The sequence below is a fragment of the Ochotona princeps genome, chromosome 2 (genome assembly GCF_030435755.1).
Source record: "Ochotona princeps isolate mOchPri1 chromosome 2, mOchPri1.hap1, whole genome shotgun sequence".
In the NCBI taxonomy this organism is placed as follows: domain Eukaryota; kingdom Metazoa; phylum Chordata; class Mammalia; order Lagomorpha; family Ochotonidae; genus Ochotona; species Ochotona princeps.
Window position 1 is genome coordinate 56,820,001 of NC_080833.1, and position 72,089 is coordinate 56,892,089.

General features: G+C 36.5%; 1 protein-coding gene, 1 non-coding gene and 2 pseudogenes across 3 annotated transcripts; 3 read left to right on the plus strand and 1 right to left on the minus strand.

Annotated features, from left to right (window-relative positions):
- Positions 1–2,945: 2,945 nt before the first annotated feature.
- DEPDC1 (DEP domain containing 1) lies at positions 2,946–25,397 on the minus strand. Of its 2 annotated transcripts, XM_004588765.4 has the most exons (12): positions 25,245–25,397; positions 20,497–20,762; positions 18,258–18,414; positions 17,815–17,927; positions 17,275–17,405; positions 15,883–15,930; positions 10,717–10,857; positions 8,711–9,559; positions 8,111–8,283; positions 5,959–6,135; positions 4,161–4,346; positions 2,946–3,486 (listed from the first exon to the last, which is right to left on the minus strand). In XM_004588765.4, exons 1-12 carry the CDS (start codon positions 25,290–25,292, stop codon positions 3,346–3,348), a joined length of 2,430 nt encoding a protein of 809 aa, XP_004588822.2. In that variant the 5' UTR covers positions 25,293–25,397; the 3' UTR covers positions 2,946–3,345. The 2 variants fall into 2 exon arrangements, with proteins under 2 accessions (XP_004588822.2, XP_004588824.2); XM_004588767.4 differs by lacking the exon at positions 8,711–9,559 and having other exon boundaries at positions 2,949–3,486.
- On the plus strand, positions 19,852–19,955 carry LOC118758716 (U6 spliceosomal RNA). Its single transcript, XR_004995803.1, has one exon. It is a non-coding gene; the product is annotated as a U6 spliceosomal RNA (small nuclear RNA).
- A 690-nt stretch (positions 25,398–26,087) lies between the features above and the next one.
- On the plus strand, positions 26,088–28,660 carry LOC101516276 (uncharacterized; annotated as a pseudogene).
- Positions 28,661–47,323: 18,663 nt separating this feature from the next.
- Positions 47,324–47,416, plus strand: LOC118758706 (U6 spliceosomal RNA; annotated as a pseudogene).
- The last annotated feature ends 24,673 nt before the right edge of the window (positions 47,417–72,089 follow it).

Sequence of the window (72,089 nt, forward strand, 5' to 3'; positions counted from 1 at the left end):
GCTCTAATTGCAAATCCTATGCAGTTTCACATTTAATAAAATTTACTGAATTCTGTTATTTTTTTCTGAGTTCTATTTTTTTTCTATACATTTTGGGTAATTCCTACTTTAGTTTTTCAGCTCATAAATCTTATATATAATTTCATATTACTTTTATAGTAGTTTTTAATGTGAATACTGTTTTGAATTTGACTTTTAAAACATGTTGCACTTTTTAAAAAGAAATTAGATGATGCTTACATAGTTGGTCAGGATGGGAAGGATCTAGGGTTAGGGAGAAGTGAGTGTGATCATTGTTTCGAAACTTTCTATTTCTTTTTCCCTTTTCTAAGGGGAGAAGCCATACCTAGCCTTTCAACCATCCCAGTACCCGGGAATGGGGAACACACACAATATCAACCCAGGGTCATGATGTGGCACACGTGGAATTGGAATCATACTCTATAAAATGAGTTAGTATGGGCTCAGGGCGATAGCCTAGTGGCTAAAGTCCTTTCGTTGCACACGCTGGGATTTCATATGCATGCAGGTTCCAATCCCAGCGGCACTGTTTTCTGTCTAGCTCTCTGATTCTTGTCTGGGAAAGTAGTCGATGATGGCCCAAAGCCTTGGGACCCTGCGCCCACGTGGGAGACCCAAAAGAAGCTCCTGGCTTCAGGTTGGCACAGCTCCAGCCTTTGCGGCCACTTTGGGAGTGAATCAGTGAAAGGAAGATCTTCCTGTCTGTCTCTTCTCCTATCTATATACTCACCTTTCAATAAAAATAAATAAATCTTAAAAACAAATGATAGTGTATGATTTGGTGAAGCCTATGCATCCCCATAGTTAGAATATTTGGTACCTATTGTTACATGGAATACTCTCCTACTCAGATTTTACTCAGCAATTGATTTAGACTCCCTGAAAAAAGTCAAGTTTTTTTTTTTTTTTTAAATAAGCAGCATCAAATCTACCAATCAATCCACTTGTATTTTAAACTTCAACTTTTTTTTAATGGAATATTCTATGCTCTTGTTTAGGCTACATTCTCTCCTTGGGCGCTGGATTTCACTTGCTTTCTCAGACACATGTTTTGCTTCCAAAGATACTTTTTCCTCACTACGTTTTATTCTCTACTAGATCAAAAACCTTCATCCATTGTGTACAGTCAAAATCCCTTTATCTCCTAGCTAATAGTTAAGACTTAGCAAATATTCACTCTTTGCTAAGATGCCTTCAAGTGTTGTAACTTTGGTGATCTCAGTGATAACACCTAATAAATGCAAAAATGGTTATTTTATGGTAAGCACTGTGCTGAATACTTCACCTATATCATCCTGCTAATCCTCACAAAAATACTAAAAGCATATTCTTCAACTCACAGATAAGGGAAGAGGGGCTTAGAAAAGTTACTAATTTATGTGAAATTACTTATGGTAAACAGCACAGAATCCCAACCTGACTAAATTTCATGTTATTAAAGTGCCACCCATGTACTCTGTAATCACAATTAAATGTACGCTAAAGCAAACGAAATTTTATTATCTTTTATACTTACGCACTTAATTTCAATAAATAAAAAATTGTTACAAAACCCACAATAATTTTTATCTAAAATTGCAACATAATTCACACTCTCACAAATCTGTAAACAGAAAGTTCTGGTAGACAAACATTGCAAACAATTCTAATTTGATACAAATATTTTGGCATACTTTTTGGGTTAAACACAGATTTAGTATTTTTTGTTCAAACTTTCATACAAAAGTGATATTAAATGGACTATCACCCTTCTAAAAATCAATGGTATGAAGTTACACTGAGAAATTAAGAATAATATTATAAATTATTACTTTGTGGATATATTTCTTTATAACTGGAGATATAGATATGAAACAATCATAGCACAGCAAAAGAACATCTGAAAGAATTGTTTATATATCAATCAAGCAGGAAACTGAGGAATCTTGTGTTGAGAGGTACACATGCTTGGCATTTTCTTTCAATGGAAAAATAGTTGGTGTGCCACCATCTTAGCATCTACTACAATATTTATAAAATGCATTCTCAACATGAATTCTCAAAGCTGGCTGAATACTGGAGTTACCTACCAAGTTTCACAAAGTACAGATATCTAGGTAACTTTCCTAAACTTCACAATTGTCCAAACTTAGGTCCCTTGTGCATAGATTGTATTAAAACCTCTCATGTATATTACTTTGAGTATTTTTAGCTTGGAGAACTATTTCATAATCATAGCTGTCAGCTTTTTTTAAAGATTTGTTTGTTTTTACTGTAAAGTTAGATATACAGAGAGATTAAGATCTTTCATCTGCTGCTTCACTCTCCAAATGGCTGTATCGACCAGAGCTTAGCTGATCTACAGCCAGGAGCCAGACGCTCTTCCAGGTCTCCCACGTGGGTGTAGGGTCCCAAGGCTTTGGGCCGTCCTCTGCTGCTTTACCAGACCACAAGCAGGGAGCTGGATGGGAAATGGAGTGAAGCAAGTGGGACACAAATTGGTACCCGCATGGGATCCTGGCACTTGCAAATGGAGGATTAACTACGTGAGCCATCACACTGGCTTCAGTCTTTACTAAAGAATATTTGCAAACTTTTTCTCTAGTGAAAGGATTCCAGTAAATGTGCCGTTATTAGAGGTGTATCTCTGTTGATTAGAAAATAGCTTACGATTTTTATACTTCATTGTCTTCACAGATATGGAATAATGAAAGGCACATAGCATTGCTAAATAAAAATCTGTTGAACACATGATTGTTTATATTCATTTTATAACTTCACTTTATACTAAAATTATGAACAAAATCAAAGATGCTTATAAATGAAATTAAAGTAGGTGGGGTAATGCTTAGGGGAAAACAAAACAATATATAGACATTTTTTTAACACAGAGACATATATAAATAGATAAAAAACAGAAAGTATATTTGGGGGTGCAACACTTAACAGCTGAGAACTCACTGAATTTCCAGATATTCTTCACATTCTTATAGGTAGAAACAAAGAAGAAACCCAACACAGTAACTTTGTTAGCTAATATCCATAAGCATGTATACAGGCAAGTTCTCCTTTAAAAACAGAACTGTTCCTTAATCCTGATGAACATTCCTGGTCAAAATATTTGATAATATTTAGTTTTATGTTCTCTTAGTTGAGATCTAGTAGCTTCTCAGAAGTCTCAGACTGCCCACCCCTATTTTGGGCACCTCATTGTAGAATGCATATATTTATGGTTAGGAATAAACAAAACATTTAAAAAAATATAACAGACTTCTTTTGTAATAGATTGTCAGATACGGCTTCATTTATTAAAGTTTCATAAGTATCAGATAAGTTTTAATGCAGTTAGTATCTTAGACTACGGAACTTTGGTTTTCTTAAAAGCAGCATTGGTTGCTTGATTGTAGGTTTGTCACCAAACAGTGCTGCTTCACTCTCTGTGGTTGGAAATCTCTTCTGAAATATAACAGGATATTCCTTCTGAAACTTAAAAATATGTAAATAATCAGAACGTATTTAGTGTTATTTCTTTAGCTGTAGCCAGTACTAATGCACAGTAATAATTCTGTCCTTTTCTCAAAAATGCATTTCACAGATGACAATCCCTTATGGTCCTTTTATTCTTTGCTTTTTCTTTTCTCCCAAATGAAAGGTACTCTTAAGACCACATAGATACCTGTTAACGTTAACATTTTAGGATTTTCCTCTGCTGCTAATTCTCTCTCAAAAATTCCAACTCTTCTTTCCCAATGTTCTAGTACAATTCCTAATTCTTTGTATGTCTGATTTGGAATTGGATTTGTCAGAATCATGTGGCTACTGGGATTTGATTAAGAGCTAAAAATCCTAAGCAGCAGTGATGAGACACTCAGAGATACTTTCTATTTGCCAGATTTTATAATCAGTTCATTTGGCCAATCTAGGCAACCATATAAAACGCCAGCAGTAGAGGAGACATCTTTTTTTCAATTATTATTTAAACACTCAAGAGTAAAATCAGGGGATATTCAAATATTTAGAATTAACTTAATGAATTCACAGTGTTGCATACTGTTGCACATATTCAAATTTAAAATACTGAAATAAGAAGTTGATTGCAAATATTACTAAAAACAACGAGAGACAGTGTATTAGGTAGAGAATTTGTTTGCTGTATTTACCTGTTTTAGCTTTTTCCTTTTCTCCTTTAGAGGCAAATTCTTGTCTTTAATAATTTTCTCTAAAAGTTCTGCAATTGCAGCTTGAGAGGTAGAAACTTTTTGTTCATTAAATTCTTGAGTACTAATCTGCTTACAATAAGAATAAGTTGGCAGAGGAGCAACTAGCCCATCTCCAGGATGTTTAATCTGTCGTGAACAAAATGATTATAGTACAAGTCTGTTACTTTTGGTTATATTTATATTCAGTTTTCTTTTTGATGAATCTGGTACCTACTCTTTGCCATCAAATATTCAACACAAGCTAAACCACGTGAAATACTAGTTCTATGATCTAGTAGTTAAACTTTTCTCAGTCTGTTTCCTTAACACTTAAAATGACTGCATTAGAAATGGTATCTAAACTATTTAGCAGATAATCTGCACTACACAAAGGTAGCTGTTAACATCAACACTGCTTTGAAAACCTTTTTTAAGTTTGAAGGGAGAAGGAGGGGGTCAGGGAGAGGGAGAGAAAGAAAAGGACAGAGGGAAGCAGACCAAGAGAGCACAGCCCCATTCACTGGCTCACTCCGCAAAAGCTGGCCAACAGCTGGGACTGGAACAGGGTAGCAGAAGCTGAGAACCCCATACAAGTGTGTTACATGGGTGTCAGGATCAGCATCATCAGTGTTTCCCAGGGTCTGCTTTGGAGGGAAGCTAGAGACAGGGCTGGTGCCAGGAATTCAACCCAGATTATTCTGAGTGGGTCACAGGTATCTTAACTGCTAAACTAAATGATTCTTTTTAATGATCATTACTCTTAATCATAGATTTTACTCTTTTAGCGTCAGATAGACATTTTCCACTTGGTCCATTCTGAAATGGCCACAGCATCAGGGCTGAGACAGGCTGAAGCTAGAAGCTAGGAACTCCCTCAGGGTCTCCCATGTGAGTAGTAGGGACCTAAGCACTTGGACCATCACGTGCTACCTTCCTACATATTTAGCAGGAAGCTGGTTCAAAAACCAACAACAATCAGTACTTCTTTATATAATGCTAGTATTGTAAGTGGAATTGTGCCACAATACTACCTCCTTCAAGTGATTTTAATCAACAATATTACTGCTCTTAGTAATAAAGTATCTTCTCTTTTTGAGGTCTAGAGGCACGAGCACAACTCATAAAATCTGCCGATATAAGGAGAAAATTATAGGAGACATTTATAATTATCACAAGCCAGGCTAATTATTAAGATGGTACATCTGGGAGAAAACACATGAACATGGGCTACGTAGCCAAAAACTGGATACAGCAGTTCTCTGTCAGTTTTGGATACTCAGTACTCCTGTCTCCTTCTTATGACACTTTCTTCTCATTTCCTCTCCTCTGTTCTCATGTCAAAGAACATATTCTCCCTCTCTCTCTCCATCCTGATCCTCCTCAACTATTCAAGAGATTCGCATTTAACCTAGATTGGGCCGAATAGGAGTTAATTCCCAGAACTTTTCAAAAGGGAGGTGGGACAGCTTTTTCCTTTGGATTTCAAACTTTAGGTTGTGACACATGAACTTCTATTGGTTATACTCTCTATCATTATGAAGGAATCATTTGCTAAATATAAGATCCAGGTTGAACTAAAAGATGCAGGAATGGAAATAGAGTTCCAATGCTATTCAGACTCCCTGGTTTTTCTTCACATTTCTGACTTTCAGAGGCTTACAGGAGAGGTAATACTATCACTCCCTTTAGGTTAGTTTGAGATGAATTTGCCACTTGCACATGAGTGATGCAGAAAATTTTAGAACTCAGAAACACTTACACGGCCCTTTTTTAAGTAGTCAAGATGTTGCTCCACTGCCGTCTGTAAGTAAGCTGGTGCTTGAAAAATTTCCTGCTGATGATCCATTAAGAAAGAAACTAATCTTGCAGCAAGAAGTTCATCAAGATCTACTTCTTCAGCACAACACAGCACACATCGAGAAAATGTATGTATCATCTAAAATTTATTAAAAGATGTGAATTTAGTAACCTAATTTCATATAAATCAGAATGTCAATAATGTTCAGATAGTATTATGTGGAATACTGGGATAAACAGCTAAGTAGATGTTAGATAAAAAATGAGGACAAATATGTATTACAGTTAGAGTTCTATAAAGCTTAGGTCCTTAAAAGTGCTTAGGAACTATTTTCTTCATATAACTCCAAAGATTTATCAGATGCTTGTTTTTAAAAATTTGTCATAATCAGTAAATATTGTAAGGTTTTTAACAACCAACAGATGTATTGCTTAAGGTTAAAGACTGTTAGAGGACAGAATTGCTACATTAAATGAATCCCAAGAGAACACAAAGCAGGGGAATATATGACATTTATATTCACCAATGGTTGTAAAGTTAGCAAAATTGATCGTTTTGAAACTCTTTAAACAGCAATTCAATATACATATTTTTAATTTTATACTAAGGAATCTTCCAATGCTGGAATAAAATTTCATGTTTTGAAACGCATTACTCTTCATAAAATTTCAGCATATTAAAGTTTGTGACACAGAAAAAAAAAACTCATTACTCTTGTAAGTCACTAATTATAACTCACAAACACGGCATGCACACACTCTCTAGTTCATGTATTTTGAATACATTGATAGTAAACATACTTACTAAAATGAATATTTAGTTACTATTTTAAGTTAAAAAACTTTTTGAAAGAGTTATAGTGAGGAGAAAGAGGGAGAAAGGAGGAGCAGAAGGAATGAAGAAGAGAAGGATAGTTTCTGCCCACTGGTTCACTCCCCAAATTGCTGCAAAAGCCAGTGCTGGGCCAAAGCCAGGACTAGCAAGGCTTCTTCCAGCTTTCTCACGTGAGTGGCAGCATTCCAAGTACTTGGGCTATCTTCTGCTGCTTTCCCATATGCATTAGCAGGGAGCTGGATTGGAAATACAGCAGTCAAGAGTTGAAGTGGTGGCCATATGGGATGCCAGCATCACAAGTGGAAGCTTCGCTTGCTATGTCAATGCCAGCCTGTTTAGTGTTTTCCTATGTGTCATACACATTTCGTATGCCATTCTAAATATCATCCCTTAGCTTTACGTTCTTTCTCTACATCCTTAGCCTTGTACAGCTCATCCACAGAGCTTCAAGTACCATGTCCATGTGGATGCCTGCAAAAACCTTTGTCCTTTGCTTTGACTTTTCTTTACCAAGTTCGCATGTCTATTATTGTTGGGTATATTTCCTTTGATTGTTCTATAACGTCAAATCCAAAACTGCAAAATGAAAACTTTAACCTCATCACTCATACCTCCTAGAACAGCTTTCTCTTTAAAATCCACATGCTTTCTAGTAGTGTCATAATTAATTATTCACAAGTAATACATCTTTATATTAGGTTTATCACTGTTAAGAAATTGCCCTCAATAATGGGAAAAACGAAGTATAGCTCCAATTCCTTGTTATGAAAACTCTTGCATATTGACACATTGCAGTCTAAAGAAATGACAGTTCTTAAACTAGCGATAGACTTTCATAGGTTCACTTCCAAACAGAGAATGGCAACTGCACCTCCCAACTTCCAGACCACACTGATCTTTACCACAACTCATCAAATATAACTTCACGATTAATACATATTCTGAAAGCTTTTAAGAGTACCTACACCTCTTCTTCTGTTCCTACAAAACAGAACTGCCATGATGCAAAGTAATATGGTCTGAGTCAATGAATATGTAGTGATACAGGATGAATGAAAAGGTAAAGTTCTCAGTCAAGATTCATACCAGCTTGTGAGAGCTTGACAGACTGATCACAATATATTAATACGCCAGAATTGTGGAAAAATCAGATGCAGAAGAGGTTTTTAACTCAAGTATATAGGGCTTCAAGGTCAGACATTACTAGAGAAGAACATTTGGATAGTTCTGTTCTTTGCTTTTGTTTGGGCTTATTCTTTCCATAAGGAAATCAACTTACCAATGCTCTTGTACCCATTGCATCATGAAGTTTGGGCATGTCAACATTTTGACTCATTCTAGAAACCATGCGCATTAAAAGTTGAAGTTTTCTACGATTTGGTGGGGGAAGTAACAAACAACATAACTGTAGTGCATTGATGGCCACTCTCTCTGAGTGAGGTTGCAGCAAACCTAGAAAGCGAAGTCACCCCAACCCCAAAAATGATTAATGACATTGGTTGTTTTTATATGATCATCATAAGGTTATTGAAAATGGATAAAGTAGTATCATTGTGTTTCTTTTAACTATGACTAGACATTTCTACATTTCCACAAAACATGGTATGATTCTTGTTATTTTTTCACAAACTATTTCTAAGCATTGAAATTCTTCAATTACTACAAATAAGGTGATTCAGAATAAGTGAAATGGCAGGAAAAGTAAGTAAGCGCATTGGATAATTAAAATAAATATTGGTTATGCATGAAAGTCTTGTGCAATAATTCTTTTTTGAGGCAAGAAATCAAAGGAGTGTCAGAGAAGAAAAGCCAAAGCAGCAAAACATAGTTAGTAAATAATAAAAGTTAATATTGCATGCATTGAAAGCAACAACCTTACTTTGTGTGCCAGTCAACATAGAAGATGGAGGTAAAGAATTTCCTGAAAGTTCTATTGTACTTTTGCAGAGTCTTTTATTGATTATGACACTAGACTCTTGGAATTCACGTCTCACAGCTGTTTGTGTACTTATGATGCTTTGTCCAAGATTTGGTTTCATAATAATTTCAGCTACTGGTGCATTGATATAACTATTCCGTCTTGTACTACTTCTTAAAAGCAAACTCTGAGATCTACAAAGCTGTTTTGAGTTGCATTTCCCATTACTTAACTCCGCTTGGTCTCGAACAGTCAAAGTAGAAGTTCTTTTGAAACCAACACAAACTTCCTTTTGAACACCTTCCTCTGATTGAAGATTCAATAGGGATTCTTGTTTGAGGTTTGACTCTAGAAAGTGTGCATTATTTTGTCCTTCACTGTTCAGAACAGATTGATAGAAGAAACTGGATACCTCTTTATTTGAATTCCCTGGCAAATCTATAATTCCATCCATAGAATAACACCTTGGTTTGAGTTCAGAGGACAGACTATGCATACTACTTAAACCTATTAAATTATGACAACTTCCTCCCACTGTGTCATTAACACTGGCTCTTCTGTTTCTTAAATTAACTAGATGCGTTTTCTTAGCACATTTTTCTTGAACTCCTTGGTCACTTATTTTCAGTCTCTCAGTAGAATCTGATTCTTCTTTTCTTTTGTCTTTATGAAGCAGACTGAGAAGAAGACACTCAGTTGATTTGAAGGAATTCAAATTGTTTAGGTGATGAGTTTTTGAAGACCGTGGATCATCTTGGTTTTTATATGTCCCACTGGGTCTATCTGAAACTGTGACGTAGCCACAAACAACTACCAGAAAATGAAACAAAAATTAAGATGCAACTGTATGACAGTGGACAAAAATAAAACAAAAAACTGTAGTGAAGTTAAATAATAAAGCATTGAGATAGTATATATTGTTAGTATAGTATAAACTCAGAAGCCACTTGAATAGGACACATGCAACATTCAGTTACAAACGTGCAAGACTATTTGTTTCCTCATTCGTGATACAAATAATTTTAATAAACAACCTAATTAAATGAATTAAGCCAGAATTCCTTGAAAACTACTTTCTGTAGGTCTGCAAGTAGTAGAATTGACCTATTAAGAGTGAATGTAATTAATGGTAAAACACATATTTGGTCTTTGTTCTTGGTTTCTGGAGTATGGTCCTTAAAATTCTTGCGGTTTCCTAGGTGATGAAAATTTAGTTATGATGAATCTTTTTTGCACATGCCTGAATTCATGCTCAGGTGACGCATGGGGGGCTGTGATTAGAGGATTGGGGCTCCCAGCAGCAGCTATGTTATCTAGGAATGGGAAGGAACTACAGAGATATATTTTACCATAGGCCAGTGACTTAGCCACTCAGGTCTAGGTAAGAAGACTCTAAAACCATACAAACAAGGCTTGGTAACAACATGATGTGCTGGAAAGGCGATCTGCATGGAAAACGCATGTAAGCTCTACAGTATCCCCACCTCTGTACCTTGTCCCTTACATCTTTTCATGTGACTGTTCCTGATTTCTATCCTTAAAAAAAAATGATATTAAGCACATTGCTTCCTTGGACTGAATCCTTTAAGTGGATTACTGAACCCGAGGAAACACTCCAATTGCCTGGCTATAGGCAAAAGCTGCTAGGCAACTTCATTTATAAGTGACCTATACAGTGAGAAAACTTTTGCAGAATTGAATCCCAAACTTATCTTCTCTTTAATTGCTGAGTTTACCTGTTGGCTCTAGCTAGCTATTGTTGGAAGTGAAATGTTGGGGAGAACTGGTGTTGTAATAATACATCAGGATTACTGGAAAATGAGCAATACAGCATCACTAAATTTTAAAATGATCTATACCCTATTACTTCCATATTTATTAATATTGTTCTCTTTAAGTACTTTTAAACTTTGGGAAATGATAAAAACAATAAAATGAATTTAGTTAAAAATAAAATCCATACATACCCAAAATATTTACAAATAATTCATAATATTCAAATGTAAGTAAAGGCTCAGGAAGATCTAGAAAATAATCTGCAATTGTTCTAAATACATCTCGTTCAAATCCAGTATAAGTTGGATGAGTCATATCATTATATCTTGGCCCTAAGAAACATAAGGTAAGAGAATGGGCAAAATTTATTTTAATTTAAATAAGATTTAAATATACCCATAAAAATTACAAAACTTGCATTTCATGAAAAATCTACATATCGATGCAAATGTCCACATTAAAAAATTTTTAACAAGTTGTACATTTCTCTCCTTTTCGTTAGAAGTCATTTAAAGTAGTCAATAACTAGTATTTTGTTTTGCTTAGTATTTAATAAGTCTACATAAAGAAAAATTAAAATAGTTTTAGAAAGAATTAGGGAAGTCCAATGAGACTAGATTTTGCAAATAATTCCACCAAATTGTTCTTGTGAACTAAATTTTCCTGACTGAATTTTTGCCTTATATCAAGCATACCTTTAATGAAGTTTAATATAATCTTTATTTTGTTAGTTAGGCTTAATATGACCATTGAAACAATAATGACAACTTTAATGGTTTTCTCAGAATTAAGATCATTTTATAGATAAGAAAATGGGGGCTTGCAGTAACTTAAAAACCTTTTATAACAAAGAAAATTAAAAATTATGAGTAGTCTAAGAGTGTAGACCTAGGATTTTTTTTGCAAATTAGACAAAAAAGGATCATTCTCAATATAATCAATTTAATATGTGAAAAACCCACAGCCAGCATCATATTGAATTGGCAAAAGAAGACATTTCCATTAAAATCCAGATACAGAAATGGACATTCACTCTTACCACTGTTTTTCAACACAGTATTGAATTACTAGCTAGAATAATTAGGCAAGAAAAAGAAAAGAACACAAATTGGAAAGAATTCAAATTACCTTGTTAGTAAGTAAGTTGTTATAATCAACTATGTGACTACTGAACTCATAAGAGAGTTTGGCAAGGTTGCAAGATATAGAATCGATAGACATTAATCAATTGTCTTGGAATATACAAAAATTTAATGCCTGTGTTCAATTTCATTCAAAATAGTGGCATCCCTCCACCCCCTACCCCCCAAAAAACCCTCAAGTATCTTTTAATAAACCTAAACAAGGATGCGAGGGATCTCTATGACAGATACTTAAAGAAAGAAATAGAACAAGACAACAAATCATGGGAACATCTGCCAAATTCATGGACTAGTACAATCAGTATCATCAAAATGTCCACATTGCCTAAAGTAATCTACAGATTTACTAAGATTTCAATCAAAATACCAACAACAATCTCCTCAGAGCTAGGAACAAATGATGCTGAAGTTATATGGAAGCACATGAGACCCTGAATGGCTAATGCAATCAAACAGTAAAAAGTTGGAGGTATTACAATACCAGAACCCAAGATGAATACATAGTGGTGCTAATCAAAATAGCCTGGTCCTGGCACACAGATGGACCAGAAGATCAACAGAACAAAAAAGAACAGAACCTACAAAATTGTATCATGGAAAATAATAATAATAATAATAAATTCCAGAAGTAAACTCATACATCTATAACCAACGAATTTTTAACAAATGAATCAAAATCAATCCAAGGAGAAAGGATAGTCTCTTTAGCAAATGGTGCTGGGGAAATTGGATACACGTCCACAGAAATAAAGAAACAAGACCTTTAATTTTCACCCTCTAATAAATCAGCTCTACATATATCAAGGACTTAAATCTGCACCCCAAGACCATGAAACTATTAAAGGAAAACATAAAAAAATACAGGAACTATAGGAAGTCCTCTACAAAATACAGGCATTGGTAAATATTTCTTGGAAAGTAACCAAACGCAAAGGCAGACAAAGCCAAAATAAACAAATGGGACTACCTCAAACTAAGAAGCTTTTGTAAGCAAAAATGAAGAGGCAAACAACAGAAAGGGAGAAAATATTCGCAAATTATACAACAGATAAAGGACTAATATCCAAGATTCACGAAGAACTCAAGACACTTAACAAACCAAAGCAAGCAACCCAGTTAAAAAACTGACAAAGTACATGACCAGATATCTTTCAAATGATGAAAGATTAATAAGACATATGAAAAAAAATGCTCAGGGTCTCTAGCAGCAAGGGAAATGCAAATGAATATCACAATGAGGTTCCATTTAACTCTGGTGAAAATGGCCTACACACAGAAAACAAACAATAATTGTTGGCAAGGATGCAGGGAAAGAAGATACCCTAATCCATTGCAGGTGGAATGTAAACTAGGGTAACCACGTTGGAAGTCAGTATGGAGAGTCCTCAAACAATTGAAAATAGATCTGGGAATATATCCAAATGAAATGATATCTGCATATAATAGAGGTAGCTGCAACCCCATGTTGACAGTAACACAATTCACAATAGTTAAGGCACAGAAATAACCCAGATGCCCATCAACTGACGAGTGGATAAAGAAAATGTGATGCATTTACTCCCAGGAATACCATTCAGCCATAGAAAAGAATGAAATCTTACTGTTTGTAACAAAAATGGACCCAGCTGGAAACTATTATGCTTAGTGAAAAAAGCCATTCCCCAAAAAACAAGTACCTGATGTTCTCTTTGACATGTGACAATAAACACACACATAAACACAAACACACAAGCAATTACACTCCACAAGGGATGTGGGAACTAATGAATACATACAGTGTGTGTCTTTACTCCTGAATAATTCCCATTAATATTTAATTAAATATTATATTTATTATATATTATACTTATGTTCCTTTAATTTCATCCTTATATTTATCATGTCATGGTACATTTATATATTAAAAAGTTAAGCCTACAACAGTGAAATGAAAGACTATGCCATTGTAATTACTTGGGGTAAATAATAAGAGAGTGATAAGGTGGGGGAGGAATGAGACAAGAAATGAAGATTCCCAATGCATGTATATCTGTATAGAGGGAAACAGATAAATCTTTGCATCTAAAAGTCTCTCTTCCTAAACTGACATATTGTTCCTTACTTCTCTCTCCTAATGTTTTTATATCTACATAATTGATGCCACACACTGAAAAAAAAGCAGAAAATTACAAATCTATCTATACACATTCACACACATCTACACATAGAAATTTGTATGAAATATGGTTAATACATGTTTTAAATAGAGCAACAGTTATTTTTCTTGGGATGACACACACACAAAATCAACAAAGTTTTCCAAGACAGAAAACACATTTTCCTTAGAATTAGAAATAAGAAAACATGTGGTTGCAGAATTTAGGCTCCAGTTCCAGCTCACCTGCATTAAACCTGACACTATTAGCCTTGGTGGTCTTTGAGGGGGAAAACGAGACAATACACTGGTTACTGACTCATTTCTCTCATAGAATACGTTGGGGATTAAGTACACAGATGACAAGTTTTAACAGTGATTGTTTAAATACACTACTGTAAAACTGGAATTCAGGAAGTTACATATTTGTTGTCATTAAATATAACACATGCTGGGAGGAGGATAAAGACAAAGCTATCAGGCTATCAGAGGAATCTGCTGCTTTGCACATATGCATCGCTAACACATGCTGAACAAACTAGAGAAAAAGAGCAGTTAGGTAGTGAAAGTTGAAAGAGAAATTTAAAAAATTCTGAAATTTATAATCAAGATTCTTCTCTTGATTTGCTATATAAAAGTTTTCTGTAAGTTATTTACGTGATACTTATCATTGTCATATTGATACCAAGCAAACAACAAAGAAATCTATGCTTACTCTGACTGAACATTAATAATATCCCAATTAGTTTTGGAAACAATACATTCAAAACATAAAGACACATTTATAAATAAAATGTTTAGAATTTTACATTTTTCCTATGTTTTCATTTATTTACAGTATGTACCTGAAAGGGAGAGAAAGAGCTCAACCTTCCTCTGGTTCATATCTAAAACGTCTGTCTGTAAAAGCTGGTGCTGGGCAAGTCCAAGCGGTGAGCCAGGAACTCAATCTGTGTTTCCCACATGGGCAGCAGAGACCAAAGCACCTGAGCCATCCATCATCTCCTGCTTTCCCAGGCACGAAAGCGGAATTGAGAAACAGGTTGGGATGTGAACCAGGACTCCAGTATAGGACACGGGCATCTTAATCAATACACCGAATGTCTGCTTTGAACTTTTGATGATTTAAAAGTATACACCTTTGCATACTTACTATATTTATTAAAAGCAAATAGGGTATTGTACTTGAATGAGGGTTTTCAAATACAAAAACCATTATCACTTGTTACTATAAAAAAAGGTGATCAACAAAATGCTTAAAAGATGTGTCGATTAGTGCCAGCTCATCTTTTTTTTTCATAAACATAAAAGTCCCATCAATACATCCTATAGAATGGAAAAACATTGTAAGGCAACTGGATACTATGGGCCCAGCACAGTAACCTAGTGACTACATTCCTCACCTTGCATGCATGGGGATCCCATATGGATGACAGTTCATGTCCCAGCTGCTCCATTTCCCATCCAGCTCCCTTGCTTGTGGCCTGGGAAAGCAGTGGAGGCCAGCCTAAAGGCTTTGGACCCTGCACCCACTTGGGAAACCATGGGGAGGCTCACAGCTTCTGGCTTTGGATGGCTCAGCTCTGGTTGCTATGGCCACTTGGAGGGTGAGCCAGTGGTTAAAAGATCTTTCTTTCTCTCCTTCTCTCTGTAAATCTGACTTTCCAAGAAAAATAAATAAATAAATCTTAAGGAAAAAGAAAAAGCAACTGGATGCTAAAGCCATGTACAATGTAAAAACATTGAAGTGCAAGTAGAAAATTTCACTTCTTGGCTCAACCTTTCCTATTTACAAGCCTCTGCTGAAATTCTGGGTCTAAGGCAATCAATGTGTGCTTCACCTGAAAGTCTTTTGACATTCATTAGCCTATAATGTTATAATTTCTGTGTATTCAATCATAAATGATGGATTTGAATTATAAAATCACTTGCGCAGAAAATGCAATCAATCCTACTAGTCTTTAATTTAAACATCAAGAGGAAAAATACAATCCCATCAGACATTTAATGAATGATTTGAAATTTCTCTTCATTCTTATTGAATATTTACATAAACAATACATATGTTTGATTTAACTTACAGTTGGCTAGGCACTTCATGGCAGATAACACCCAGTGAGGAAGGTCCTCTACATGAAAACAAGTAACAGTGTTTAGTAAATCACACATTTTTTATGACTGCATATTTTAAAACTTCACACCTACATACAATTTTATATGTAAATATATGCCCACATATACATACAGGTATGTATACTCAGTATGTATTTGTGTTTAATGTGACAGTTCAATATTAACAACATTTAAAGTTTTTAAAAGTTACAGATTTTGGTTTGGTTCTACATCGTAAACAAATTAATTAGTTACACCCAAATCAAAGATTAACTATTTAGAGGGGATGCTCAGACGTAACCTCCTAACATTAATCTTTCATCCGCTACCACTGTCTTTTCTTCATCTGTTTCTATTATTATGTTACTTAGATTATAATGATTTGGGTGCTGCCTGTGATCGAATCTTGGTACAATGTTTTTGTAGACATTGCCTTAAAAATTTCTCAATTTCCTATCACTAAATTAGGCTGCATAAAAAAGGGTTTTGATACAAACAAATAAACCATAAAGAGACATTTAATTGAAAGCTGCTGGGATTACAACTAACAGAGATCTTGATGAGAAATTATATTTATCAATAAAAGGAGCTGGTCTAAAGCTAGCTGCACATGCTACAACAAGCTCAGCAGTTTCAACGTTCATCTTTTGTTCCTACAGTTGAAGTCAAGGTCTGTCCCAAACAAATGAAATTCTTTTTTTCAAATACATGAAATTCTATAGACAACAATTTATTATGAACAAAGTATTTTAAGATACTTGCTGATGCATTTTATATAATTTAAGCTTTCTAATGCATCTGGCCTGAATTTCTTTCCTGGTAACACTTATTTTTACAGGAAGTAAACATATTACACAAATATATAAAATACAAAAAAGCCAGTGCCCTTTGGAGTCCCTATTGTGACAATCTGGGCTTATTTTATTGTTCCTGTGATTAATCCACATTTTGATCTTCATAAACTATTCATTTACGCTGCATGAAAGCATAGACTATTTTTACTTTGTTCCTCAACACATATTTTATAAAATGACTGGTACACTAGTGGCCCCATAAAAACGATAGTTGGTCAACAGTTTCTATAACACTGTACACCTTTTGTATATTTAACCTTGCCTTTTTTTTCCTAATAATAATGAACCTAGTACAGCAATTAAAGATTTTTTTTACAGCATGAATAAAATTCTCTTTGTATTATTCTATTGTTACTACTAGAACATGCATGATGATAAAACAATTCATCCTACAATACTCCCCCAAGGAAATTATTTCCTATTTAGATCACTCTGTAACCTCCATAGCCACAACTTTCCCTTTTAGCAAGTCTAAAGTGATTCCAGTATCATTTTATTAATACCAACCTGATTTGTCATGTAGTATAACTATTCCATGCTTATTTGTATTGGCCAAATTGTACATTACATATTGAGGAATTACTTGTTTTGAATTTATAACTTCTTCTAGGGATGGCACACCTAAAATAGTTTGTAAACTAAATAGAAGAAAGAACACAGATTTAATTTTTCTACATAAAATAAGTAGAATAGAATATAAGTATGAGCAAATATGACTGGTAAACAAAGCCACCAGAATTATCTTATTTTTCTCATAATTAAAGTGCTAAGGTTTATATTACTATCCACTTACAGAATTGGCTTTATTAATAATCTTCAAAATTATAATACAGAAATCAAAGCGACAATTATGAGTTGAAGGAAAAGCAAATGGTATTGATTCTAATTCTATTGCGCTTGAACTACACATAGCAAGAGGATTTAAAGAAACATAGACATCGAACTAAATTTTTAGAATGAATGTGTTCTTATTTGCATATCTTCATAAACAAATAAATTATTCATCTAAGTGCTCCATGAACTTCGTTATAGTGTAGCTTTTCTTACTAGCTCATAATAATGTATCTCCAAACTTGTTCGACATCTTGTTGGTTTATTTCTCTAATTGAGTTTTCTTGATCTTCATAGATTATTTCATGATTTTCTTTTTCTGTGTTTTCCTGAGAAAAAAAATTATACTTTATTATATTCAAATTAGGACAGTACCAAACAAATATGGCAATAGGAAATTTTGGTTTTATGTTAGGCTCTACCATGCCCAAATTAATTTAAAACAAAATACACTTAATGCATATAAACACCATTTCTATCATACCACCTTATAAAAATCATTGTTTCTATGGATTTCCAACAAGTGTACATTTTTAGAATATGATACAGATTAGCAGAATTAACTTTCACTAAATATTAAAGAATCATTTACTTTTATGATTATATTATTAATCACATAGTAATTTTATTGAAATTAATAATCAGGAAAAGTGTTTTACCTGAGAAAAATGTAATCCTTGCTTCTTAGGTGTCCTGCGGGATAAGTTTCGTAATTTAAAGATAGTATCTTTATCTCTAGGAAAATATTCTATGCTGTTTTTTCTCAATTCAGGATGCCTCCGTGGAAGAGTTTTAAGTGGGGAAGTCGTTGGAAACCTAGTTTAAAAATAATATGCAATTATATTATAAGTCTGCTACAGCATGAAGCTGTAGTTTTCATATGCTGCATAGTATAACTTACAAACAAGTTCATATATATATATATATATATTTGGGTTTATTTGTTTCCGTAGTACTTAATTGCTTTAAATTAATTTAAACTCAAATATCAGTAGAGCAAGTCTCTCCTTGCTCTATAAAATTATCTTGATCCCTTTAATTCTGCAAAAATCTATGTTGGGGCTTTGAATAAAAATGCACAAAATTTATACTTAAGAACTATTTATATATAATAAGTGTATGAAGTCTTGTCATTAATCAACAGGATTATCTTTATTTATTCACTTTAATACAATTTTACAATTTTCTCCAGTAGTGCCTTAAACATCTTCAGTATATTTCTTTTCTGGGTACTTCATGGTTTTGTTACAGCTGTAAAAGACTGAGTAGGAGTGATGAGAGTAGTTGAGGAGTTATGTAGAAATGCAGGTATGAAAAATAGCTTTACAAAGAGAGTATCTATATTTAAGATAAAAGTATACAGATCAGAGAACTATTTTGGCAATACAACAGATAAAATTTGATAATCAAATTATACTTAAAGTGGAGACAATGAAGGTAACTGCAGGGAATGCAATGACATTCATTCAGAAACAGAACATTAAGACAAAATTGTAAAAGGATTAGGAGATGATAATTTTCTCTGTAGGCAACTGAAAAACAAAAAAAGAATGAAGCTAGAGTTGGGTTGTAGTCTTGAAATTCAAAGTAAAAGTAGAACACTGGACTCAAGATTGCTGGGGAGACAGAAGGCTGCCAGGAAGTTGCAGAGGTGAATCAGAGGAAGAAAAGTAGCAAAGAATGCTACAAAGGTGATTGAGGAATTGGTCAGACAGAAGATTTCTAGAGGTTTATTCTAAATGGCTTATTTGCATGCTTGTTATTGTACTTCACTTGTCTGACATGAACTGCCTTGTGTATACAGAAAAGCATATCTTTTGAAAAATACTAATGCTGAAATGAAAATAGCACTGACATTCCAATTCAAAGATACGGATATATTAAAAAAGCTTAATGGATATTTTACAAAACAACCTTGAATATATGAGCTTAAAAAAACAAACAAAACTCCAAAACTACACTGGCTGAACAGAGTTGGTTCCACAGGAGGTCAAGGAACTGAGATTAGAAGGAGTGTGCAGGGTGACTAATCCGACCAATGTGTGCACTCTTCAAAATGAAAAGACAGAACAAGATTTGTTAAAGTGTGATTTCAGTATGCCTGACAAAAGGGGTGAGTCCCTTTATGCATCTGGCTCAGTTTTTCCAGAAATTAAATATGAAAACTTCTATAAATCACAAAGCAAAAGTTTCTGGTTTATGATAAATACGTTGTTCTTTTTGGGCTATAAAACTTCCTGAATACGCAATAGGGTGCTCACATTGGCAGTACATATACTAGAACTGGAACAATACACAGATTACCATGGCCCCTGTGCAAGCATGATCTATATAGCAGGGACAATGATAGCATATCATCATTTCCTTAACATTTTATTATGGATTATTATTTCTATGTACTAACGTTTAAAGTTTGAATCTCCTAGCAATTAACAGTTACATTATAATTGTTCTAAATGGTTTTTAATGTCTTCAGAACAGTAAAAGCTTCCTAAGGAAAACATTATTTAAGGGGCTGGCATGTGTTACGTAGGTTAACATATGCAATACAGGCAGCCTGTATCTAAGTGCCAGTTTAAGTTCTAACTGCTGCACTTCTGAGCCAGATTCCTGTTAATGCCCCTGGGAAAGCAGCAGAAGGTGGCCCTAGTCCTGGGACCCATGCATCTACATGTGAGAACTGCACAGAGTTCCAGGCTCTTGGCTTTGACCCGGCCCAACCCCAGCTAGGGTGGCTGTTACTGGAGTGAAACAGTGGAACGAAGATCTCTCCTTTCTGTCAGTCTGCTTTTAAATAAATAAAATATGTGTTTAAGAATTATTTGAAGCTGCTATTTTAGCAAAAGTTTAAAAGTGGAGAGAAAAATCTGCATTTAATTTTACAAATGTGTTCAGTACCTGAATAACTGATTGTTGTCTTCAAGATTTTCTGATCCCCATCTGCCTTTGATATCTTCAATTACATGATTCTTCAGAAATTTTCTCAATAGTTGGATAGTCTGTTGCCTTGTTACTTCAGGACCGAAGTTACTATTATTTCTTAAAAGTTCATAAAGCCAGTCTACTGCTTCTCCTGCTGTGAAACAATTTCCGTATTTTTTAAAGTGTTGCCTATGTTTTCTTAGAGGCATTCCCTCTCGAAAAGATGTGGTGACTTCATTCCACTGCAAAAGTGGAAAAATATTCTTTAAAAATTGCACAAAAATGAAATTTCTTAACAATTTGAAACATACCAGGCAAATTTATCATATTTGATTGCATAATAAAAATTCTTAAATCACTTATTTGTGCTGCATAAAGTCTTACACCTTAGACAGATTTATTAATTCCAGTGCTTTGGTGACAGATTATTGTGAAAGTTTTTTTACGAAATGGCCTGCACTGGCTTGTTAACTCTCAGCTGTATCTACTTTTTATTCCTCAACAGTCAAATCACGTATTTATTACAATCTTTTACTTAGATTCACAATATACTGGTAGCATCTATATCAAGGCACCATGCTTTGCATTTATCCTTTCAATTTAATTTTTACAACTGGATGAGTAGTATCTCATTTTTCAAACAGGGGAAATGAAGGAGAAAGAGATGAACAGTTTGAAAAGGGGTCACGTAGCTAAGTGATGAGACAAAGTGTTCAAACCCAGACCTGACTGACTGAAGACTCTTCTCCCAAAACTGTGCTGTCCAAACAAAACTTCTGGCAAGCAACTATTTTATTTGTGTATGTCTAAAATATCAAAACATCTTATGTATTTACTATCGTGTCTCTCATGTGAAGATTCTTATAATGGATACAGAAATGACAGGACACATTAAGCTAAAAATTCACTGACCATGTAACACTGAAATTTTTAAAATGCTATTTTATAAACAACTAAAATCAGCCACACTTTAGATTTGTGACAGCTATAAAGGGAACCTATCACTTTTTTTTTAATCCGAGAAACTCAGGTTAAATCTAATCTGTAACCTTAAGTATGCTATCAACTGTGCCAGAACTTATGTAATCTATATGAAGTTCTGCCATTGCAGCATAAAATTTGGGGGATTAAGACACAGTAACTGTAGCCTTTTCTTTGCACACCTCATTTCACATACTCATGTATTCAAGAAACGTAAATTGAGCTATTTACTATGTACTGGCCCGCAACACAATAGCAAAAATAACATAATATTTCTCTCCATTATTATGGAGATTACAGAATCGATTTCTTGAAATTTGGTATGGGAAAATTTCAACTGTGGACTGTTAGTCAAACTGTTTCTCAGCTCCACCATTCACTGTGTATAACCTGCTGGGGTTTCTTTTAATCCTCTGTGTTGTACCCTCCTCATCCATAGATTGGTGACCACAGGACCTACCTAATGGGCAGTTCATAATGATAAAATGGATTTAAAACATACGAAGTGTCAGCACTCACTAAATGTTTTTTTCTCCCTTTCTGCATCTGCATACTACTTTCATTCAATTTAAACAATTAAAATATTTTAATTTAAAAAATTACATAAAGGGAACAATTTCACATATTTCACATATGTAGTTTCAACAGCATGATACTGCCAAACTACCCTTCCTCCCTCTCACTTTCCCTTTTATTCCTCCTCATTCTGATTTTAATTTTTACAATGACATGCTTTCAATTTACTTTTTAATCACAGTCTTATCCCTTCACTAAAATTAAGAATTCAAAAAATAGTAAGTAAAAACAAAACAATCAAAAAAAACCCACCGTTCCTTAAAGAGTATGAACAAGGTACATAAAAAATAATCAAATTTCAAAATGTCAATTTTGCTTATACATTTTTTGGTATTTTGTGTATTATTACCACAAATCAGAGAAAATCTATGACATTTTGTCTTTTTTGGGGTTGGCTTAATACATTAAACACACAGTCTCTAATGGATGCTTTTTTTGGTGAAAAACAGGATTTAATTATTTTTATGGTTGAGTTGTACTTCATTCTGATTGTATACCACAATTTCTCTAAATAATCATTAGCTGATTCCATATCTTAGCTGCTATAAATATGGAAGCACTGAGATTTGATTTCATTTGGAGAAATTCCTATGAGTGGGATGACTTAGTTACATGGTAGATCTATTTTCAGAGTTCTGGGAAATTTCCATATTGTTTCCATAATGATTGTGTAAATTTACATTCTCCGAAACAGTATATTTAGATACCTCTGCCTCTACATCCAAGCCGGCATTTAATTTTAAATTTTTGAATGATGGCCATTCTGATCGGCGTGAACTGAAACCTCACTGCAGTGTTTCTTCGCATTTTGTTTGCAGTTAGTAATCCTGAACCTCTTTTCATGTATCTGTTGGCCATTTGGAGTTTATCCTTTGAGACGTGCCTGTTCATATCCTTAGTCCATTTCTTAACTGGTTTGCTTATTTTTGTTGAGTTTCTAGAGCTCCTTATGTATCCTGGATATTAATTTTTCTTCAGATGGTTAACTTGCAAATATTTTCTCCCATTATGCCTGTTGCTCTTTACTTGGAGGGCTTCCTTGGCAGTGCAGAAGCTTCTTAGCTTGATGTAAACTCTTTTATCTGTTTTTACCTTTATTCCTTGTGCTCCTAGACTCTTTTTCAGAAAAACTTAAACTTTTTTGTAGCTGTTATGAATGGGACTGATCTTTCAATTTTTCTCAGTGATCATACTGTTTGTATATACAGTCTATTCACTTTCATGTGTTGATTTTGAGAGTCTTTGCCAGACTCTCTCATGAGCTTTAATAATCTCTCAGAGGATTCTTTTGGTTACCATATGAATAGGATCATAACCTCCGCAAACAGAGATAATTTGATTTCTAATTTAATTTTTGTTCAATAACTCTGGCTAAAACTTACAGGAATATACTGAATAGCAGTGGTGAAAGTGCAACCTTGTTTGGTTTTGGATCTTCCAGCTGTTCCCCATTCAATACGATGCTTCCTATGGGTTTTTCATATATGGCCCTCTCTGTATTGAGGTATGTTTATTCTATATTCAAATTACTTAAGGTTTTTGCCATGAAAGCATGTTTTATTTTATCAAATATTTTCTCTGCATCTATTGAGATAATAATAATGTTTTTATTCTTCAATGTGTTAGTGTGAGGTATCATGTTTATTGACTAGCATATGTTGTACCATCCATGTATGATTTCGGGGATCACCTCAACAGGAACATGGGATTTACCAAACATATAGGCACCCAATGCTAGAGTGGCTGCCAATTTAAAGCAAATACTGGACTTAAAAAGACAGGCAGGAAGCATATAACAGAGTTAATACACTCTTTGACCAAAGGGATCTACTTAGTATCTGCAGAATAATTCATTGCATAGATATAAGAATATACATTCTTTTTATCAGTGCATGGAGTTTTTCCTGAGATAGACCATATGTTATGTCATAAAGTAAGTATTAATAAATTTCAAAATATGAAATCATACCACATATTTTTCTTTTTTTTTTTTTTACATGCCTCCACTATGTCTTTGCAAACAAGCCCTATTCAAACTATAACCACATATTTTTCTTAACACAGTAAAATGAAGCTGGAAGTCAGCAACCTAAAAAGATCAACCACCACGATGAAGAATGCATCAGTGATAAAGATCCAACAGAGAAAAGTCCAGAACTCGCTGGCCTCATTACTAAATTCTATTTAATTTTCAACAAGCAATTCAAATTTTTTTCTCAAACTTTTCAAAAACAATTGCAAGACAGGAAGGGAAGGAATTCTCCCAAACTCCTTCTAGAAGGAGACCAGCAACACCCTAATTCCAAAATCAGAAAAACAAACAAGAACTGTAGACCAATATCCCTGACAAACACAGATGCAAAAATTCTCATAACGGTAAAGAAATCCAAGGACACCAAAAAGCTCACTTACGCTACCCACGTGGTTCAACATTAAGCCTAGAAATGTAATGAAAATTTTAAATAATGTGACATGCTCCCTGGATTAGGCTTCCCTTCCCATAGTAAATTCTACCTTTTATTCTGACATTTGGGATCAATAACTTGGAACAGCAAGATCCATATTAGGAGGATTTCCATTCTGTAAATATGATTTCGGGGGCATCACTTGTGTGTCTTCAGTTTCCACACTCGTGGCGGGTAGCTGTGACACAGCCCACTTGAAGGGCCTTCCTGCAGGGCTAATGTTCTCATTCTACAAATCTCAACACACCTTCACATTACAGTAGCATCTCAGCAAATCCCTTAAGGGCAAGAATCAGGGGCCTTACAAAAGTTCACGCAAAACGCATATTATAAACACATTACACGTGGATTTCAAAATTACTTTGCACCAAAATGCACCTTAAATTCTGGGTTTCTGAGAACTTTTTGAAAGAGCCTTTCATACACTTACAGATCAGAGACTTGCAGATCCCCCAACACCTGTCACTGTTAAATACTCAGACAATAGGACCTGACCTCGCTGGAGGCGCTCCCCTTTGGACTCACAGAGCCCCAGACAGCCTCGAGCAGAGGCACAGACCCTCCAAGCTGGTGAAGAGGGCGTGTCTGGCAAGGCACTGCATACAGTTCATCCTCCATGCCCCGCTTTCCAGTTTGATCCATCCTTTTACTCACAGTCAAACCACCGAGCGTCTCGCGCCTCGCAGTTGCGCGCTCAATTACCAGTTTAGTGGCCCGATACGGCCCGGGAGGCACCCCTCGGGTCTCCATGGGTCTGTCAGCATCCGCGGCGGTCCATGGCGACTCTCCCGGTCCAGCGCCAGCAGCACCCTCCGTGAAGCCGCACACAACCGTCCGCCCCGCTGCCGATTTGAATACCTCCGAGGGCGCCGCTGATTGGCCGCGTCGCCGTGACGTGCGGACGCCACGCCGCGCGCCCGGAGTCGGGGAGAGGTCGGCCTGGGGCTGCTGGGTGGCGCTCCCTGCACGGCCAGGGAGCCCAGCCGGCTTGCGCGGCGCGGCTTCTCCCTCTGGCGGTCGGCGGCGAGACCAAGTTGTTGCCGATATTTCGCGGAAGATTCCAAATAGAAATCTCGTTTCAAGACCAGTCTTGTGGTTTGAGGGGATTTGAAATTGAAGCACGCAACTTGCCGTTGCGTGTGGCCCCTCGGGAGCCTCTGCAATTTAGGCTCTGAAGCTTGGCACTCCATTGCCCCGTGGTTCCATGGAAATTTTCAGGGGTGTGTGTTGTTGCTGTCCTGGGTGTATGTTATCAGGTGCTGTGATTTTGTTCTCAGTGCAAAAATATGGGTTAAAAATCTCCCTCATTTGACTGGTAAATAGAGTGTAGGGAATTTGGATAAATGTGTTCAAGATAGGAAGGGGTGTGTAAACTTTGCTACATTGTTTCCTTAAAAATATCTGCCACCCTACCTACCAAACTACCTTGCTAAGACTCGGTTAGTGTTTCATTTAGTGTTTCACTGAAAGGATTTCTGTTTATTTAAAATCTATCTCCCTCTACTTGAAAGGTAGAGACAAATGGATGGGCTGGGTTCACTCTGAATGCCTGAGGCTGGGCTGAAGCTGCGAGCCAGGAACTCCATCCTCATCTCCCAGGTTGATGACAATGGTCCCATAACTAGACTGTCATCTGCTGCCTCCCAGGGTGTGCCATCCAAAGGCTGTGGGGGAAAGTGGGGAGCAGAGGAGAAGGAACAGGACTTAGCACTTGGGATGTGGGTAAGTAGGGCTTCACCTGCTACACACTATTCATCCCTTTGGATTGTGTTTAATTCATATTTCACCGGAATTTTATAAAATATGTTTGTAAGGAGACATTTCCTAGTGGACAAAAATTAAGAGAATTTCCCAGGACCTTGGATAACCATGCCAAGGTTCACCTGCAGCACTGCTACTGAACAGTACAAACTGTCTCAAACTGTGGAAACTAGGAATCTTACAGCATAGTGAGAAGGCGCATAAGTGACTATGAAAGAATTCATTGGAAACTCAGTAGCAATTTGAGAGGATAGAATGTAGTGAAAGGAGAGAGGGGAAATATGAATGGCTTGTGGAGTTTTCCTTAACTTTGGAACTTAATTAAAATAGATGGAGACATACCTCGTTTTCTTAAAAATAAAAGTATGTGTTTATTTTTGCTTGAAGGAGAGTCACAGAAATTGACAAAGATCTTCAAACTCCTGGTTTGCCCCCTAGATGTCTGCAAACAGGACCTGGTAGAAACTGGGCACATGAAGCTCAGGCTGGGTGTTTTATTTGGACGTAGCAAGTCAATGTATTAACTACTGTCTCCAAGGTACACATTAGCAGATACTTGGACTGGAAACAGAACCAGAGCCCAGACTCAGAATTAGAGATATAAAATGACAGGTGGTGCAGTGTCAAATGTTAGACCAAATGGTGAACTTGATGGGCCTGTTTGCTTAGCACAACCAGTGAGTTGGGATGTTTAAAAAGCTCTTAGTAGATGGGAACAATCAGCTAAATTTATGTTAAGAAAATTTGGTAGAATGATAGGTGTTATGAAATAGTGATAGCTATTTTTTTGTGTGTCTTTAGAACATTGGAGGATTTTCTTCTTTTTCTTCCTTTACAAGACATTCCCCCTTAGAAAGAAGTGGAGATTAGAATATGGAAGTCAAAATCTATTTTACATTTTGCCCAAGTTGAAGATCTTCCATAGAGCCTTTGCCTTGGATGGTCAAAGCTCACTATTACCCACATTTCGCAGATATGGGCCCTGGGAGGAAGAGTGATAGATGCAAATTGTAAGCTACCCTCTGAAACAGTTTAAAGGATATTAGTAAAAGAACTCCAAACATAGTGGAGAACGGCAAGAGAATTTCGAAAAAGACATGCAGTACAATCAAGGTGTCAGAGCCTGAGAGTCAGACTATTTTAGGCTCTTCTGTGCTGTCTCTGGCCTCATTCTGCTTGGTCACATTCACATTAACAGTTTCTTTAGCTGTGAACATATCTACCAGGCAAATTTGGTCAAATGTGGGAGTTCTTAAGATCACTTCACACATCTCTACCCTTAGCAATTATTTATTGATTTCATTGTTTAAATATTGGAAGTGGTTTCATTTCTTTCATCTGCAACTTTTAAAAGTCATTTTACCATCCCTTCCTCGTTCATCAATATCAAGATTTCTCAGTGTAGCCCCAATCGTTAACATATGCGTTGTTAGAGTTATAAGCCTGTTTGAACTATCCTAAATTCGCCAAGTTCGGTAAAAATCATGCTTCAGTACTTAAAGATTTCTCAGTGTAAATTGCACACAACCTGTGATATAAAATCACCTGATACACGTCGGCGCTGATTCCTATGATTTCCTGAAAGAATGTTGACAGGGTTGGTACAAAAATGACAGATTAGGGTGCGCTTCAGCAGTACATGTACTAAAATTGGAAAAAAATGACAGATTAGCTCACAATACATTCCTGCCTGGCGGATGGCTAAGGATTTAGTGAAGGTGGTTCCGCCCGCGAGCAGTTAGGAGACAAGGGCCTCAGCTGCGCAGGCTCGTGGCGTGCGTGGCGTGCGCGGCGTGTGCGCGGCCTTGCAAGCTTCCGGCGGCGCTCTCAGGCGGCGTCGTCCTCAGGCTCAGGCAAAGCGAACGAAGTTATCTGTGACATTTTCTCTGGTTCCTAAGGCATTTGGACCTTTGTCCACCTTGGCTTATGGCTTGCCAGGAAAGAACACAGTGAAAACCATTTTGAGGGGCAGTTGTTATAATGTACCGGAACCTTGGGATCTCGCAGTAATTACCAAGGCCTGGTACGCGAATCTAGCCAACTTCAAGTTGCCTTTCTTGGAAGGAATTAAACCTGGTGGTCCTGTCAGGCTCATGAAGTGTAAGATTGCCAAGGATGTTCTACTATCTTCAGCAAATTCCATCAAAACTGAAAGGGAGTATGAAATGAAGCACCTGACTCAACTTCATTGTTAAGAAAACACATCCGAGGAGGTCCTGCGTTCCCTAAGAAGAAGGTAAGCTGGCTTGGGAATGCCTCTTCCAAGCCCCTCTTGGTGGAGTCCGTCCTGTTCCCTGCATCGGAGCGGATGGGGGTCCAGAGACTTTGGCTGTGACAAACTCACTGCAGCCCTATGAGTCTATCCTGATCTGATGGGTGAGCAAGTGTCACACACGTGGGCAGGTGGAGGCTCTGACAGGGCTTCTGCCCACCGACGGCACTTTAAGTAGATGAACATATCTCAGAGGCAAGTCACTTAGGCCGTGCAGTTTTAATTTTTGTAAACCTGCATTGGAAAGGAAAAAAATTTTTTTCTTGTCACTAAAAATGAAGTCTGTGTATGGGATAGTAGAATCCCAGTGACTGGTACTGGTGCAAAGGCTCATCTTGTATAGGTGCCAGTGTGTGTCCTGGCTGCTCCATTTTCATCCAGCTCCGTGCTTGTGGTCTGGGAAAGCAGTAGAGGATGGCTCAAATCCTCGGCACCCTGCAGCCTTGTGGGAGACCCCAGGTGTGTCCTGGCTTTAGATTGGCTGTTATAGCCATTTGGGGTATAAATCAGTGAATGGAAGATCTTTCTTTCTGTCTCTTTATTCTCTGTAAATCTATTATTTCTAGGAGGCTTTAATTTTTCTATATGATTGTGAAGTTTATGTTTGCAGTTCAGTCATTTCGCCTTGCTGTGTCTACTAATGCATCTGATTTCATAAATGTTTAATATTGATATAGTTTGAGAACATTTCCTCTTTTGCTTTAAGTTGCTCCTGTTTCCATATCTGTAGCTAAAGTTTTTCAGTCTCCTAGATTTAGCTTATTTTCTTTTTCTTTTTTTTTTAAAGATTTATTATTATTGGAAAGCCGTATATACAGAGAGGAGGAGAGACAGAGAGGAAGATCTGCCATCCGATGATTCACTCCCCAAGTGAGCCGCAACGGCTGGTACGCGCCAATCCGATGTCGGGAACCTGGAACCTCCTCCGGGTCTCCCACGCGGGTGCAGGGTCCCAAGGCGTTGGGCCGTCCTCGACTGCTTTCCCAGGCCACAAGCAGGGAGCTGGATGGGAAGTGGAGCTGCCGGGATCAGAACCGGCGCCCATATGGGATCCCGGGGTGTCCAAGGCGAGGACTTTACCGCTAGGCCACGCCACCGGGCCCCCGATTTAGCTTATTTTCTAATGTCCTTGGGTAATTTTCATTTTTTCCCAAAGTTCTAACAAGAATCATACAGTTAAGTTTCTGCTTCATCAATATAATTTTTTTTTGTACTGAGTCTCTGATTTGACTTTGAGAAAGTTCTTAATTCTCTTACAGTTTACTTCTATAAAGGATACTCTTGATCTGAGCTTAATATGAACTGAGTTAGATTTTAATGTATTTCCCTTGTCATTTAAGGTAATTTACTGCAAGATGCTCAGAAGTTATCTGTTTCGTGGGTTGTCTAAAATATTATGTATTCAGGTATTTTTCTTTAAAAGAAGAGTTAGGTGTTTGTTTCAAAGACAGAGTTTCAGAGAGAAGAATGAGCCACAGAGAGACCTTCCATCTGCTGTTTGGTTTACTCCTCAAATGGCTGCTATGGCCAGGATTGGCCCAAATCCAAGCCAGGAGTCTGGCGTTTGTTTTCCCTTTGGCTGCAGCGGCATAAGAATTTGGACCATATTTTGTTGTTTAGCAGGAAGCTGAAGTGGAAGTAGAGCAGCTGGGACTTGAATTGGTGCCTTTATGGGATGCCAGGGTTGTAGGCCAAATCTATAGTGCTAACCCTATGAGGTTTATTTTCGATCTTTTTTTTCTCTCTTGAAATTAACATCAGAACAGAGTTAAGCCTTAGTAAATACCAGATAGATTCATGTAAATGTTTTCAAAATAGCTATTCATTACTTTTAAATTATTTATTCCCTCCCTCCAGATCTTGCATCCTCAATTACTGAGATAGGTGCTACAGTTTAGGTCTAGAAGTATAGATGGTTGAAATGCTTTTTCCAATAATCAACAATCATTTCCTTTGCAAATAGCATATTTCTTCATTTATGAAAATACTTCTGTCGAGTAGAATCCATCAGTAAAGTTATCTAAACCTTGGCTTTCTTTCTTGGGAGGGTTTTGTTACTGAATCAATATCTGTCGTAGTTACAGGTCAATTTTTATATTCTCTGTTATCCTGAATCAAGTTAGGCAGTTTGTATGTATCTAGAAATGCATCCCTTTCTTTTAGATTTTCCAATTTTGGTATTTAGCCATTTGTAATCGTTCCTCATAAATCGATTTACATTTTTGATATACATTGTTACATCTCTTTTTCATTTCTGATTTTATTGATCTTGAGTGTCTCTGGTGGTCAGAAATATCATACATGGTAAGATTATATTTTTAGTTTTTGATTTGCTTAAACAGTTTGCTTATGGCCTAGCACACGATCTAATCTACAGTAAGTTCCATGCTCTAATGAAAAGAATTATATTACACAGCTGTGGATGAAATGTTCTATAGATATCCATTAAGTTCATTTGGTCCATAGTATAGATTAGCTTTGTTGTTTCCTTGTTGATTTTCTATCTAGTCAAGCATCATATTGAATGGGGGAAAGTTGAAGGCATTTCCAGTAAGATCTGGAACTAGACAAAGATACCTGATCTCACCACTGCTATTTAATATAGTACTGGAAATTTTAGCTGGAACCATTAATCAAGAAAAGGCAATCAGCGAGATGCAGATTTAAGCAGAGAAAGTCAAGCTATCCCTGTTTGCAGATGGCATGATTCTTTAAATAAGGGAACCAAAAGGCTACACTAAGATACTATTAAAACTCATAAAAAAATTGGTCAAGTTTAGGATACAAAATCAACACATAAAAATAAATAGCTTTTTTATATGCAAAAACAATACCATGGCTGAGAAGGAACTAGTAAGATCAACACTATTCACATTCTCTGCAAAATAATTTAAATATCTTGGGATAAATTTAGCCAAGGATTTGGTAGAATTTATATAATCAAAATGTCCATACTATCAAAAATAATTTATAAGTTGAATACAGCCCCAATCAAAATACTTATAATATTCCTCTCGAATATAGAAAGAAATGATGGTGAAATTTGTACATAAACATAAAAAAACCTCAAATAGCTAAAGCAAGTTTCAACAACAAAAATAAAGCTGGAGGCCCACCAATTGTTGACTGGATAAAGAAGTTTGGTATATACACACTGGGGAATACTACTCAGCCATATAATATGAAACCCTATGCTTTGGAACAAAATGGATGCACTGGAAACCATTATGTTAGTGAAATAAGCCAGTCCCCTCCCTCAAACAAACACGATATGTTTTCCTTGATCTGTGATAACTAATATGTGGAGTATAAAATTGTAATCTATGAGAGTTTAATATCCTGGTGTTTGATGATTATTTATAGCCTCTGTCTATACTCCAGGGCAATTGTAGGCTGCTTTCTTTGTTTCTACTTGCTGTTGTTATTTTTACCTAATGGAGTATTAGACCTGTAGTGTGAAGTGAATTGAAAATACACCATTGTAAAAATTAGGGGGAAAGAAGGAAATAAAGAAGAAGAGAGTGTGGGGAAGGTGGACAGGAGGGAGGGTAGGGTGGGATTTATTGTCATGTTCTTTCTGTGAAATGTGTGAAAAAATTTTTACTTTATATAAAAAAAATTGGCCGATGAGAGATTATGATTACTGCAGCTCAATGTACAATATCTTGGATATGGATTCAACACAGCACAGATGTCCATAGTTCATTTACTATATAAATAAAATTTGATATATTATCACTATGCAGTGCTACTCAGTCACAAAAGAATGATTTCCTGTCTTTCACAATAAAATGAATGCAACTGGAAACCTTTGTGCTTAGTGAAATAAGCCAGTCTCCAAAAGACAAACAAATGTTTACTGTGATATGTCATAACTAATATATAGAGTACAAAATGTAATTTATATGGGGCCCGGTGGTGTGGCCTAGCTGCCAAAGTCCTCGCCTTGAACGTGCCAGGATCCCATATGGGTGCCCATTCTAATCCTGGCAGCTCCACTTCCCATCCAGCTCCCTGCTTGTCGCCTGGCAATGCAGTCAAAGATGGCCTAAAGCTTTGGGACCCTGCACCCATGTGTGATACCCAGAAGAGGTTCCTGGTTCCTGGCTTCGGATCGGTGCAGCACTGGCCATTGTGCTCACTTGGGGAGTGAATCATCAGAGGGAAGATCTTCCTCTCTGTCTCTCCTCCTCTCTGTATATCTGACTTTGTAATAAAAGTAAATAAATCTTTTAAAAAATGTAATTTATATGAATGGGAGAGGTGTCTTCAGATTTGACTATTGTTTATAACCTGAGTCTCTACTACTATTGAGGAATGGGTACGTTTCTTTTTCTGCTTGTAATCTTGAAATCTTTACCCAATGTAGTATTATGTCAGCAGTTATGAAGTGAAATGAAAAATGTCATTGTAAAAAAATTTTTAAGAAGAGAAAGAAATAAGGAAGAAGATCACGGATGGGGAATTGATTGGCAGGAGAGATGGTTGTGTAGGAGTTATTACTGTGTGTTCTCCTCAATTTGTGTTTTAAAATATGTGAAATTTGCTCATTTTATATAAATAAGAACAGTCTCTTGCTGTTGAAATGCAAATGGCTCAAGCCCCCTCCCTGGACGCCTACTTGACAACTGTCTTAAAAGTCTGATGTTGTTAATAAACTTTGGCTCTTGACCATCAGTCCGTAGTCCACACTTGTCATTATTGTCCCAGTGCACCAAGCCCATCGCTGCAGGACAACGAACACTCATAAGTCATTTTGTGTTTCTTTGTACTCCACATTTTGGCTACCAAAGAAAAGAGAAAATATGGTATTTTTGTCTTTGGGACTGGCTTGTTTCACTAAGCATAATAATTTCCACTTATATCCATTTTATTCTAGAAGACGAAAATTCATGTATTTTAAGGCTGAGTAGTATTCCATAGGGCATATCTACTACGTTTTCTTTATCCAGTCATCTGTTAGTGGACATTTGCTTTGATTCTCTATCTTAGCTACTTTGAATAGAGCTGTTATCAACATGGGAGTACAGAAACCCTCTCATATGCTGATTGCATTTCATTTGGATAAATTCCCAGGAATAGGATGGCTTGGACATATGGTAGATTTATTTTCAGATTTCTGACAAATCTATTCTTTTAGTTAGTTATTGCAATGCCTTGAGCTTAATTTTCCTTTGTTATGACTATTTTGGTTATTTGCGGTCTTTTGTCATTCCATATGAATTTTAGTTTTGTGGTTTCTAATTGTGTAATGAATGTCATTGGTATTTTGATGAGTTTCACTGAACCTTTCAATTGCTTTATGTAGCATAGGCATTTCAATGATATTGATTCTTCCAGTTCATATATCAGGAATATATATTTTGTTCTTGATAGATCCTTTCATTTATGTTTGATAATTTTCATTGAGGAGATCCTTCACTGCTTTAATTCCATTTATTCCTCAATATTTGTATTTTCTTGTGACTATTGTACATTAGATTTCTTTTGTCACTTTAAGCTGTTTTATTGCTATTATATGAAAAGCTACTGTTGGGGGATTCCCAAAGCCTAAGGAACTGTGTCGTAAAATGAAATAATAATTAAAAAAAAAAGCTACTGTTGTTTGCATGTTTATTTTGTAACCTGCAACTTTACTGAACTGATTTATCAATTCTAACAGCTTTTTGGTGGAGTATTTAAGTTTTCTATGTACAATAACATGTTACTTATAAATATGGATAATTTAATGTTATCTTTTCCAATTTTAAAGCCTTTGACTTCTTTCTCCTCCTTAATTGCTCTTACTAAAGTTTCCAGTGCTATATTGAATTAGATGTTCAATTAGGTTGGCAAAAGCGGGCATACTGGTCGTATTCCAGATATGAGGGGAAATGCTTTTAGTGTTATATTGGCTATTTTAAGTAATGTTCCTTCTATACTTGATTTTGGAGATTTTTTGATTCTGAAAGAGTGTTCAGTGTTCTGAAGTTCTTTCAAAAATTTGTGGATATTTTAGCTACCTTCAACTTTGATACCTGTGCTTGGACTTCTAGGTATCTCACAATGAATAAATGTGAAGTGGAATACTTCATTCCTATTGTACATACCTAGTCTTCTCCATCATGGTTGACTCTGCACTCATTGATCTAGTTGATTTCTAAGTAACAATGAGAAATTTTACACTAGCTGTTTATTAATATATAACAGTTACATGGCTAGCATTATGACAGAGTTATGCAGCCACTTGGGACCACTGATTTCAATACTGAAGTGCTGATTCAAGTCCTGGTTATCCTGCACTTCCAAACCAGCTCTCAGATAATGTGCTCACAAAACAGTAAAAAAGCCAAAGAAAGCTGAAGTACTTGGGTTCCTTCAAAACACGAAGGAAACCTGGGTGGAGTTCCTGGTTCATGGTTTCAGCCTATCCTGGACTAAGCTATTGTAGACATCTGAGGAATAAATCAGCAGATGGAAGATCTCTCTTTCACACTGCACACAGACTACACAAACACCCATGTGCGCACGTGCGCGCGCGCACACACACACACACACACACACACACACACACACAAAATCTCCTTCCCTCACTTTCCTCATTTTTCACATGCAACCAATCTGTCCTTTGCCCTACACACAGCTCTCACTGGCTCTGAAACTGGGAGGAGTGGAACAAAGGTATTACAGTCAGATATACACAGAGGAGGAGAGACAGACAGTAAGATCTTGCGTCCGATGATTCACTCCCCAAGTGAGCCGCAACGGGCCGGTACGCGCTGATCCGAAGCTGGGAACCAGGAACCTCTTCTGGGTCTCCCACGCGGGTGCAATGTCCCAATGCATTGGGCCATCCTCAACTGCTTTCCCAGGCCACAAGCAGGGAGCTGGATGGGAAGTGGAGCTGCCGGGATCAGAACTGGCGCCCATATGGGATCCCGGGGCTTTCAAGGCGAGGACTTTAGCCTCTAGGCCACGCCACTGGGCCCAAGTGAAGCATTTTTACATAAATTTTATGCCTATTTGAAACTATAGGTAAACTGGGATGCCAGGATTAGAACTGGCACCCATATGGGATCCTGTCCAGCTCCCTGCTTGTGACCTGGGAAAGCAGTCGAAGATGGCCCAAGGACTTGGGACCCTGCACCTGTGTGGGAGACCCAGAAGAAGCTTCAGATCAGCTCAGCTCCACCCATTGAGGTCACCTGGGGGGCGTCAATCATCAGACGGAAGATCTTCCTCTGTCTCTCCTGCTCTCTGTGTATCTAAATAAAAATAACCGAATCTTTAAAAAAAACTGTAGGTAAAATTTGGACAGAGGAGAGTGAGAAGCTAATCACTGGGTTACTATGGAGATCGAGGAGAGGAGAAATGCCAACGAAGAAGCCCAAGAGCTGACCACTGAGATAGTAGACAGCAGGGTTGTTTGTTAGATTTATTTTCAAATTTCTGAGGAATTTCCATATTGTCATCCATATTGGTTGTACTAATTTATGTTCCTTGCAACAGTGTATTTTCTTCACATGTTTTGCCAACATTTGACATTATTATTTTTTAAGTTTTTGGATAGTGGGGTTAGGTGAAACCTCATTATTTCCCTGATAGCTAGCTAACCTGAAAATATTTGCATGTGTCCTTTTAGCCATGCGTATTTCATCCTTGAAAAAATAAGTATTCATGTACTTAGCTCATTCATTTATTTTTGCTTTGTTGATTAGTTTCTTGACTCTGTATTGGTCATGGATGTTAGATGATGACCACTGACTGCCCCCACCTGCTGGTGGAATAATATCAGCAAGTTTTCCATAGTTGTAACAGAAGCTTTATTGGAAAATCTGCTCCTGGGCCCCCTTCGTGCAGAGTGAAAGGAAGACGGAGGCGAAAAGGGCAGCTGAGATATGTATTAGGGAGTTTTATACCCCTCTAGACACATAGGCTGGCAAAGGGGCTGTCTGTGCCCCAGTTATGTAAGGGTTGTCTGTTCAGGTGTGCCATTGGTCGGCTGGAATCCCATCAGACAGGTGATGTAACTGGCTCCTGTTGCCCCTCCTGTTCTGGAATGAAGCCTGGGAGACTTGCTGGGTCTGGAACAGATCCAGCCCCTAGCCTCCAGTGCCCTGGGTAGCCATCACAGGATATTAATAACTTATCAGATATATAGTTTATGAATATTTTCTCCCTTTCTGTCAGTTGTCTTTACATTTTGTTGAGTATTTCTTTGGATGTGCAGAAACTTCTTTGCTTGCTACAAATCTGTATTTTTATTTTATTGTCTGTGCATCTTGGCTTTATCCACAAAGTCTTTGCTTATATCTATGTACTGCAGTGTTTCTTTATATTTTCCTCTCGAGTTTGTTTCAGCACTTAGATTTAGATCTCTGATCCATTGAATGGGAGACAGTATGAAGATTCTACAGAAATCTGAAAACTGATCTACCACATGATCCAGCTTAAGTAAATGAAATAGGCGTTTGAAGGAGTTATCTATACTACAACATGTTTATAGCAACTCAATTTTTAATAGTTAAGATATGGAATGAGCTCAAATATCTCTCAGTTGATTGCTGGACAAAGACATTTGGTACTTATTCACAATCTAATATATTCAACCATGAAAAAGAAATAAATCATTCTTTATCTCCTTCTCTACCTCTTACTTTTAACTAAATAAATTTAAAGTAGTGAAATCCTGTCTTCTGCAACAAATGGATTCAATAAGAGCATTTTTTGCTTAGTGAAATAAGCCAGTCCTCAAAAACAAATATGACATGTTTTATCTGTTTGTGGTAACAGATATATAGACTATCAAATGTAATTTAAATGAGTGTAGTTCACTTTATGAGATATGATTATTCTTTACAGCCCTTGTGTATACTCTTTAGGAAAAATGGTCTTTCTACTTCCTACTTGCTGAACTATTTATTAAGTAGAGGAATCAGTTTGCATTTATGAAGCAAGTTTAAAGTATTTTATCACAAAAGCTGAAAGAAAAGAAAAAAAGAGGAAAAATAGAGTGAGGCAGGGAGGGTGGAAATTATCATTATGCTCTTAAAACTTTATGTGTGGGGACAGGCACTTTATTCTAGTGGCCAAAGTGCTTTCTTTGCCTGTGCTAGGATCCCATATGGGTGCCAGTTTGTGTCCCAGCTGCTCCACTTCCCATCCAGCTCCCTGCTTGTGGCCTGGGAAAGGAGTAGACAGCCCAGAGCCTTGGGACCCTGCACCCACAAACAATGCCCAGAGGAGGTTCCTAAGTTCTGGCTTTGGATCAGCCTAGCTCTGGCTATTGTGGCCACTTGTGGAGCAGATGATAGATCTTTCTCTCTCTCTCTCTTCACTCTGTATGTGATTTTCAAATAAAAAGAAACAAATCTTAAACATTTATACTGTTTTTGCTAAATCTCATGGGATCTGATGGTTTGTTTTTAATTTGTTCAAAAATTTTATTTTTTACGCTGATTTCTTCAATGACACTTAGGTCATGTAGTAGCATTGCTTTTCTCAGGAGTGTTTTTGATTCTCTTTTCATTTCTTCAGTGACATATTGGTCATTCAGTAGCATGTTATTTAACTTCATGTTGTTGTAAATTGTTTTTATTATACTTCCTGTTGTTGATTTGGGTTCATGGCTTTTTGTTTAATAGGAAGTATAGTAACTGTGTAATAGAAAGTATCATAACCAGTGGTGAAGATACAGTGCAGTATGCATTTATACTTTCAAGCCAAAGTTGAATTCCCAAAGAAACTTAAATGTATTTTGACAATAGAATACTGGGTTCTCTGCCATTGTCCATACCTACAATGTAAGGTCACACTAAAACAAAGTGTTGGACATGTGACTTTATGAAGGACTTTACTAAGGCGGTAATATTGTGGAAATCAGTGAGGGGAGGGGATTTGAGGCAGGGGAAAGGGGAAAGCCAAGAGCCTATGGAACTCATTGTAAAATAATAACCACAATATTAAAAATAATTTAAAAAGAAAAAAAAAAAGAAAAAAGAAGGAATCATCCAACGGCAGCATCAAGATGGTTGCCTTTAAGCATAAGCATATCAGTAAGTGCAGCCAGTGTAAATGAATCAAATAGTAGAGCATTAAAACCCATAGAATAAGTAAATAAATAAATAAATGGCTTTTGGATTAGAATAGCTTATTTCAGTAATCCTATTACTATAATTTACCAAGTAGGCAGGGATTTGATATGTGTGGTTGGTCATGGACTGTATAGCAACATTCTGATTCATGATGGGTCATGTGTATAATGATGGCTCCTAAATAAAGCAATGGAACTGGGGCCTAGCACAGTGGCTCAGAGGTTAAATCCTCACCTTGCAAACGCTGGGATCCCATATGGGTGCTGGTTCATACCCTGGCTGCCTTCCTTCTCATTCAGCTTCTTGCTTATAATCTGGGAAGGCAGTGGAGGATGGCTCAAAACCCGGGATCCTTCACCTATGCAGGAGACCCACAAGAAGCTCCTGGCTTTGTATTGGCTCAGCTCTGGCCATTGTGGCCACTTGGAGAATGAATCAGCAGATGGGTAATCTTTCAGTCTCTGCTCTCTGTATGTATGGATTTCCAGTAACAACAACAGCAACAAAAACTATATATGAAATAAATTGAATATATTCACTTTATACAGATAAATAAAATATAGCAATAAAGGAAGTAGCCTCTGTATTCAACCAAGACGAAAAAGTGTTTTCAGAGGAAATTGACCTATCTTTTCAAATACTCTGGAAGGTTGAGCAGAATAATATCAAAGATATGTCAGTGGGAGTTGACAACATGGGTATTAATAGCACCTTTATCAGAACTACTGTAGTGTAGAGAATAAATGGAGCCAACCTAGAGTGAAGATATTGGGTATTGAAAGGGAGTTAGGGCTGATGTCACTATTATTTTTAACACAGCTTTCTGTGAAGAAAAGCTGAGAAATATGAGGAAAACTAGAAAAAGACTTGAAACTTGTTTTATATAGGATAGACCATTTCCTAGGCTATAAAACATGTTTCAACAAATTAAAAAAATAGAAATTTTAATATGTATCTTTTCTAACACAATGAAATGAAGCTGAAAATTAAAACATTAAATCTCTGGAAACTATCAAAGATGCAGAGATTACTCTTAGTCATTGAGGAAATCAATAAGGAAATAAAAAAATTCCTTAATATAATAGAAACTAAGAACATCACATATGAAACATGGGATGCAGGAAAAGTAGTGTTAGGAGGGCAGATTATGGAAATTAGTATGCACATCAAGAAATTGAAAAGACATCAAACAAATGATCTAATGATGAATTTCAAGGACCTAGGAAGTGAGAACAAATCAAATCAAAAAGTAGGAAGAGGGAAGAATAAAAATTAAAAAAATTTAAACAAAAGAAATTGTGATGAAGAACTGTTTTTTTTTTAAGTTGATACACCTTTATGTCAACTAACCAAAAAGGGTACCTCATTAGATGTTGAGAAAGCATTTGATAACACAAAACTTTTTTTAAAAAATAAAAACCTTAAGCGAATTGGGTGTAGAAGAAACATTGCTTAGCATAGTCAAGACAGTGTATAACAAATACACAGCAAGCATCATATTGAATAGGAAATGCTAGATTTTCGCAATGATTTGTAATCGGCCAGTGGTGCTATCAGCATTATTATTCAATAAGGTTCTAGAAGATTTAGCCTGAGCCACTGGACAAGCATGATGAATCTCCAGAATCCACTGGCTGACATAATCCACCTTAGAGTCTCTGCTTAGATTTTCACTGCCAACACTTGGCTGGGGTAGTTGATCGATTTGTTCTGTCCTCCATTCTTTGTTATGGTACCAGGTGCCCTCTGTAGCTTCTAATGTACTGTTGTATCCTCCATGTGCAACTGGCTATGCTATCCACTGTTTCGTCTAAGCCACTGAGGAGGCCCAGCTCTGACACAAGCATTCGACAGTCAGACCATGGAACCTGCAGTTTTCTCCATGGTTGGATTTTGAGTCCAGTGGTTCATTTGGGGGATCCCCAAAGAAACTTCATCTGAGAGGATCACAGAACTGATTCTTGTGTCTGTTTTCCAATACAGGGTCCAGCACAGTCTGTCACCCCAATCATCTTATGCACACACTGGTGGTTACAATTGCTGGGTCATAGTGCATCTTAAGGTTATATAGTGTAATGTGTCTTCTTTCTATATTTTGTTCAAGATCACTTATAAAATTTTTATTGCATTTTTTTCTGAGCCTGTGAACGGTGTCATTTGAATTGTGAAAGAGATTAAATTGAATCCATAAATTGCTTTAAGTAGTAAGCACATTTTAATGATGCTGACTCTTCCATTCTGTATATAAGATGCTTTCCCTTTCTTTGTGTTTCCTTCAATTTCTTTCATCAATGATTTATACTTTTTGTTGCAGAGGTCTTTTATTTCTTTGGTTTAACTCCTTCCAGGGTATTCTATTTTTTTGTTTTATTTTATAGAGCTAATAGAGATAGTTTTGTTTTCTTTTATTTGCTTTTTGGATTATTTACCATTACTGTATAATATGCTATTGATTTTATAGTGACTTTCCATGCTTTAATTTTGCTGAATGTGTTTACTAGGTCTATTATGTTTTGGCTATATAACTTCTAACTTCTGGTCATCTGAAAAAGTGATAATTTGATTTCCCCCTTCCATTTTGGATGCCCTTTCTCTTGATTTATTGTTCTTATCAGGACTTCTAGAAATAGGTTCAATAAAATTTATGAAATTAAGCATCCTTGTCCTGTTACAGATCTTAGAGAAAAAAAAACTTCAGTTTTATCCCATTCAATAGGATGTTAACTGTTCACTTTTTATAAATGGCTTTTAACAAGTTGAGATGTGTTCATTTAATATCTAATTTTGTCAGTTTTTATCGTGATGGATATTGGATTTTATCAAATTCCCTCTGCATGTATTGAGGTTATCAGTTACAGGCCTTAACCATGTTGATCTAACACATAATATTTGCTTACTTTTTTATTTTGAACTATATTTGCATGCCTCAGATAAATACCACCTGATCATTGTGAATAATTCCTGTAATATGTGATTAGATTTGATATGCTAGTATTTTGTGGTGAGAATTTGTATGTCTTAGGTTTATCAGGAATATTTGCTTTCTTGTTTGATGTGCCCTTTTTGGTTTTGCTAATAATAATAATAATAATAGAATATTATCTTGATATTAGATAGTAGAATATTATCAAGATAATAGGATATTGAGAGAATGAATTTGAAAATGACATCATCCTCTTTTACTTTTAAAAAATTCATATTTAATTTGTTTGAAAGGGATGGGGAGAGAGAGGGAGAAAGAAAGAGTTTGATAGAGAGAACTAGACCTTCTGTGTGTTGCTTCCCTTCCTAAATGACTAAAACAGGAGCACAGAACTTCATCTGGGTCCCTACCATGAATGTCAAGGGCCCAAGTGCCATTAATCACTGATTTTCAGCAGTGGTAGCTTGGAGCTGTTTAGTCAGAGCAGCCAGAATTTGAACTAAAGCTAGAATGTGATGCCAGTGCTCTAAAAGAGTATCACAGCATTGCAGGCAGCACAACACCAGCCTCTCTTATATTTTCAGTCTTGTCAGTAAAGACATAAAAGATTTAGACATCAAGCTTACTATATTTGAACATCATACATTTGTACAGTTGCTCTTATCAGTGCCTTTTCTATTTTCACATACTTTTTTCTTACTTGTTAACATTCATTTCTTGGGCCTAATGGCTAAAACCCTCGCCTTGAACGTGCTGGGATCCCATATGGGTGCCTGTTCTAATCCCGGCAGCTCCACTTCTGATCCAGCTCCCTGCTAGTGGCCTGGGAAAGCAATCGAGGACGGCCCAATGCCTTGGGACCCTGCACCCGCGTGGGAGACCCAGAAGAGGTTCCTGGTTCCCAGCTTCGGATTGGCGCGCATTGGCCCGTTGCGGCTCACTTGGGGAGTGAATCATCGGACGCAAGATCTTACTGTCTGTCTCTCCTCCTCTCTGTATATCTGACTTTGTAATAAAAATAAATAAAATCTTAGAAAAAACCATTCCTTTCTTTCAGTTTGAAGAATTCTCTTTGACTTCTCTTTTTGCAAGTCTGGTGGTGATAAATTATATCTGGTTTTGTTTGGGAATGTTTTTATTCTCCTTCACTTGTAACAGATTGTCTGGGTCTTCCGTCCTGCAGATGAACTCACCCGATACTCCAGGCTCTGTTTCTTGAGGAACTTTATTTTTCCAACCAGTCCGTTTCCCAGCCGGTCGACTTGACTTCTACTACCTCCCATTTTTCTTCCGTTTCTCTCTGCTTCATTCCCCAGTCTCTTCGTCGCCCCTAGTTGTCTTCTGTCCGTCCGTCCGTCCATCCGTCCCAGTCATACCCTGTCCTCCGTCTCAGTCCGTCCGTCCGTCTCCGTCTTCTTCTTCCTGTCTTGTCCCGTCTCTTCCTGGAACCCCCACCGCTAAATACAATCCTAGTCCAAACAGCTTAAAGGTCACTGATGCACGCGGCAGGCACGCCAATCATAGCTCTGATCACGCGTAGCACACACACTAAGCATGCAGCTACGGGCCAGTCAGAAGGCACTTCCTGAAACCTGTGTACCACTAAGCTCCAAGGGGAGGAGAGGTCTCAGCGCCATCTTAGGGCACACATGCAGTGCTCCCGACAACAGATAGCTTTGCTGGATGCAGTATTGTTTTCTGACAATTCTTTTCCTTCAGTACCATCAAAGTCTCATTCCACTCACCTCTGGTATGTAAGTTTTGTGCTGACAAGTCTGCAGTCAGAAAAACTGGAACTTTTTTCTACCCCATTGGTATTCTCAGTCCCTCTTGAATCCCAGTAACGGGGATGTTCATTGTTTTCATGGTATTGTGTTACAAAGAGTGATAGAGACCACACCAGACACAAGTGTAGGCTGTAAGGAGGAGTCTTTATTAGCCAAGTTTGGCAGTGGCAGCTCCCACCACACCCCAGAAACCATTGCACTGCATGGCTGAAGTAAAGGATTTTTTAGTTCCCTTTGGTGGGCAGCAGCCAGGGACTTTCAAGTCAACTTTGGTGATGTGCTTTACAATCATTCAGTCAAGTGTTGCACAATCTAATCAAGTTAAGCTCAGACCACACATTACACCAGTCAGCCAGTGAGTGTCTTCACAGAAGCAGAGAGCTGTGGTTAGCTATGATTGAAACTTAGTCAAGGAACCAAAATGGAGTCACATCTGCCCACTGCAATGGAGTGCTATCACTTGGCTGCACACCATCACGCTGTATTTTTCATGAGCTTTCTTTATTCTTTTCACTTATGTTTTTCTCTGCCAGTTGCATATTTTCAAGTAGTGTCTTAAAGTTCACTGATAATTTCTTCTGTTTAATCTCTTTTGCTATTCTTCCTTTCTAGCACATTATTATGGTTTAAGTAAAACTTGTCTCCCTAGAACTCATGAGTATGCTTAGGCTCTGTCTCAATGATTGCTGGATTAAGGATGGAATATTGACTTAATTATGGTGTCTGAGAGGATTTCCAATGGAATGTGTTTAGGGCATTGATGATATGCCTTTGCAGACTTGTGGGAATGCTGAAAACGTTGACTGTGTTAAAGTTTTCCCTAGTAATTCTGCTTTCTGGATTGCCATGTAACTGTTCCTCTGTTCTTGCATGAATCCTGAACTTTAACCTGAAAAATGTAAGCTGAAATAACCCTTTTTCTTTTTCGAGAAGCTCTGTTTGATATTTTAGCTAATGTAATGAAAAGCAGACTAACACATATGTTTTTAATTTTACTCCATGTCCTTTAACTTGAAGGATTTCTGCTTGGTTTTGTTTAATTATTTCCACCTCTTCATGAAATCACTGTTTGCATATTGTATAATTTATATGTGTTCTTGTGAATTTAACTGAATTTCCTGAGAACAGATGTTTTGAAATCTTCCTCCAAGAATTTGAAAATTCTAACTCATAGATATTTGAATTGTAAGTTTATTTAACTGTTTAGCTAAGGACATGCTATCCTGAGAGTTCTTGATATTTGTAAGTGTACAGCATTGCTTTCACATTGAAATATCAGTTATCATAACCTGGCTTCATTTATGACTGTCTTCTAGTAGTTCTCAACTGGTCATTTTATCCCTTAGAATATATATCAAATAAAATTTGCTTTAATATCTTTGTCTATCTGAACTGTAAATAATTCATTACTCTGTTGGTGGAAATTAACCAGGGCAAGTTGGCCAGTATGAGTGACATTTTGAATTCATGTGATGCTTACAGCTTTATTAATTATTATTATTAATATACGTTTATTTTTGCTTGAGTTCATTTTGGCTATTCTGGATCTTTTGTGGTTCATACGAGTTTTTGGATTTTTTGTTTTAATTCTATAGAGAATGTCATTGGCATTTTGATAGGAATTGCATTGAATCTATAGATTGTTTTTGGTGATATAGAAATTTTAGCACTATTTTCTCAGTCTATTACAAGGAATATTTCTCCCATTGTGTGTGTATCCTTCATTATTTCTTTCATGAAGATTTATAAATTTCATTATAGAATTTTTTTGCTTCTTGGATCAAAATTATTTCTAAATATTAAATTTTTGTAGCTGTTGTGAATTAGATTTATTTCTTGTTTAGCAAAGGCATCATAAGTATATCAAATTTAGTTGTTTTGTATGTTGATTTTGTATGTTTTGACTTTACAGTATTGGTTTATCAGTTCTAATGTTTTTCTGCTGCTGTTTACGTTTCTCTGTGTACAAAATTCACATACTTTCTTCCTTTCTCTGTGCTGAATGTCCAAGTCTTTTTGCTGCTTGGGGTACCTGCAATTCTTTACTAAAGTTTTTACTCAATCTCCTAGACAATTTCCTTTATTTTTCTGGTTCTTTTCTGAGATAGATGTGAGCGTAAGGCATCTCATCCATCTTGGATCTGTAAACAGCTTTTATTTGTAGAGTAGTTGGCCTCAAGTATTTTTTAATAACAGAAAATGGATTGAAATATCTACTGCTGTAAAAGTGATTTTCATTAAACTGACCATTACCAGTGGAGTTTGGTTAGACAGTTATTATGGCTATCCACTGTTACTTCACAGTCTTTCATGTGTTTTAACTGTCAGAGAGGACTGGCATCAGGTATGCAAGAGAAGATTCTTATATTGATGTTTTTCATTAGTCCCTAAAAAACATATTTGACTCCAACTCAATCTCTGAAATAATTTCCTCCTTCCTTCCTTCCTTCCTTCCTTCCTTCCTTCCTTCCTTCCTTCCTTCCTTCCTTCTTTTCTTTCTTTCCTTTCTTTCTCTCTGTCTCTCTCTCCCTCTCTCTTTCTTTGTTTTGTCTTGAGACTCAGCAACAATTCCTGAAAACAGGACAAGATCCCATATTGACACTCTGAAATTTCACAACATTGTTGATTTGGGGGCATGGTGCCATTTTTCTTCAGGTCTCATTTTATATCTTTAGTATCTAACAGTGTTTCAAAATTGTAAGCGCTCAATAAATACCTGTTGAGTGAATGCATGAATGTCAAATGTAATATCTAGAAAGGCTGACCCAAATTATATGGCATTTGTACACAAATACCATTCCAGAAATATGCACGTAGTGAAATTCCCCTCATCACCTTAATACTTATAAAATCTGAATTAATCCCTTTGATACCACTGTTGTCTACTGTGTAGATTTCTGTTTTTATGCTTTAGTTTCATTTCCTACTTATTAGTTAATAATCACCTTATGAGAATTGTGGAAATAGATTTAAAACATTATTGTGGTTCTACAGAGAGTTCTATTGTAATATACTCAGTATGAAATGGCCTCAATTATAATCAGAATTGTTAAAAAGCAGGTCAATAAACATTTTTTGCTCATTATTTTCTAAATCACATTAGAATGCTTACTTGTGCATTTAAACGATTTTTGTCAGAATTTTTGCTTTTTAAAAATATCTCTATTTTTCCTTAATAAATTTCTTGAAGCTTGCTTTGTAAACAGATTTTTCAAAGGAAAATTCAAATTTAACTTAAGTCTATCAAATATTAATAAAATGTAATGAAAGAGACTGAATTCTGTGACTATAAATTCCTTAGAAAATCTAGCCACAATGCTCAGTTCTCAAGTAAATTTATCTGAGAGGTCAGTCATAAGTATATTATCTTATTTCCATTTGCAGGATTATTTGATAATACCTACACATTTTTGTTAAAACTACAAATAAAAATAATCAAATTGTTCTGTTCCAATGCATTTTGAGAAGGTTTAGAAGAGTACAAAAGGCTCAAATCTCTAACTATCTGTTTCAAAGATTGCTAATGAAGTAAATTTTGTACCCAAACAGTTGCTTTGCTATTTTAGTTATTTACAGGGAGTGCAGTTAGTAAGGCAAGTTACCAAGGAAACCTCTTCCTCACTGGGAGAAGATAATTGTGTCCTAGGAGTAACGCGTGGCAGGGCTGTAATCGTGATGTGCTTTAATTTCATCTCATTTAGCCACAGAGGAGAAAACATTGTGGAACTAGAAGCTAAGAGTTTGGAATGGCAAACACAATTTTTCTAACCATGAATTGATTATTAATACTAAAAATAATGCTAATCTTAGTGTGATACTATTAACAATTGTAAACAGTGGCAGGAATTAGGTCTTGTGGGTAGGATGCTATTTCAGGTACGTCCACATCATATCAAAATGCTTGGGTTCAAATCCTAGCTGTGCTCCCAGTTCCAGCTTCCTGCTAAAACATAGTGTAGGAGTACTTGCTTCAGTAGCAAATATGCTAGAATTGGAATGATATAGAATGGTCCCTGCACAAGGATGATTCACAAATTTGTAAAGCATTTCATATTTTATACAAAACAGAAAAATATAGGTGAATAAATACACATGTGTATAACCCCACAAATGAGGATGTAATGGAGACCAGAGTACTGGGAATCAAAGAAAATCAACAGAAAGCAGCCCTACTAAGGAATGAGAGTAGACTCCTATTGAAGCTACTAAATATACCCAGACAACAAAAACTTAGAGTGTTTACTATTGCCTGTGCCAACAATGTCAGGGGGATTGCTTTGCTCTTAGGGAATGGCTTTTTCTTGGTTCAATTTGTGTTTTTGTTTCAAATCCAATTATTTGTTTGTTTGTTTCAAATCCAATTATTTTTGTTGTGAATTTTATCTTTTGTTTGTTTGTTTCAAATCCAGTTATTTTTGTTGTGAATTTTATCTTTTCACATTACTTAATCATTTGTGTATTTTTCAATAAGTCCTTGTGATTCAATAATTGATCATTCATATGAGGCATTTTGATTGTAAGCACCTGATGTAAATCTCCCTTTCAAAACTGTCTTTGCTACATCTCATGGGCATTGATGTTTTGTTTTTATTGTCATTCTTGTTTTTATTATCATTTCTTCAGTGCCACATGGGTTATGCAGTAACATCATTTTCTACAAGACGGCTTTTGATTGTCTTTTTCATCACTTTAATGATGCATTGGTCATTCTCTAGCATGTTGCTTAGTTTCGTGTTAATGTAAAATTTCTGTTTTTCTCCATGTTGTGGACTGTGTTCACTAGTTCTATATTTAAGTGGATGTCTGACACTGTGTGTAGCAACAATGTCGGGGTACACTTAAATAAGAGACTGATAGAATTATGATTCCTTATGAAGAACTACACTATTGCAACAAAATGGGAAAAATCTGACGGTGAGTGGGAGTTTGGCGGGGAATCCCAGCCTACACAAAATTGTGCCACACAATTCAAAATTCAAAATAAAAATATATTAAAATAAATAAATAAAATTAAGTGGATGTATAGCAGAAATGTGGTGAAGACTGACATGTTCAGATATGGAGACAGTGCAGTATGTCTCTCTGCATCGAGACCAAAGATGGTGAAACTGTTGAATATATCCTGACACTAGGATGCTGGACTCTTTGACACTGTCCATGTCAACAATGTCAGGGAATACTTCAGTAGCGGAATGATGGACTTATTACTGTTCATGAAGGACTATTTATTGCAATACTAGAAAGGAAATCATTTGGGGAAGAGGGACTTGGGGAAGGGGAATGGGAAATCCCAGAACCTATGGAAGAGAATCTTAAAATTAAAATAATAAAATAAAAAAGCACACTGTAGGAGGCAAGAAGTGATTGGTTCAGCATTTACGACCCTAACATCCATGTATGAAACCTGGGTTGGGTATCTAGCTTCCAAGTTTAACATGAAACAGTTATGTCCCTTGTGGGCACTTGGAGAGTATATACATGTAAAGGGAGGACACAGACAATTAGAAAATTAACATAAACATGGAATAATTTGTAACTGAATATACCAGAGAGCCATTTTTCCAGTGTGTTGAGCTGTGTTCCCCCAGGTTCAATCCTATACAATCTCTTTGGGATATGTACTTTCCTCCCCACATATTAGAATCATTTATAAATATTTTTGAAATGCAAGTGAACTGTCATTCATAAGGGCTAAGAATCAGAAACTTTTGGGGATACTGCTGTACAGCAAATTTGAATCTACATGTGAACCTACAGCATATCAAAGAAGAAAGGAGTAGAAAGGTCAGTTGAATCACATGAGGGATGAAAAACAGAAGTAGAAAAGTCATTAGAAAACCGTTAGGTTCAGGATAACATGATCTATCCTGGCTTTGCTTTGTGAATCTTCTAATCTTTCATGTTTAAGTTTTTTTTTTAAATCTATTTACTTATTTGAAAGAGTTACAGAGAAAGAGGGAGAGACAGACCTAGAGAGAGCCTCCATCCTGATTCACTTTTCAGATGGTGAATGACCAGTAAGTAAGCCAGGAACAAGGAGCTTCTTCCAGGTTTCCCACAGAAGCAAGAGCCCAGGTACTTGGCACATGCTCTGATGCTTTTATCAGGCTATCAGCAGGGCACAGGAGCCAGAATACAAACTGATGCCCTAATGGGATGCTGGCATCACAGAAAGTAGCTCTACCTGCTATGCCACAATGTCAGCACCCCCAATTTCTCCCCCTGTTTCTTCAGGAATATGGCTGAAAGTGATGTTCCTTAGCCATGCCAGAGCTCAAGTAGGTTCAAGAAAGACTGATTAATGAATCTGAAACTTAATTCTGGAATCAAGATTTTTTGACTCAAATTTATAAATGAGAGTGACAGGATCACATGGAACAATCAGGATTGCAAATCCCATGCTGTTTTATGGTAAATAACTTCCCAGAGTGTGGGCTATGGAATAGATTAAAAACTGACAGGTACAAGCTCAAATCACTGCTACAAGCGCTCATTGGTACAGTAGGTTAAGCTTCAGCTTGCAGTGCTTACATCTGTATTGAAGTGTGCTTGTTGCCTTGGCTGTTCTACTTATCATCAGCATCCTGCCAATTCACTTGGAATGTAGTGGAAGATGGCTGGTAGTGCTTAGGCTTCTGTTATCCACACAGGGGCCTGGAGTTTCTAGCTCCTGGCATTTTCCTTTCCCAGAGTTGACTATTATGGCCATTTGTGGAGAGAATTCAGCATAAGTAAGCTTCCTTTGTTACTACTTTTCTCTCTGGCATTCTACCTTTCAAATAACTAAATCGTTTTAAAACCAAAAACCTAGTATGTTGGGTTACATTTCTGAATTTTGTTAATTCCTTGCCAACACTTTGATTCTTTAATATTTTGACTTAGTATAGTTCTACCCACACTTCCATATGTATGGATATATTACAATAAACCATATTTGGAAATAAAACTAAATTTCTCTTTGAGAGTTGTGTTTTACTTGTTGAGAGTTTATTGCCAGCTCAAGATATAATTACATTTTCTCTGAAGCCCCGAAATGACAGTTCAATAAATAACTAATAAGATCAGTTTGGACATTTTAATTAAACATCTTTACTTCCAGTACCATAATCAAATGATATGAGATGCAGTAAGTCACTTTAGTTGCAAAGCTGGACATCTTCCAGTACCTTAAGTAAAGCAACATTTCAAATGAGTTTTTTTTTTTAATTCAGACTCTAGGCAAATAAGAATTAGTTTTACTAGCATCAATAAATAACCACAGGTTTTTACACCTTTATTCTCCACTTAGTTTTTTTTATTGTTTTAATAAGCAATTATTTCCAAATTTTAGTTGTTATTTCTTTGCTTACAACTAATTATATTGAGTTATGTAAGAGGAAGTCTTTAATCCCAGTGATTTCAAGGTATACTTCAAACTTGGTAAACTTTTTATTTTGAAGATCTGGTAGTAAATATTTTAGCCACTTAGAGACTATGTCACTTTTTTTCCCCATCACTTGCTATTTTTCTTTCCCATTTTTTCCCTTACCATCATTTTTTGTCCTCTTTTCTTCTTTTTCTTTTATTTTCTCTCTTGCAACCTACCTTTAGACCAAACCAAAATGGGCTGTAGGCTAAAATTGGCCTTCCACTATTGGTTAACTTATGAATATACTCAATAAAGACACTTGATAATGGTTGAAATTTCACTTCTCAAATTGTCTTGGGAATTCCTCAGCCAAAAGGTAATACATGTTGAGCTGGAGAAGAAAGACAAATATGAGATACATTCTCAGGATTAATAATAAACAATATATTTATAAGCATTTAAGTAACACCAGGTGTTGAGATTTGCAGTACCCATTTTATAGAGAGAACAGACATAGGAAAACAAACATGAAAAAGTAGCATTGTTAAACAGCACAACATTCATTGTAGGGGTTAGCATTGTTACACAGCACATTAAACAGACATTGGCTGCACCAGCACTCTGTATCTTGGGTCCACTTCATAGTCCAGGTACCTCAATTCTGATCCAGCTCCCTGTTCATATGCCTGGAAAAGCAATAGAAAGTGGTTTAAGTGCAAGACACCATGACGTTCATATATGAAACCCTAATGGAATTCCAGGCCACCTGGTTAGTCCTTGTCAAGAGCAGGTCCTGGTGATGTAAGCTTTTCAGCAGTCATAAGTCCTGTTGACCTAAGCTTTTTGAGCTTTTTCTCTCTGTCTCTGCCACTTTGCCTTTCAAATGAGTAAAATGAATAATTTTCCTAAAAAATATTAACATTTGACGTTCAATCTTAAGCTTGTATAGCACCTAAATCCTATTTTTTGTGTGATATAACACATGGTGACTTTCCATAACATAGAAAGAGGAATATAGTACATCTCTCTACAGATTTGTATCCACTGATAAGGGATGTGAGCATCCTAAAAAACTATTCATTTAGCTGCTAAGCCAAATACTAGCCTGGGAAATAACATATTTGATAACATACTGTCTTTTTGAAATACATTTTATTTGAAATGTACCAGTGTTTTCTTCTCAAAAAATTGAAATAATGCCTTGCAACTCACCTTGTTCCCCTCTGCACTGTCAGTATGTTCATACAGTGTTATTCATGAAATCTATGAGACAGATGTGGGGCTATTGTTCTCTTCTCTTTTTTTCTGATGCACCGGGACATAAAGAAAGGAACTGAAACAAACTTGCTTAGTCAGTGCTGAAATTAAGACTGTCTTTGGACTCATACATATGTTAGCTAATGGATGTTTTACTAGATTGCCTCTTGTGTGTTGCTTTATGTTTTAGGGAGACCATTTTCCTTCTTTCTAATGAATATACAGCTGGACCTACTTTTCTCAAATTAGCTTATCATCTAAGCTATTATTCCATAAATGTGCATCAGATGCTGCTTAAATCTAGCTTGATTACAGAAGCTCCCTACAGTTTTATTCAATTGCTGAACTCCAAACATTATACCATTAAACCATTTAATTTAGCCATTTCTAAAAGTTTTATTTAAATTGTTTAATATTATAAGCAATAACTACTTCATTGCTCAAACTATAAAAGGGAACTCATAATATAATAATAATGTACCATCTGAAATTCCATCTTTTCCTGTCTTCAGCATGGTAATAAAATATTCTATTAACTCTTAATGTGAAATATTTGTGAGAAATAGTAACTATCAGATTTTATCTGTATTTTATAGATGAAGGAAGTAATAATGACATTTATTTTTATTAAGTTTAAAAGTGCCTGTTAAAAAGCGACTTAATCTTTAATGGTTTTTCAGTCTTCAAAGAACACACTTTTGTTTAACTTTTTTGACATTACTTCAGTGTACTTGAAGTATTATGGAAAATACCTAAACTCCACAAGAAGTTATCATCCTATGGGGGAAATATATAAATACATTAACAGTTGGTGTGGTCTGAAATTGTAGTCATTAAATATTTTTTTAAAAAATTACAGTAAAATATAACGAGAAATTCAGTTCTTGGGTCACATTAGCAGCATTTCAGGTGCTCACTAAGCACATGTGGCTGGTGGCTGTTATACACATTGATGTAGACATTCTATGATATAAACTTTTTATGTTATTTAGAAAGTTCTACTGATTAGTTCTGTTGTTCAAATATATTAGCGTTTTCCCAAGGACTCTTGTATGTATATTATTTATTATGTTTTCTCATATTTATTATGTTTTGACCAATGCATAATTGAATATGCATGTAGTACAATTTCATACTTCAGTGTATATATACATGTAGAGTGAATTAGTCAAGTGAATTGATGTATCCATTATTTCAATTACCTATCATGTTTTAAAATGAGGCACTTAATATTCAATCTCCTAGTTAGCTTGAAGTATACATTGTTAATGATTATAGTTACCTTGCTGTACAGTAGATCTGAAACTTAGTCTCCCCATTATTCTGAAACTTTCTGCCCATCAGTGAATAATTTTTCCCAGACTCCCTTCCAAGCTATTACATTGCCTGGTAACTACCATTCTATTTCCATAAATTCAATTTATTAGAATCTATAAAGTAAGATTATATAGCACTTATTTTTCAGTGTGTTATTATTTTAGATGGCATGATGTCCTTTAGAGTCATCAATGTCACAAAGAATAGACTTCCCTCCTTTTCAGCTGTTATTAAATAGCATTCTGTTATGGATATGTACCAATTTTTCTTTACTACTGCTCTGTCAATGAACAATTAAGTTGATTTTATATCTTGGACTGAAGGTGTTAGCCCTGAGAGATCAAGGTGGAGGAAGTAGAAATTTCTTCTGGGCTCGGGATATGGGTGTCATCTTTCTTGTGGCTTAGGGGATCTGTCTGATTTCTCTGGTGGCTCTACCTGAGGAGAATCTTTCTAAGGATATCTTAGTAGTTGGAATCCCAATACCGAGGAAGACTGTGGGGTTGGTGAGTGAAGGCCTCTAGATGCTGATGAATTGGAAGGTGTATGTTGTCTGTGAGGGCCTGGGGCATGAAGTCTCTTGAGATGGAGTAAGCTGGCATATGGGTGCTGAGATCCTCTGGATAAGGTTTTCTTTGGTTGTTCAGAACCTTTGCATGCAACACGGAGTTGAACTACTTCTGACACAGATGATGAAGGCTGCTCTGAAGGGTCAGTGTTCTGTTTGTTAGTAGATTCTGGGGAGCCAGGGATAACTTCCTCCTGGAACTTGTCACAGTGGTGTTTGAGGGTTGGACTTCAGTTGTGCCATTACCAGCCAATAGAGGTTCTTCCTTCTCCTCAGAAGCTTGCTTCAGATCCCTTTAAGCTGTTTCCTAATCTTTTAAAGACTCTTGTTGAATCTTGCAATTGTCTTTTCCATGGACTACATTAGTTGCTTGGATAGGTTAAGTCTCACTCATTAATGATAAGGCAGAGGGCTGTTAGTCTGTCCAGGGGGAAGAGATGACTAAAATGAGTGCCTGCTGTTGCTTGATCATTCTTTCACCCCAGAGGCTTTGTTGAAATGTTGCTTCTCCAGTTTGCTCATTACTTTTGTGAGACTGAAGTTAGTTTGCTAATCTTCCTGCACAGGACACCTTTAAAATTGGATGCGTTCTGGAAGATGATCATGTAAGAGCCAGTGATTGTAGTAAAAACCAAACATCTCTGGTAGTTCCTGGTTCTGATCTTCAAACACAACCTGAATTTTGTTGATCTCTTTTCCTCCCTGGCAATATTGGCCTCCTCATTATTTTTGCAATTCTGGTGGAATTGGGCATGTCATAATCCACCATGCTTTTGAATTCTCTCAAATGAATTCTATTATCAGTTGGATTCTATGTACAATTGAATTCTATTGACAATTCTGTTGTCAAATTGGGCCACGTAGTTTTCCATGATTCTCACAGCCTGGCCAGCCGGTTTCTCTTCATCCTTAGAGATGACCTTCAGCTTCTCAAGGCCATCCCTCTTTCACAGCTGTAGAACTCTTGCAGGGTTTCTGACAGTCTTTTTCAGCTTTCATGCATCAGTTTGGCCGCATTAAGGAAGTTCTTCAGGTTCTTTTATGGTCCTTGTATAGCTCACTTTCTTTGCCTATTATAGGTGGAAATTGTCAACACACTACTCAAGCTGATCATTTTTGGATTTTAGTTTTTCCTGATTCTGCAGAATTTTTTTTGTGAATTCTGCTGACCTTTTCCAGTACATGCTTGGTGAAAAGGTTGGCGGTGCTTCCTGACTTGCTGTTGGCAAGGTTCTCCCTATTTGTGATATAATTTTTAAAAGATTTATTTTATTATTTTTATTGAAAAGTCAGATATATAGAGAGGAGGGGAGACAGAGAGGAAGATCTTTTGTCCGATGATTTACTTCCCAGGTGACCACAATGGCCAGAGCTGAGCTGATCCAAAGTCTGGAGCCAGGAGCCTCTTCTGGGTCCCCCATGCATGTGCAGGGTCCCAAAGCCTTAGGCCGTCTGAAAGGCAGATGCCTTTCCAGGTCACAAGTAGGGGGTTAGATGGGAAGTGGGGCTGCCGAAATTAAAACTGGCACCCATCTGAGATCTCAACACATGCAAGGCGAAGTCCCCAGCCGCTAGGCTACCGTGCCAGGCCCTATTTGTGGCATATTTTAAGAAAACAAACAATTGAGAATACAGAGTGAAAAAGACAAAATAGTTGATATTTCTGATTCAGTGTCGTTAACAGTATTCAGGTTCCAAATTAGAGATTTTTAATGGATGTGCATTTTGTTGTTATATTTTCTAATGTACAATATGTTATATTTATGCGTTATGTATCTTGCTACACAAGAGATTACGCTAAAATGTAGTAGTGAATTAAAATGACAGTAAGTGTATTATCCCTACAGAATCTGGATCAAGAATTCATGAGCAGTTTATAGTTAACAGGTCAACCTTGGTAACCTGAAGGCTTCAGTGGAAATATAGGATCTTTCTATTATTTTTTAATAATTGTTTTGCTTAAGTTTATTATTTTTTGAAAGACAGAGAAAGAAAATTAACAAATAGAATGAGATCTTCCTTTAATTTACTCCTTAAATGCCTGCAACAGCTAAGGCCAAGCTAGACCAGTGCCAGGAACCCAGGACTCAATCCTGGTACCTGATAATAGGTGGCAGGAACACAAATCCTATTTAAAGATATATTTACATATACTTATATAATTAATCTATTAATAATAGTAAATATATATTATTTGGACATCAGAGTTACAGAGAGGGGGAAATATAGGGAAAGAGAAATCTTCTGTTTGCTGGTTTACCCCCCAAGAGACCACAATTCAAACCAGAGGAGCTCTGAAGCTGGGAGCCAGGAACTTTGAGCAGGCCTTCACATGGGTTCAGAGCTGCAAGACCTTTGGCTGTCTTCTGCTGTTTTTCCAGTCCACAAATAGGGAGCTGGATTAGAAGTGAAGCAGCTGAATCTAGAACTGGAGCCCATATTGGATGCAGGTGCCACAGGTGAAGGATTAGCTTGCTACATTACATGATTGTACCATCCCCACTCATGTACTTGAACCATCATCTTCTTCCAATTCTGGCTTTCTGCTAAAATGCACCTTAGCAGGGAAGTGGAGCTGTAACTTGCACCTAGGGTTTCTGACATGACCTCCTAAATGACATCTAATGTACCAAATATTTCGTTGTGTAGGATCTGCTTCCTAGGTAACCCACTCAAATGGCTGGAAAATTGTAAGATGATTGGGAGAGCACGCTTTAGTTTCTCTCTCTGATGGCTCCTTCAAAATCACTAGAGCGTCCACATAGCCTGATACTCACAATAACTGTGAGCAGCAGAAATCCATATTCTTGAGCCAAAATGGCAGCATCTTAGAATCCACAAGAAGAAAGAATCAGGATTGAAATTAAGACCAGAAACGTCAGTGTGGGAAATGAATATGCCAATTAATGTGCTATTTAGCACTCAGCCCAGAATCAGAATTTTTAAATTCACTGAAGCAAAAAGCATGAACTTATTCAGTCTTATTCGAAGAAAAACTCAAATTTATTTAAATGGAGACTTGAATATTTGATGTTAGAAATAAATTTGATTAATTAAAGAGTTCAGAAGACTAGAAGATAGATTTGAAGAAATTAGAGGATAAAACATAGATGTTCCAACTAATGAAACAATAGAGGAAATAATTATTACTGAAAAAAACTATTTTAGTAGTTTATTTGCTTATTCTTTTAGGGCAATTGAATAAGACTCACAACAATTTACAAAAAATATCTTTTCCATAGAATTTTGAGGTGGACAAAAGAAGAATATTATTAAATTCTCACAAAAAATCTTTAAGAGATATCATTCAGTCAAAAGAGAACTAATTATAGAAGGATATATAAAATGATGAAACGATAATCATGTGCAATGAAATAGCGTTTAATTTGTTAGATTTTAAAAAGATGGAAGTACCAAGAAATTTTAAGAAGTGTTATATTCTGGACAATATAAAGTGAGTGAAGAGATAATGGCTGTAATATTTTAAACTTTTGACTAAGTGCTCTTCAGTTTTAACTCAGTTTTCTTGTTGAAATTCCCAAAGTCACTCATAAAATCAATCAGAATAATTAATTCCAAAAGCAATAGGAATGAACAGGGAGACTATTTTAAAAATAAAGAAATTAATTCCATTAACCCAAACAAATGCAGGAAGAAAGAAAAAAAATCACACAAAAAAGTAAAATGAATGACAATGTGAGTGAATTAAATTGTCTAACTAAAATATAAAAACATTACAGGATTAGTGTAAGAAAATTAGGAAAAGTCACAGTTGGAACATACAAACTATGGAAAGATAGTATATCTAATGTAATGGCTATGTTAAATAATTAAAATTTATGGAATATTTAATCACTATACAAAACTGACTTTTATTATTCAGTTTTTAACCTGGCTCAGTGGTTGAAAGTAGGTTGTCTTCTTGCTACCCAATATTTATTCCTAGGAAATAAATCTGATATTGTGTTTAGTTGCAAAACAGATCCTATTTCAAACACTAATAAAAATGTCTGTATTCACTTAAATGCTTGGCTATAACTAGTTAGCCTTTGCAAAAGATGGTATACTGGAGTGTACAATGATGAAACTGGATACCTGGAATCATATTTGACTGAATTTGCCATAAATTAGTTGTTTAGACTTTATTCTTAATCTTATAAGTGTTTCTCTCATGGTGCCTCTGGATACTTAACCTGTTTTTCCCAGTTAATTGCAACTAGTGCACTGTGTTGCACCACTTCTTCACATGATACCCTTTAATAACATGCTCCCCACAATACCTTGCTACTGTCCTCCTCCTTTTTTTTTAAGGTTTATTTATTTTTATTGCAATGTCAGATACACAGAGAGAAGGAGAGACAGAGAAAGATCTTCCGTCCGATGATTCACTCCCTAAGTGAGTGCAGCAGCCAGTACTGCGCCAATCCAAAGCCGGGAGCCAGGAGCTGTTGCAGGTCTCCCACATGGGTGCAGGATCCCAAGGCTTTGGGCCTCCTCGACTGCTTTCCCAGGCCACAAGCAGGGAGCTGGATGGGAAGTGGAGCCGCTGGGATTAGAACCGGCAACCATATGGAATCCCGACATATTCAAGGTGAGGACTTTTGCCGCTAGGCCACTGTGCTGGACACTAACGTCTTCCTCTTATAGACATTTATCCCAACACAAAGCTCTCCAGTGTAAGAACTGTTTTTTAACACACACACACACACACACACACACACACACACACACACACATTTGTATATGAAAGAAAGAGAGAGAGGACACAAGATCTTCCATTTGCCAGTTCACTCCCAAATGGCCTCAATGGCCAGAGCTGGTCCTATCCAAAGTCGAGAGGCAGGAGCTTCTAGGTCAGTACAGAGTCTTTGGATATGGACCATCTTTCGCTGCTTTCTAGCATAACTAAGGAGCTGTATGGATGACTGTGGGTTGGCAAGGTAACCGGGAGGTGAACTGGTGCAGATATGAGAGTTGATGCCACAGTCAAAGGTTTAGTGAACTAGGCCAAAATGCTACCCCCTCCCCGTGTAGGAACTTTTCAAAAGAAGATTTATTTAATTTTATTGGAAAATCAGGTATACGGAGAGGAAGAGGGACAGAGAGCAAGATCTTCCATCCGATGATTCCCTCCCCAAGTGACCACAAATGGCCGGTGCTGAGCCAGTCTACAGTCAAGAGCCAGGAGCCTCTTCCAGGTCTCCCAATGCTGGTATAGGGTCCCATGGCTTTGGGCAGTTCTCAACTGCTTTCCCAGGCCACAGGCAGTAAGTTGGATGGGAAGCAAGGCTGCCGGATTAGAATCAGTGCCCACATGGGATCCCGAGCGTGTTCTAAGCAAGAACTTAAGCTGCTAGGCTACTGTGCTGGGCCTGTAGAAACTTTTAAACAGTGATCCCAAATAATATTCTGTTCATAAATGCCATTTGTTATTCTTGGAACTTATGTACCCTTTTTACACATGAGAAGGATGCATTTTTCACAGCTGTTGGGTATAGTATACTCTTAAAATTTACATAAAGGATTTAATCAGGATGAAGCAGAGAGGACATATTCCAGGAAATAGGAAAGGACAGAACAACAGCAGAGGGGTACCTGGAGACTGACAGACACAGGAAAGCAGCGGACACAACGTTGTGGTGTTGCAGTGACTGATACTCCAGTGGCATTCAGCTAACAGAAATCTGAACTCCACCAACAGTCAGAACTCCACCAGCAACCAGGTGGGAAGGGACTTTCACTGGGAGCTTGGAAGGTAAAGCCAGACAAAGAACTGTCAGTCCTGCTGGTCCATTTGATTTGACCAGGAGCAGAGACAGAGCAGCAGATCACAGATGGGCAGTGCGAGAACAGGGCGGATTTCACAGCCCAGTCAGCCCCCTAGAGCTGAATTGGGTGCCATTTTGCATAAGTAGGCAAAGGCGCTGAGCTTGGAGTGAACTCATTTCTGACTCAGTGAACTGCAGTGATGGGATATTCTACAGGTTCCACGCAAGGCAGATCTGGGTAGCCCTCAGACCAAATGGCCAGCAGATCAAGAATTCTAGTAGTGGTACATCAGGCGCCATTCTGTACACTGTGGCAATAGCTTTAGGACTGCAAGGGATAACAGTGAACTGCGCATGTGCTGATCTCACGAGAACTCACTGACTTCAGCGAATTGCACTGGTCCCACAGGAAAATAATACCAACTGTGGCATCGTAAGGGTCAAAAAAGGTCCATGTGGCACCCAGATCTAATGTCCAACAGGTTCTGACAAGATCAGTGCCACCAACAACCTAACTAGATAGGACACCTGGTGTCTCTCTAATCCTGGGACCTGCTCCAACCGGAAGTGGGAGAAAGGTTGCAGAGACAATGGTGCAGCCTCAGCACAGTATCACAGGAGGAGGAGGAGGAGAGTGGTGAACCAGGAGCTGGGGCTGTGGAGACCACAGTGGAAATCTAACATAAGAACCCAGACGTGGAACTTGCTGGAAGTTATGGCACAAGTGGCTGCAAGCAAAAAGTTGTGTATCAACTGCAATAAGTAAAATCGCATTGTAGACCTGTGGGTGACACAGCTTAGAAACCTGCCCCAAGGAGAAGACTCTGCTAACCAGAAGTACAATGACCAAGAGCAAAAGAAGAGGCAAAGCCACAATGAGTATGACTGAAAAGGTCCTTGCAAAGGAGCAAAACCCTATGCCAACCTCAGAGTTCACTGAGGAATATATCGAAAAAATGGGGCATACAGAATTCATAAAACTCATTTTAAAGCTTCTGATTAAAAATGAGAAATACATACAAGAGTTCAAAGAATTTAAGGAATTTGTTACACAGTATATAGCAGCAATAAAGCAAATCAAGGCTGATATCAGAAATTAAGAGCAGAGTAGAGCAAATTAAAAGTACAATGAAGCAAGCAGAAGAAAGAATCTCAAAATTGGAAGATATTTTCTGTCATCAGGGGGAAGCAAACAAAAAGCTGGAAGCAGAGCTGGATCAGGCCAAAAAAGTATTCAAGAATTGAAAGACACTATTAAGAGGCTAAATATAAGAGTTATGGGAGTCCCAGAAGATGCAGAAAGAGAAGCTGAGTTTGCAAATGTATTTAATGAAATAATAAAGGAAATTTCCCCTAATCTGGAGAAGGAATTGGGAAACAAGATCCAGGAGGGGTACAGAACTCCTAACAGGCTTGATCAAAAGCAATCTTTAACCAAGACGCATGATCATCAAGCTCTCTTCAATTGAACATAAGGAAAAGATCCTTAAATGTGCACGTGAAAAAAAATCAGTTGACATATAAAGGAATGCCAATTAAACTCACAGGAGATCTCTCACAGGAAACTCTACAGACCAGAAGAGAATGGAGTGACATATTCCAGATTCTAAAAGAAAAAAATTGTCGGCCCAGGATAACATATCCAGCAAAGCTTTCTTTTGTCTTTGAAAATGAAATAAAATTCTTCCACAGTAAAGAAAAGTTAAAAGAATTTGCCTCTTCCAAACCTGCCCTACAAAGGATCCTTCAAGATGTTCTCTTGACAGAGAAGAGGAATAACACCCAATGAAACCAAGTCAAATGGGAAGAACATCCCAGAAAAATGACAACAGAAGACTAAACCAATGAACAAACAATTCCTAAAATGACAGGACCAAAATACCATCCATACATATTAAACTCTGAATGTAAATGGCTTAAGCTCAATGAAACATCATAGATTAGTAGACTGGATTAAAAAAACAAAACAACATCTATTTATTGTCTAGAAGAGACACACTTCACCAACAAAAATCAGCGGAAACTGTATTGCATGGATTTTGTTGTTTTCTATTAGTTTCATCTCTTCAAAACACTTTCTTCTGATTAAATCATTCAGTGACTCGTAGATCATGTAGTGGCATTTTCTTCAAGAAGTTTCTTAATTTTCATCTCTTCAGCTACACGTTAGTCATTTTGTAGCATGTTATTTAACTTTATGGTGTTGTTAATTTCTTTTTTCTCCCTGATGTTGATTTTGTTTTGTGGCTTTTCATTTAAAGGGATGTATAATAGCTGTGTAATGGAGACTGTCATAGCTAGTAACATGTCATTTAACTTCATGGCATTGTAAATTTCTATTTTTCTTTTTATTGATTTTGTATTATTCCATTTCATTTAAGGGGATGTACAGTAGCTGTAAAATGGAGACTAACATCCAGATGTGAGGATGCAGTGTAGTATGCATTTCTGCTTCCAGACAAAGATGTACTTGCAATGAAACTGTTCACTATATCTTGACCATAGGATGCTGGACTCTCTGCCATTGTCCGTGCCCGCAATGATGGACATATGACTGTGTATGAAGAACTATATTTTAGTAATGATATAGAGGAGCTAGGTGGGTGGAAGGGAACTGGGGAGGGGATAAGGGAAATGCCAGGAGCCTATGGAACTATATCATAAAATGATAATAATAATAAAATGTAAAAAATTACATAAAGGCAATAAATTTTGGAGATATAGTGTTTAAGAACCTAATGATAGCTTTGCTAAGAGGCAGATTGCTAAAACTTCTAAAGACCATTATTCTGTATCAGATATAAGCTTTTGCTGTTCCACAGCAGTCTGGAACTGTTTTCTTAATTTTTTTTTAAAAGAAAAGGGGAGAGAACTCTTAAATCTGATGTCATATTTCTTAAAGTCCTTAACAGCTGGGATGTACCAAGCACAAAAAATGGAACTTCATCCAGGTCTCTTATCTGATGACAAGAAACTAATCACTTGAGCTTTCATCTGCTGACTGCTAGGATGTGCATTAGTGAAATACTGGGATCAGGATCAGAGCCAGGACTCCAAATTGGGCACTGCAACTCAGGCACTTTCAAGGGGATGCCGGCATCTGGAGCAGTGCCTTATATGTAATGTCAGATGTCCACACTACTGTTTTACTTCTGTGTGTAAAACAGAATGGCTCTTGCCAGATTTCCATAGTTTTGCGTGATGAGGAGATAAGGAATCCAAACAGGTTTAGTTTGTTATTTATAGTACAGAAGGAAGCGTGAGCTCCACGTTCAAATCAATTTTCCTTTCCTTTTAAGTCCCCAGGAAGTCGATTCAGGTAAATTCTACACACAGAGTGGTTCTGTGTTAAAACTGAAGAACCACTAATCTTAGCAAGCCCTCAATCTTAAGAGAGATGTCTGACATTATCCGCTTTAGAAGGAGACCTCTTTATTACCCTGGATTTCAAGCACATCTATTTGGAAGAGAGGGAAGGGAGAAATCTCTCTTTATTGCCCTGTGATGTTTCTATCTTTATTATACACAAGAAAGTAAATTTGCTCCCGTGTGAATCTTTGTTTCAGTCCTTTCAGGACCACCTGCAAATATTTCTGTAAAAATAGCTGTGGAACAAATGCGCTTCTCGTAGACTCATGAAACACTAATGGAAAACCACTTCCAAATTACCCTTTTTTCTGCTTATCATGGTAATGGCAGGGTGGAATCTTAGCATTATATTGAATAATTTAAAAATAACCCTTATTAAATTATACCTAATTTCACCTTTGATATGATGTTTTGATCCTCCACAAATTAAATATATGAAATTAGCTCTCAAATATATTATTTGAAAATTTAAACCTTGGTTTACCTTTACTATGGAATTTCTAACCTATTATATCTTGTATCAAAGCGTTATCAAAGTAAACCACTTGTTACTTAAATATCAGACAAGATATAGTTTCAGACAAAGCTGAATTACAGGAAAATAGTCATTGCACTTTTATTTTTAGTTTAAAGTAGTTTGCTTTCTTTTGGTCATTACACATTTATAAACATTTCTTTTCAGTATGCACTTATCTGAAAATAAGCAGTTGTTATACATAAACAGCTGTCACATCTATAACATAACTGGCAATTAATAGCATCTAATTGAGAAAGATTAGCATTTCCTAACTCATTTTATGATGCTAGTACCACTTTGATGTTAAAATCAGTTTTATTAGCACTGCCATAAGGTGTGTTAAGCTACCAATTATGATACGGGCATTATGTTCCTTTGAGTCCTGGCTGCTCTAGTTCCAATCCAGTTTCCTGTTAATGTAACTGGGAAGACTGTTAGATGGTCCAAGTGTATGGACTTCTGCCACCACTGTGGGAGATGTGGATGGAACTCCATGTTCCTGCTTTGTTCTGGTCCAAATGTGACTATTTCAACTTTTGGAAGTGAATCAATGGATAGAAAATCTCACTTTCTCCCTTTCTCTGTCATTCAGTCTTCAAATGAATAAATGAATTAGTCTTAAAAAAATAGTTTTCTGTTGATTAAAAAACTCCAAATATCAAAAATGGGGAAACATTATAGATTTGCTCCAGGTAGAAATACATAAAATCTAAGTGTTAGTTACTGTAATTCTTCCAAAGGTAAATCCATTGTTATAAACATGAATTTATTCTAGGAATATAGCATTCATTCAGAATAATAAAATAAATGTACTTGTAGCAACAATGTAAATGACCTGAATAATATAACTATCTTAGCATATAAAATATCATAGAAAAAAGCTTTATAGTGATTCAATATTTTAAAAATCTCCTTGAAAGCAAATTACAGGTGAGGGCTTCCTTATTCTAATGTAGTACACAGAAAATTCACATCAAAATTCACTCCTAAAAGAATTTCTTTTAAAAATGTCACATGTCTTATAACACTATTTGAATTCAGTATTTTGTTAGCTATCACTGATTTGAATAAGTCAACTAAAATTAACTTCTCAACATATGGAAAAAGTGAAATGATGATTTTTAGTCAGTAAGATATCATTGTAAGAGAAATATTACACTTTTTAAAATTAATCACAATCTAATACAAAGAAAGATATAATAAGAACATTGATCTAGGCCATTCATTATGAGTAGTTACAAGTTTGTTAGTATTTATGAAATAAATGAATTCATGTAACTAAGTTGAAGAAGTCTACTTCCAGTTGAGGAAGAAAGCAAATTATTACAAAATAACATAGTGAGCTCTACAAAGTTATACAAAATATAAATTGCTAGCAAGTCTAGAGAAGACAATGGTGTTTTTTAAAAATACTTCATAAGAATCTTGATAAAGGGAAGAATTGATGAGTTGATTTCACTTTTTGGTTGAGTCAATTACCCGAAAGTAAATTAATTGTTGGCTCCACATTTAGTTTTCCAGTGAATAAGAAGGAAGATTAGAGGTCTGTACTTAGGATCACCTAAAATAATCAATTAAATAATGCATCTGAAAGTAACATAACTTAAAATAATACCCCAAATTCTCTTTTAATTGTTGCTTATCATTCTAGATTTCATTGTTTGCTTATTTGCTTGAATGTGTATGATTGTACTTTACCATTGAATCAGTGAGTCAGAGGGCTGAATTTAATTAAATCTTCTAACTTGGAAGAATTAATTGCTCTTTTTCAAAGGAATGTTACTACCATTTAGCAAGAAATTGCTAAATTGAAAATTATTGCAGAGAGAATTTATCTAGTGATACAAGAAAGAATATGCTTGAACTTTAATTTGTGAATTTAAATGTCATCTCTGACATTTAAAAAAATAAATTTAATCTCTTTCACCACATGATGGTGGTATTGCTTCTCTTGTTAAGACACAAAAATAGATTTCAGATACCATGTGGAATTGTAAAAAATAATATTTCTCCAAGGATACCTAACAATAAAACATTAGTTTCATAAAGAAAAAAGACTCCTACACGTTTGTGTTATTTTTAAAGAGCAGGAAACATCAGTGCAATGTTTCCGAAGGAGAGTGGCCATTTCTTTTTGAGGAAGCAGATTTTCCTGTATCTGGAACATTCTCACTGTCTCACTTCTATGGAAATCTTGTTTTAGTCATTGTCTTTCAAATTATTGCCCCCACCTTTTTTGGGCTTGATCAATTATAACTTGTTTCCTTATAAGTGAATGTAGATACTTAACTTTGAGGAAATGAATTTATATTGAACACTTATCGACTGTATTCTGCCTAATCTGTGATAGCAGGCTGCTGTCTAGAAGCCAACTTGAGAGTTGTCTGGTGTGGCCCTGTATTTGCATGCAATCCTATCTTCCTCGTTTTTCAGAACAGATGGCCATGTGATTTCTCAAGTGCCTCTAAGGCTGCCCTTCCAAGCAGGCTCTTTCCAGATCCCTAGAAAAATAACTTGTTTGCTTTTCTTCTCAACATAATATGATGTTGCTTGGAAGCTGTGCAATTTCTGTTTGCCTGAATTCCAAACCCTTTCATTTTGTCTGAGGGCAGCCATCTTGTTAAAGGATGAGTCATAGGATAAAATTATGCAATGTAGTTTATCTGCTTCATACTTTAGTCACTAACAGTCTGTTCCAGAGATCAAAAAATGTTGAAGCAAGGAACAGGCTACATTTTGTTCTAAGAGAGATCTGGGTTTAACTAGTTAGAATGTATTTATTTTCCTCCTGCCACCATGGGTTTATTGGAATAGTCACTTATGACTTCTGGCTACTTTGTTCTCAGAAGTACAGTCTCCAGTGACAATTTCTACCAAATATAGGTTTAGCAAAGGAAATATACTCCTTTGTCATTTTGTGAGATGGGTGGTAATGTGTTGAAAAGCAGGGTTTTCTTAGCAAGGCCTTGGCTACATGTTCACAACAGCTATCTCCTTAGGTGGCAGTATTCTCACCCATCAATCTAGTGATTCTGTAATATGTTGAAGATTTAAAGAGAGAGATTCACGGGAGATTTTATACTGTATTTACAGGAGTCTGAATGTCAGTGGGGTCACCATCAATCTGGAATGTATTTCTAAACTTTGTATATTTAGAAATGTCCTGCTATTAGTTATGCTAGGAGCTCATTCTGCCACCACGTTCAAGTGAGAGGATCTACCAAACTAAATGATCTCAGAATGTAAGAATATTTGCACATATTTTCTTTTTTTTAAAGATTTATTTATTTTTATTGCAAAGTAAGATATACAGAGAGGAGGAGAGAGAGAGAGAGAAAGATCTTCTATCTGATGATTCACTCCCCAGCTGACCGCAACAGCTGGAGCTGAGCCAATCCAAAGCCAGGAGCCAGGAGCCTCTTCCAGGTTTCCCATATGGGTACAGGGTCCCAAGGCTTTGTTTTCACACTGCAGTTGTATATTTTCCTGATGACTCTATGAAGACTATGGTTGCTTTTTTAAAACATCTTTGATGGATATGCATTTATTTTTCAGTCTACATCTTACAAATGTTTCTTCCCACTCTTAAAAACTAATTATCTTGAGGCCCAGCACACTAGCCTAGCAGCTTAAAGGCCTCGCCTTGCATGTGCCTGGATCCCAGTGGCCCTGCTTCCCAACCAGTTTTTAGCTTATTGTCTGGGAAAGCAGTTGAGAACGGTCCAAAGCCTTGGGACCCTGCACCCACATGGGAGACCTGGAAGAAGCTCCTGGCTCCTGGCTTTGGATCAGATCAGCTCCTGCTGTTGCGGTCACTTGGGGAGTGAATAATTGGGCAGAAGATCTTCCTCTCTGTCCCTCCTCCTATCTGTATATCTGACTTACCAATAAAAATAAATAAATCTTTAAAAACCAAAAAACAAACTGATTATCTTTGTTTCTTGCCTGTTCTTTTTATCCTTATTTGAGATACATTGATAATTTCTATTTTATTTCACTGTGTTGATTAAACAGATCTCCTCACATGCATAAAAAAGAATTTGCTTTGACTCTGGCCTTTTTCTGTTTTTCTTTACTCATTTGTTACAAAACTACTTGAGACACTGGTCTGTATTTTTGCATCATTTCCCTCACTTGCTGTTAAATGTTTTCTTTAATTGAGTGTGGCCATTCCCTACAGCACTGCTCCAGAATTGCTGTCAATGGGAAGCCAGTGTTCCTTCGGTGTCAACATCAACGTCCAGGTTCATTCCTTGGCATGGGCATGATTTCTTGCAAATAAGTAATAGAGACTGTCTAGTGCTTATACAAACTGAAGGCAAATGTGTTTCAAGATTTTGGGTAGCTCATAGAAATGAAAAAAAAAATTTGGAGAATGAGAACTAGACAACAAATAAGAAGCAAAGGAAAATGAGTAAGAGAATCTGTGTGCATATCATGTTTCATGTTAATCACACATCATCACCCTTTAGTTAAATGCTGGGTGGGGGGAGAATTTGAAACTTTCACAGAATTGAGTATGTATTCTGAGCTGTGTGCATACAATTCTATTCTTGCTTGATTCTCAAAGAACTGGCTGTAAGATCCAGTGCCTAAGCCAGGGTAGCTTGTCATGAAAAGTGCTGACCTATCTTTAGTTTCTCTGGTGGAGGTATGGCCTGTTGCATTTCTCTGAAGTGGAATTTTCCCTAAAATTAAAAAAAAAATTTCTTTTTTTTTTGCAAACTACAATCAGTTTTGACTTTTTGGTATGGGCAAATCTGTCTCAAAATATTTTTATATGATACTGAGATAGCTTTATTGTTTTCCTGCTCTGTTTTTCCCTATCAGCAAAAGGGTAGTTTTAAAACCTTTAATATGGCATTAAGTGCCCTTTGATAATTTCGTCTTCCCGATTTGTGACATTGTATTCCCTACTCTATTCTGACTTCATTCTCTTCTGTTCCTTATTGAGAACTTTGTATTGAGTTTCTTGATATGGTTAACCATTTGTAGTTCCTTTAACATATCCTTCAGTGAGAGACTTCTAGTAAAGTCTTTCTTCTTTGTCCAAGTTTACCCTAAAATATTCTTAATAATTATGAAGCTCAACAAAACGACCACAAAGCTAAATTAATCACTTTGTTATCTGCCTTCCCTTGGTAATGTACTTAGGTACATTTGTTATTCTTTTTCTACTTTATTCTTCAAAGGAAGCCCATATCGTATTTATTATATTCAGCCCAGTGTTATTTTGAGTGAATTTTGAATCATCTTAAATCCTTTGTGGTCCTGTTTTGGATACAGGTTTTATGATAATGACAGTAATGTTATAGTACCTGTTATTCCTTATCTAGGTTTTCAATTATTCAGCTATCATTTTTTCAATTTCTCATGCATAATTAAAATGCCATTGAAATAGCTTAATCTTAAAGATCTGGATGTTCTGCAAGGTAGTTGGAATTGTACAGAGAAGGGTGCTATACTGAAATAGGGAAAGAGTTTCCTTTTATTGTGCGCTTATTATTTTCTAACACAGCATAAAGCCTACTTTGCCAAAAGCATAATGTAATTGCTGGCATAATGTTTAATGGTGTCTTTTCAGAACCAGCATAGTAGAATCCTGGAAAGGAAGCATTCTGGCAGCTGCCACAAAGGCCCCTAAATAGCCATTCATTCATGATCATCAGTGCTGAGCTGACATGTGCTGGCCCTAGTCCATCCTGTGCCAGACTGCAGTAAGTGATAGATGAACAATAAGTCTTTCCATCATTCTGAATTCTCAACCGCCTACATAAATCGTTGTATCTTAAGTAGGAGACATGATTAAATCAACTATAAAGTAAACGTTTTTGCTCAATAGGTCAATTTTATTATATTCATGGATCGATTTCTTATCAAGTACCTCTTGAACCTACATAAGCTGTTTTGTAATGTTCATTAATTATTCTCAGAAAACAAATCGCTAAGTAGTTTTGAAAGGTGCAAAGTGTTATATACAGTATATAATATTAACCTTGGACAGTACTATTTATGAACAGGAAGATTAATGAAGCACACATTAAAAACATGTGAAAGGAAACTTGAATCCAGGGACAAGGACCTCTAAGAATTAGCTCATTTTAAATCTTGGACATAACTCAGGCCCTAAGATAATAGTACACATGCAACTATGTCTATGCCTGATGTGCATTCATGAAGTCACTTATATACTACGTTTTTGTATAATTCATGCTTGTACTAAATTTCAGTTTTAGAAATAAAGACTTGTACTACAGGTGAATTGTATTTTAAAAAAGGAAAGAGAAAGTAAGGGGAAAAAAAAGAAAGATGTAGCAAAACAAACAAAAAAGCAAAGGATGACAGCCTTCAGTTGGGAGATCTGGAGGCTGACCTGATGTCTCCTTGCTTTCTTTGGCTTTAGTAGAAGAAAGCAAAGGATGGCAACGGGAGAACAGAAGTCCAGCAATGACAGGCAGCACAATTCTGGTTCTAGTGCCTCAATTGAAACTCCCAGGGCTGGGTTTTGAAAACTCAAGCTTTCAGAGGAAACATTTAATTTTATTATGTATTAGAAATCATCTGTCTTTATGAGGAAATTCATACAATAGTATGGAGTATCTTTGTTTAATAGATCACCAGTTTTCTCCAACATAAATGATAATCAGAAAACATTGCTTCCCTTGATTGACTCAAACCCTTGAGATACTATTTGCAAGCTGAAGTTACTTTTGTTTCTATATTAATGCCCACCCATTTTTTTTTCTGTTTTAAAATAGTTTTTTTCTGGAAAAATTGTAAATGGGTTTCATGAATATTCTGATTAATTAATAGCCTTCTGGATTATCTCTCAATTTATTTGAGCTGTTCTGCAGCACTACAGGTTGATAATTGGTTGACAATCAAACAAAACAAAAAATTTCTTATTCATAGAAATGCAGTGCAAATTGGATCCCCTGGAAATTAAGCTATTTTTTTTGTGAGTTTCACATTTACTAAGCAAATTTGTGTCTGTATTTCTTATGTGTGATTCTTTCAATTACATTTTGTATCATGTGTAACTTCTTATTAGTTCCCTCATTGTTTAATTAGCTAATGAATTATTTGGCACATGCATTTGTTTTATACTGATAGGTATTTTCAGTCACTAATTTTCTATAGTATTTTTCAAGCACAGTGATTATTTTCTTCCTTTTCTCCCATAGTATTCAATATTTCAGACACCTTACAAAGAACTGGCTTTATAAAACCTGCCTGAAACTTCATGTAACTTACATAGTTTATATTACAACCTGTAATGACTTTCACACAAACATGACTAATTAGGATAATAGCAAGAATAAAACCCATGGCTTTACATAGATATGGTTTAAAAATCAGGCCTACCACTTCCTATAGTAGGATTTTTGGGAATTTATTGAACTTTTCTGAATTCTATTAACATGATTTAAAAATTGACTTATGCTTATACCAGCTAGGCAAGATGATTGGGGATGAAATAAGAGTTTGTATTTAACTTGCTTAATACTTGGATGGTGCCTCATTCTTGATAGCTACTCACTGAGTGTTAATTTATCTTCCATACTTGCTTTCAAGTTTATTCTTTTAAAAATAGGTTGAAAGCAGAGTGTGAGAGATAGATAGATAGATAGAGAGAGAGAGAGAGAGAGAGAGAATGTATATGAATATATTATCCATTTTTTGGTTCACGCCCCACATACATACAACTGTCTTATGCTAGACCAAGTTGAAGCCAGGATCTAGGAACTCAGTTCCATCCCTGGATGCGAATAGAAGAACCCAGGTGGTGGAGTCAATACCTGCTGTCTCCTTGGATTCACATTAACAGAAATCTAGTTTTGGAAATGATGTAGGAACCTGAACTTAGTTATTCCAGTATGGGATGCAGGAATTTCAGTGACATCTGAACTATTGTGCCACATGACTGCCTTTCAGGTTTTTTTTTTAAGATTTTTTTTTTTTAAATTGGAAAGTCAGATATATATAGAGGAGGAGAGACAGAGATAAAGATCCTCTGTCCAAACTCACTCCCCAAGTAGCCACAGTGGCCGGAGCTGAGCCGATCTGAAGCCAGGAGGCAGAAAGACCTCCAGGTCTCCCATGTGGGTGTAGGGTCCCAAGGCTTTGGTCTGTCATCAGCTGCCCTCCCAGGCCACAAGCAGGGAGCAATATGGGAAGCAAGGCCAGTGGGATCAGACTCAGTGCCCACATGGGATCCTGGGTGCTCAAGGCGAGGACCCCAGCCGCCAGGTCCCTTTTCAAATTTTTGTGAAACAAAACAAAACAAAGCAAGTTTTGTTAATGAAGATACTATATATTCTGATAAGCTACTGTTGGTTTTCCTGTTTATAGATACTACAATGATTACTTCAAGTTCAATTGGCAGGAATCTAGGCTACTTAGTCTCAATTCAGTACCCAGCCCAATGAGCCATGTTGGCCTAAAACAAGAAATGAGCTGACAATCAGGGCAAACTCCAGATGCTAAGAACCACACTTATGCTTAAGGGATTATTATTGCAGAAGAAAATTTAATTACAATACTGACCTTTTTGCGTATAAGATAGTGTTAGTCCATTTAGATGAAT

Bases quoted from the DNA above. Each gene is read 5' to 3' on its own strand.
- DEPDC1 (XM_004588765.4), bottom strand. From the start codon at position 25,292: ATGGAGACCCGAGGGGTGCCTCCCGGGCCGTATCGGGCCACTAAACTG. The intron at 20,763-25,244 runs GTAATTGAGCGC...CCACTTTTGCAG, and splicing joins CGTATCGGGCCACTAAACTG to TGGAATGAAGTCACCACATC. The intron at 9,560-10,716 runs GTATGTATGGAT...ATTTTCTGGTAG, and splicing joins ATTATTTGTAAATATTTTGG to TTGTTTGTGGCTACGTCACA.